The sequence below is a fragment of the Mustela putorius genome, unplaced genomic scaffold, assembly GCF_011764305.1.
Source record: "Mustela putorius furo isolate JIRA1106 unplaced genomic scaffold, ASM1176430v1.1 tig00000196_pilon_pilon_pilon, whole genome shotgun sequence".
Classification (NCBI taxonomy): Eukaryota; Metazoa; Chordata; class Mammalia; order Carnivora; family Mustelidae; genus Mustela; species Mustela putorius.
In genome coordinates this window covers 8,965,679-9,023,266 of record NW_025421310.1, presented here as the reverse complement: position 1 = coordinate 9,023,266, position 57,588 = coordinate 8,965,679, and the positions used below count along the sequence as shown (strand labels likewise).

The 57,588-nt window shown below is 41.5% G+C and overlaps 3 protein-coding genes across 3 annotated transcripts; 1 reads left to right on the top strand and 2 right to left on the bottom strand.

Annotated features, from left to right (window-relative positions):
- Nucleotides 1-9,526: 9,526 nt before the first annotated feature.
- On the bottom strand, nucleotides 9,527-10,904 carry LOC123391266 (V-type proton ATPase subunit D-like). The gene has a single exon (XM_045077440.1). The coding sequence runs from the start codon at nucleotides 10,803-10,805 to the stop codon at nucleotides 10,062-10,064; it is 744 nt and encodes a 247-aa protein (XP_044933375.1). The 5' UTR covers nucleotides 10,806-10,904; the 3' UTR covers nucleotides 9,527-10,061.
- Nucleotides 10,905-20,630: 9,726 nt separating this feature from the next.
- Nucleotides 20,631-21,584, bottom strand: LOC101681362 (vomeronasal type-1 receptor 4-like). Its single transcript, XM_004781910.1, has one exon. It carries the CDS (start codon nucleotides 21,582-21,584, stop codon nucleotides 20,631-20,633), a length of 954 nt encoding a protein of 317 aa, XP_004781967.1.
- A 29,678-nt stretch (nucleotides 21,585-51,262) lies between these two features.
- LOC101691600 (vomeronasal type-1 receptor 4-like) lies at nucleotides 51,263-52,067 on the top strand. The gene is given in 2 exon segments (XM_004779906.2): nucleotides 51,263-52,030; nucleotides 52,032-52,067. Coding segments are annotated over 2 exon segments (804 nt in total).
- Nucleotides 52,068-57,588: the final 5,521 nt, after the last annotated feature.

Below are 57,588 nucleotides of genomic sequence, written 5' to 3'. Positions count from 1 at the left end.
AGTACCATCATATCTGGGATTAGGAGTCAATACATGAATTTGGGGGAGGGGACACACAGTCCAGAGAAGATAATGGAGTATGGAAGTCCCCTTATGTGTGGGTTATATGTTCTAAGACCCCCCAGTGGATGCCTGAAGCTAGGCAAGCACTGAACCCTATCCTATATACAGTATGTTTTTTCTTACACAGGCACACCCCTGGTGAAGTCGAATTTATAAATTAATCATAGTAAGAATTAACACCAAAACCAATAATAAAATAGAACAAGTATAACAATACCCTGTAATAAAAGTTATGTGAATGTGGTCTTTCTCAAAACATTTTACTGTCCTTTACTCGCCCTTCTGGGAGTATGAGAGATGATAAAAGGCCCATGCGATACGAAGTGATGTGGAGGACTTGTGACTCAGGGTTAGGTCAGTGCTGCTGTCAGGAGGATTTGTGACTTAGGGTTAGGGCACTGCTGCTGTCAGGAGGATCATCTGCTTCCAGACTGCCTTTGACCTCAGGTAACCCCTGAAAGTGAAGCCACAGATAAGGGGTGACACTGTTTGGTTCTAGGGATTATGATATTTTCTTACTCAAAGGGTATATTACTTCAGTGGAGGGCAAGGACTCAATGGATTTTAAAGCACCCTAGGATATAAGTAAGTTTTTATTTTTTAATGTCCATATCTTCTGAAGTAGGTTAAACATTCCTTGACATTTTGTTTTTGCTATTTAAATTTTAAAGTTTTAAAAATAAAATAAAAAATCAGTTCCTCAGTTGCATGAAACCAAATTTCAAGTGCTCAGTAGCATCTGTGACTAGTGGCTACTCCTTTGGAGAGCACAATGAGGCAAATTTTGTAGCTTCACTATATGGCTGAAAAGCATAGACTGAGAGAAATCTGTCATCATCTCCAGAAATTTATCTTGGAGCGTATTGGTTTGCATGGCTTTATGTTACCGAGCACAGAAAAATTAAGGCAAATATGTTGGTCTGGAAAGTAAATAAATTAGCCAATGGGCTGGTCAGAATGTTTTGTCACTGAAGGAAGCAGTAAGTCATTCGAAAGCAGTTCTAAAGAATACAGACGTCTCCTTCCAAATCGTGTGTGATTAGAGACTCAGTAACTGAGTATAAACCAGGCAAGAACATAAAAAAGAGGTCCTCAGAATAAAAAAGAAGACAAGAGTCTTTGTTTCTAAGACTGGAGAATCTAGGAAATGGGAGATGAGGTCCTTAAGGTATATGGAGAAGAACCTTTCTATTTGTCCCCAGAACCATCACCCTTGAGAGCTGCCACCGAATCAAGGATTCCAGCTGGACTGGTCGCTGCTGAGTTGAGACATGTGGTTTCTCCTTAGGATTCCTTCTCCCTCTTCTGGGAGTGGGGGGCTTGGCCTCTCACTACTGAATATTTTCCCTCAATCTCATAAATACCACATAGTTATCCACCTACCTGAGTTACAATCAGTTCTCTCAAAGGAAAAGAAACTTCCTGTCTTGTGCCTGTCTCAGCATTCAATCAGAAATGCCCGGTTATTGGTATTCGTTCCTTCAGATACATTCTGAAGCTCGCTGAGGAAACATTACTGAACAAAATGGGCAACAGCACAGCCTTTATGGACCTTACAGTCTAGTGAGGGGGAGACAGTGGATTACCTAATCTTAGGAAGTGATAAATACTGTGAGGAAAAAGCCTAGTAATACTAATTGACAGTAATGTATAGGTTGCAACAGGACAGGCTCTTCTCTGCCTGCCACCCACACACCCATGGGCTATTTGGATATAATTTGAGCCAAGACAGAAGTAGTGAGGGGAATCACCCATCCTAATATTTGTAACCACAGAACAGTTTACAATTATTTCTAATGATTATGACAGGCCTCTTGTCTCACATCCTCTGAGAAACTTAGAATGCAAACTCCCAAATCACACCCCATGCATCCTAAACCAGAATCTCTGAGGCAGAGTCTAGGACAACGGCCTGACAAACACCTAATTTTCCGTACTCTTTACCCTAAAAACAATTACTGCCCACCACTGCCCTCACAGTATATCTGGAAGGATTCAGGTGCTGCCTTTCTCATTGGCTCTAGGTTTGTTGGCCTTGATTTTGGTTGCTTTTTTGGCCTTTTGCCCAGACTTTGATTTTGTTGGCCTTGCTGGCTTTTTTCCAAGGCTCCAATCCCAATTTGGGTTGTTCCAGCTGCTATTTCCCTCTGGTGGGTAATAGCCACCCCTCACGCACTGCCAGTTTCTGGGAATCTTCTGTTCTTTAAAAATTGCTTTTGTAAGCAAAAATTACTTGGGCTGCCTGGGTGGCTCAGTTGGTTAAGTGGCAGACTCTAGATTTCTGCTCAGGTCAGTATCTCAGGCTCTTAGGATTATCCCTGCCTCTAGCTCCTACTCCTTGGTGAGTCTGCTTGAAATTCTCTCTACCCTTCCCCTGGCTCTCTCTCAAACAATAGAAATCTTCAAAAAAAATTAAAACATTACCAAAATTTCTATGTTTCCTAATTTTTTAAAAAATATTTCTTATTTTAGAGAGCCCAAGTGAGGGAGAGTGCGAGGGGCAGAGGGAAAGAGAGAATCTCAAGTGATTCCCCACTGAGTGCGGAGTCTGGGCTCAGTCTCACAACCCTGAGCTCAGGACCTGAGCCAAAATCCAGTCAGTGCTCAACCGACTGAGCCACCCAGGTACTCCTTATAAAGAGAATTTTAAAGGATTCTTACCATTAGAAGTTTTAGGTCAGGGAGAATGACAAATTAAAACTGTACAGATAGTTCTAAAATACCATGAAAAAAAGATGTACGGGTTGTTAGGGTCCGTGATCAAAGGAACGAGACTGACACAAAGCGAAAATCAAACAAAGCTTTATTTTGCGCCAAACATCAAAAATAAAACTGACTGGTAGGGGATATCTCTTACGAAGAGACAACGACGATGACCCTGACAAGGTCACTCCCAAGAAGGCCACTCCAGATGAGGCCACTCCGGATGAGGCCACTCCGGAAGAGGCCGCTCCCAAGAAAAGGCCACTCTGGACGAAGCCGCTCCCCGGAGGAGGCCGCTCCTGACAACGAAGAGGCAACGACAACAGCGACAATGACAAGGAGGACAACCCCGATGACACAGACTCTGCTCCCCATGACGCCACTCTGACAAGGCTGGTCCCCAGAAGAGGCCACCACTCCAGACGAGGCCGCTTGCCAATGAGGCCGCTCTGGACAGGGCCGCTCGATGACAAGGTCGTACACCGACAGGGCCACTCCCGGGCGAAGGCCGCTCTGGAGGAGGCCGTTCCCTGATGGGGCTGCTCTAGACGAGGCCTCTCCCCCAGACAATGCTGCTCCTGAGTAGGCCGCTCACCGGGGAGGCCTCACGTTGAGGAAGCCGCTCCCGAAATGACAGCTCTGGCGAGGCCCCTCGCAGCGGGGGCTGCGGCTGGGGGCAACAAGATCGCTTGTGGCTCGGGGTGGCTCGAGGTTCAGGGCAGCAAGGCCGCTGGGGGTGGCGAGGCTGTTTGCGGTGGGGCCGTGGCTCAGTGGTGGCGAGGCTGCTTGGCCCCGAGGCTGTGGCTGGGGGTGGCGAGACCATTCCCTGCGGCGCCGCTGTGGAGGGCCGCAGTTCTGGGTGGCAAGGCCGGGGCTCGGTAGTGGCGAGGCTGCTGGCAGCTCTGAGAGCTCTCCTCCTCCTCCTCCTCAGTCTCAGCAAACTAACCTTTATAGGGGTGGTTGAGCCCGGCCCACACACAGGTGGCCAATGAGATTGCAATACACAGGAAAACTGCACAGTCATGCTAGGTCTGCCACACACAGAAAAAAAAAAAAAAGAAAAGCAACTGCTAGGTAACACACGGGTGGCCAATTGAATTTCAATTTACCCTCCTAGATATATGCGCGCCCCACTTATTGGATGTCTTCACCTGGCCTGACTCATCCTTGTATCTAGGCTTTGCAAGTAAGTTCCTCTGGGGGGGGCAGGGTAAATCTAAGTTCACTACATGAACACAAAATGACTCCCTCTGGCCAACCAAGCCCCTACACGGATTATACCCTCTCCACACCCCCCTACCTCTTTTGCCTGCATACAATAATGGCTAGTATTTCTTAAGTATGTTTATTTTACTTGGAAATGATGCCAAACAAGGCAATAGCATATCTGATCACCTGATCACTCTCCCGTGCTGGGTATTTTGGGGAAACACTTGCATATATCTGAAGCCTCACCCATTTCCTTTCCCTACTGGATGGGGCGCCCTAGACAGGTCTCCGAGGGCATCTATTTCCGCAGCCCCGCCCTCCACCATTCGCTCAGCCCTATCTAGGGTCTCCGACCCACCTAACACAGAACTGCACTATTGTTCTCACCTCCACTCCACCCCATTCTCAAATCTCACCAGGACTAGAAGTTTCCCATACTTCCTCCATGGTCTGACCGCTACCCCTTTAAGGCCTACCCCACACCGCCCGTAGGCGGTCGAAGAGTCCTCGTGTCCTCTAGTCCTTAGCTGTCCGGGTCTTCCCCACCCAGAGGAACCGCACTCCCCGCAAAGATGGCCGCCCCCACGGTGCTCCTCTGTAAGGGCTCACAGGCGCCGCCATCCTTCCAAAAGGCTAACCAGAAAAACCACAGGGTGATGCGGGCCTTGAGTAGGGTCTGCCTCTGCAAACTTACTCATCACAGAGCTGTAGCCAACGAGAAGGCGGAAAAGGCAAGGAGATACCCCAAATCGACTTCAGCGTCGTCTTTGGGCCCTAAGCGGCAGCCCCCGCTACCGTCTTTTGGACCCAGACCGCAGCGGGGGGCGTGGCCACATAGGTCACAGAACCGCATCCCGGGCCAGAACCCAGCTGCCTGAACCCAACGAGGTTGAGGACATACCTGATGCGTTTCTAGCAACAGCGGGGGGCGCCGGGACTGGGTTATAAGTGAGTTCAATCTCTGGTAGCGGCAGGTGGAGTCTACCGAAGTTCAGCGTCAGGTGGGTTTCTCCGGAGTGAGGCTCCTAGATAGGCAGAGAGACAGGCATAGAGAGAAGGAGGAAGCAGGCTCCCTGCTGAGCAGAGAGCCCAACGCGGGGCTTGATCCCAGGACCCTGAGATCATGACCTGAGTGAAGGCAGAGGCTTAACCCACTGAGCCACCCAGGGTAGGGTCCGTGTTTTTAAGCGTTTAAAGAAATTAATGGCCGAAGGCCCGACTGTCTGCGTCTGTGTCGGCATGAGTGATTCTACTTGCGGGGCATGGTGAGGAAGAGCTGGAATGGTAGAGATGTGTATCAGGTGTGTTATCAGGTTCATGTTTCTCTGCGGGGCTCGGACATGGAGAAACTTGGGATGCAGGGTGTTAGCGAAGGCGTTTCTGGCCAAGATTTCAGACTTAAAGGGGGTCTGGTGGCTCAGTCGGTTAAGTGTCCGCCTTGGCTCAGGTCATGGTCTCAGGACCCCGGGGGTGAGCCCAAGGTAGGTCACCCTGCTCAGCTGTTAGCGTCTCTGGTTCTTTTCTTTGTTGGGAGTTCTTAGTCATTCTGTCAAGGGATGGTTGAGTGAATGAACAGAGTCCAAAATATCAACCACAACCCAAGCAAGGTGCATCCTAGGCACATCTGGAGTAGTCGGTTGGAAGTCACCATTGAAAAATAAAGCCAAAATGAAACCCAAGAATAAAATTAAAAAAAAGGAAGGGCGCCTGGGTAGCTCAGTGGGTTAAGCCTCTGCCTTTGGCTTAGGTCATGGTCCCAGGGTCCTGGGATCAAGTCCCACATCAGGCCCTATGCTCAGCAGGGAACCTGCTTACCTTCCTCTCTCTCTCTGCCTACCTCTCTGCCTACTTGTGTGATCTCTGTCAAATAAATACATAAAATCTTTAAAAAAAATTTGAAAAGTAAAAAAGAAAAGAAAAAAATGGGGAGACTATACTCACTCAGGATGGACAAAGCAGGGTGTTCCAGTTGTTCTTCATGAATTTTGGTCTGTGTGTTAGAGGATACTACATCCCCAAATTACAAGGAAAGTGAACCATATATAACATATTGAGTAGAGTGAAAAAAGGAGTAAAATGAAGCATATTATCTAAAAAGAAAAAGCATAAGAAAAAGATAAAAAAAGAAAAGGAGAATTTTATCTGAAAAATAAACAAGTTGTGAGGCAGCACCTAGAGCTCAATATACTATTTTCCCCTGACATTGGGATATTACGGTATTACAGGATCCATAGGGCTGTGGTCCACCTGTTCTTCCAGACTGTCCTCTGCCGCTGTTTCTTTTTTAATTTATTTTTTCTTTTCAGCATAACAGTATTCATTATTTTTGCACCACACCCAGCGCTCCATGCAATCCGTGCCCTCTATAATACCCACTACCTGGTACCCTGACCTCCCACCCCCCACCCCTTCAAAACCCTCAGATTGTTTTTCAGAGTCCATAGTCTCTCATGGTTCACCTCCCCTTCCAATTTCCCCGACTCCTTTCTCCTCTCTAACTCCCCATATCCTCCATGCTATTTGTTATGCTTCACAAATAAGTGAAACTATAAGATAATTGACTCTCTCTGCTTGACTTATTTCACGCAGCATAATCTCTTCCAGTCCCGTCCATGTTGCTACAAAAGTTGGGTATTCATCCTTTCTGATGGAGGCATAATACTCCATAGTGTATATGGACTACATCTTCCTTATCCATTCATCCGTTGAAGGGCATCTTGGTTCTTTTCACAGTTTGGCGACCGTGGCCAGTGCTGCTATAATCATTGGGGTGCAGATGGCCCTTCTTTTCACGACATCTGTATCTTTGGGGTAAATACCCAGTAGTGCAATGGCAGGGTCATAGGGAAGTTCTATTTTTAATTTCTTGAGGAATCTCCACACTGTTCTCCAAAGAGGCTGCACCAACTTGCATTCCCACCAACAGTGGAAGAGGGTTCCCCTTCAACATCCCCTCCAATACATGTTGTTTCTTGTCTTGCTAACTTTGGCCATTCTAACTGGTATAAGGTGATATTTCAATGTAGCTTTAATTTGAATCTCCCTGATGGCTAGTGATGATGAACATTTTTCATGTTTCTGATAGCCATTTGTATGTCTTTATTGGAGAAGTGTCTGTCCATATCTTCTGCCCATTTTTTGATATGATTGCCTGTTTTGTATGTGTTGAGTTTGAGGAGTTCATTATAGATCCTGGATATCAACCTTTTGTCTGTACTGTCATTTGCAAATATCTTCTCCCATTCCATGGGTTGCCTCTTTGTTTTCTTGACTGTGTCCTTTGCTGTGCATAAGCTTTTGATCTTGATGAAGTCCCAAAAGTTTATCTTCGCTTTTGTTTCCTTTGCCTTTGGAGACATATCTTGAAAGAAGTTGCTGTGGCTGATATCAAGGAGATTACTGCCTATGTTCTCCTCTAGGATTCTGATGGATTCCTGTCTCACGTTGAGGCCTTTTATCCATTTTGAGTTTATCTTTGTGTATGGTGTAGGAGAATGGTCGAGTTTCATTCTTCTACATACAGCTGCCCAGTTTTCCCAGCACCATTTATTGAAGAGACTGTCTTTTTTCCAATGTATATTTTTCCTGTTTAGTCTAGTTTATTCCTTTTTTAAATTTTTATTTTCAAATATTCATATAGTTTGATATAGAGTTAAACTTCAAGGTAATCCCCTTTCCCCAATCAATGCTACCCCTATAGGTAAACCAATTCCTAATCCCCCTTTATCTTAGGAAAGTTGAGTCCTTTAACAAAGATATCAAGATACTTCCAGGAAGAATCAAAACAACCTTCCTCACCCACACTGAGAATTTACAACCACTCTCCCATCTTTTTATTCCACCAGTATTTCTGTGTTTTTGTGTTTGTCCTGATAGTATATAAGTCTTATACTCGGGATTCTTTTTGACGAGTTTCTTCCTTTATTTGCATATATATGCAAATATATATACATACATACATATATATATTATCTTATCATATAATTTTATCAGTCTTTTTGTTTGTCTGTGTTTGTTTGTATACTTCATAAATCTTACCTTGGGGCCCATTTGGGCTGAACCTTCTCTTCTATCTCACCTTTCGTTCCTGTCTCTCTCCCTCTCTCTTTTTTTCTTTTCCTTTTCTTTTTCCTCTCATTTGGGTGGGGAACCCTGATTGCTCAGAAGCGTTTCAGGGTGCACCTTGATTGCACCATAGTCGATACATCCAGCTACATCTGTTCAGCCATCTCTCACCAAAATGACTAGGAGGAGGAATGCCCAACAGAAGAAAAATACAGAGGATGGACCTTCTGCAACAGAGCTAACGGCTATCAACATAGACAATATGTCGGAAAGAGAATTCAGGCTAACAATTATCCAAGAAATAGCTAGGTTGGAGAAAGCCATGGGTGACCAAATGGTATTGATTAGGGCCAAACTGAAAACGACCAGAGATCATGTTTTCAATATTAGGGAAGAGCTGAAAGCTACCAGGGATGAGCTTCACAATGCTCTCAATGAGTTCCAAACTAATCTAAATTCTCTCAACGCTAGAATAACTGAGACAGAAGATAGAATTAGTGATCTGGAGGACAAACAGATAGAGAGAAAGGATCAGGAGAAAGCCTGGAACAAACAGCTTAGAAGCCACGAAAACAGAATCAGGGAAATAAATGATGCCATGAAACATTCCAACATCAGAATTATTGGAATCCCTGAAGGGGAGGAGAAAGAAAGAAATCTAGAAGATATAGTGGAACAAGCTCTTCATGAAAATTTTCTGAATCTCATGAATTGAGCCAGCGTTCATGTACTAGAGGCCGAAAGGTTTCTCCCCAAGATTACAGAATCTCGGAAGTCCTTGAGACACCTAATAGTAAGAATGAAGAATTATAATTGTAGGCAGAACCTCTTGAAAGCAGCTAGGACAAAGAAGATCCTTACGTACAGAGGAAAGCCCATCAGAATAACGTCAGACCTTTCCACAGAGACCTGGCAAGCCAGAAAGGGCTGGAAAGATATATTCAGGGCACTGAATGGGAAGAACATGCAGCCAAGAATACTTTATCCAGCAAGACTGACATTCAAAATGGATGGAGAGATAAAGAGTTTCCAAGACCAGCAAGGCTTAAAAGACTATGCAACCACCAAGCCAATATTGCAGGAAATATTAAGGGGGTTTCTTTAAAGGAAGAAAAAGCCCAAGAATAACATTGAACAGAAATATAGAGACAATCTACAGAAAGAAAGACTTCAATGGTAACACGATGTCAATAAAAATGTATCTATCAATAATCACCCTCAATGTGAATGGCCTAAATGCGCCCATAAAACGGCACAGGGTTGCAGACTGGATAAAAAGACAGGACCCATCTATATGTTGTCTACAAGAGACCCATTTTGAACCTAAAGATACACCCAGACTGAAAGTGAAGGGATGGAGAACCATCTTTCATGCCAATGGGCCTCAAAAGAAGGCCAGGGTAGTGATTCTCCTATCAGACAAATTAGATTTTAAACTAAAGACTGTAGTCAGAGATACAGAAGGACACTACATCATTCTTTTTTTTTTTTTATCATTTTACTGTTTATACCATAATCACATTAAAATTGGCAGAACTCCCATGACAGATAGGACAGAGACCTGTCATGCAAGGAAAAATAGTGAAGGTTTCATAAAGCTTGAGAGGAAGCATCAGGGTTACACAGGACGGCGGCAGCACTCTCAGACAACAGTGCCCCAGTGTCGGAGCAGGAAGGAAGCAGGCTGCTACAGCAACAGCTGGCCCGAGGCCACTGCTATTTCCTAAGGGGAATTTCCTAATATGCTTGGTAAGCAGATCACTTGAACAGATGCACATGGAACAGGGTACTGCTTCTGCTGAATAAATTCTACAGGTTCCTTTGAGATTCTACAAATCTCAAGTGATAAATGGTTGCTGATTAGGATTTTGCAAAGGTAGTCCCAAAACCAACATCCAGGAAAATTTAACCACCAGTGAATTCTTAGGCCAAAAAATAAACAGCCACACATACCAAACCTACACATCGTGATTTAAGATGGTGCCATGTTAGGGCTTGTGAAATAACCAGAGCAGGAAAGATTATTCAAACAGAAGATCCTCATCCTTCTCTTCAGCCAAAAGATTAGCAGGCTCCATCACCTCGCCAGCTGCCCTCCGTTGCTCCAAGTCTTTCTCCGATTTTTCCTTGAGAATCTTTTTCTTCTCCTGTATTTTCTTTAACCTATAGAACTCTCCTCTCTCCCTCTCATCCAGCTCTGTGATGATATAAGCAAGGGTACGTTCAATCCGGGGAATGATGACATGTTCAATAGCATTTACCCGCCTGTTGGTGATCTTAATGGCTTCATCCAAAGTAACAAAGGAAGTCTGCAGTGAAGCTAGTTCCACCAGTAATTCCACTGCTTTGGCGTAATTCCTCTTTAATTGAGCCAACTGTTCCCCACCTCTGGCTAAACCAGTCAGCTCGTAACTATCAGTTCCTTCATGGTAATGTTCAAACACTGGCAAAGTAACATCTGCTACGTTATCTTTCTTAGCTCGGATCTTCACTTGGGCTTTATTAACATTCTGGATAACTGTGGTGCTGAAGTCCCCTGCTGTGAACTTGGCCTCAGCAAGTGAGAAGGCAGCTTTTCTCATCACTTCACCCATCAACATTTTAGTCTCTATTATCTTCTTTAGGATCTGTTGAAATCGAAGGGTTAAGGCATCAGATTTTTTCTTCAGGAGGTTTCGACCTGTCTGTGCTCCTTTTAATCGAGCCTTCATGATGGTCTGTGCCATGCGCGAGGGAAAGATTTCAATTCGGTCTTTGCCCAACATTCTGACGATGATAGTAAGGCTCGAATCCCCGGCCGGGCAACCGTGGCTGCAAGAGCCCTAGCCACAGGGTCTTCCTCTATGGGAGTCAGCTGGTTGTGTCACCTGATCTCCTCCCACTACATCATTCTTTTTTTTTTTTTTTTTTTGATTTTTTTTTTTATTTGACAGAGAGAAATCACAAGTAGATGGAGAGGCAGGCAGAGAGAGAGAGAGGGAAGCAGGCTCCCTGCTGAGCAGAAAGCCCGATGCGGGACTCGATCCCAGGACCCTGAGATCATGACCTGAGCCGAAGGCAGCGGCTTAACCCACTGAGCCACCCAGGCGCCCCACACTACATCATTCTTAAAGGGACTATCCACCAAGATGATCTAATCATTGTAAATATCTATACCCCCAATATGGGAGCAGCCAATTACATAAGAAAACTGTTAATCAAGATAAAGAGTCATATTGATATGAATACACTAATCGTTGGAGATCTTAACAGGCCTCTCTCAGAAATAGACAGATCATCGAAGCAGAAAATCAATAAAGAAACAAGAGCATTGAATGACACATTGGACAAGATGGACCTCATAGATATATACAGAACATTCCACCCTAAAACAACAGAATATTCATTCTTCTCAAGTGCACATGGAACCTTCTCCAGAATAGACTACATATTGGGTCACAAATCAGGACTCAACTGATACCAAAAGACTGAAATTATTCCCTGCATATTCTCAGATCACAATGCTTTGAAACTGAAGCTCAATCACGAGGAAAAGTTCCGAAGGAAATAAAACACCTGGAAGCTAAAGTCCACCTTGCTTAAGAATGCTGGGATCAACAAGGAGATCAAAGAAGAACTGAAACAATTCATGGAAACCAATGAGAATGAAGACACTTTGGTCAAAAACCTATGGGATACAGCAAAGGCGGTCCTAAGGGGGAAATACATAGCCATCCAAGCCTCCCTCAAAAAAATAGAAAAATCCAGAACATAGCAGCTGTCTCTACACCTTAAAGAACTGGAGAATCAACAACAAATCAAACCAACTCCACACATAAGAAGGGAAACCATCAAGATTAGAGCTGAGATCGATGAGGTAGAAACCAGAGATACAGTAGAACGTATCAATGAAACTAGAAGCTGGTTTTTTGAAAGAATCAAGAAGATCGATAAACCATTGGCGACACTAATCCAAAAGAAAAGAGAGAAAGCTCAAATACATAAAATTATGAATGAAAAGGGAGAGATCTGCCGCTGTTTCTTAGGTAACATGGCTGGTGCAGTTTCCCCACCCACTATAAGGAGGGTGGGATCAGTGGAAGCCCATGTTCTGCATGACTTTTGTTTCCTGGAGGCTTTTTGTGCCTCTTCAAAGGATCAGCAAAAATGGCCTCACCCAAACCTCTGGCCCAGAGCAGAAAATTCACGGTCTGCCCTCTTCAATAAACCCTCCAGGACAGTCTCCTCTTCTCTAGGTGCCACTGGAAACTGCAGACTCCCATGGTGCATGCCCACCGAAGCTTTTCCAAAGATAGTCCCAGGGGCCCAGAAGTGCCACTATACCCTGTGACTAAAACTACAAGTGGTGGCAGGCTCCTGTGTGCACCCAAAGCTTCTGGATCACGTCTAGCTGTTGCTCTGATGTCCTTTCCAGGCCGCTGCCGCCTTGCGAGTTTTTGCCTGGTTGGGCACAGGTTCCAGACTTTTTTAGGCTGCTCAGGGAGTGTGTGATCATCAACCCCCAGGCTTAGCACGATGGCAACTAAGAGTCCCTTCCTAAGCCCATTGACCATAACCTGCTTCCTGGCTCTACTGCTTGGAGACTACTGGTTCAGGCACCCCCTTTTCCACTCTGTGGCTCCTCGTCTCCCAAGACCCCAATGCCCTACTAGAATTATGCCTTTTCATTTCCAGAGCCCCTTTCAGAGAGGGAGTCTCTCACTAGAGCAGATTTCCAAGGGTTCCGATTCTGTGCTCTGGTGTTATATCAGTTTCTAGTAGCCAGCTTATGGAGACTTGCTCCCCTTGTTTATTTTCCAGTATCTCCCCAAAGATTCACGGCTCCCCATGTCCTACCTTGCAAAAAGCTGTTGCTTTTCTGCTTGTAGAAATCCAGATGTGTATTCTTACATCTCAAGCTGATTTCACTGGGTGTTCAAAATGGTTTGATAGGGAATCCAGCTGAACTCAGAAACAGGAGCCCCTACTCTTCCACTGTCTTTCCTCCCCTCAGCTTTGCCTTTTAATGGTCATCTTTCCTATTTGCGTTTGCTGTCTCAACCCAGTACTGTCTCTCACTCCATTTTAAATCTTGCTTTTTAAAAAATCATTTGTTTCCTTTTAGTTTATTTTACCTTATCATTCCTGCTGCATAGGTTATGTATTTTAGCTTTTGTTGTATGCAGTGATTTAGAAGATCACCTTGTTTATAATCTTGGAAATTCCCTTGAAATTTTTCAGAAATATTCTTGAATTTATGTTATTTTATTTAGCAAAATGGCTTGCTTTTAGGTAGTCTTTCTACTCTCTATTCTAGTTTCCTTTGTTTTAACATAGGAATAATTGAGGATGAAATTAAAAGACTGTATATTGCTTGTTTATTAACTAATACATTATTTCCCTCCAATGTTACTAGAAATTGTTATTACTAAAAGGCACTGTGACATATTTGATACCTGTGAGTTCTGTATCTTTATCCATGTTTTAACTATTACAAAGGCTGTGTGTCAGAGAAGTAGTGGTTTTTGTGACTCACTTAATTATTGCTAAGAAGGCCCTAAGCAAGTATATAGACTAACTGGGACTAAAACCAGGCATATTTCCCCTCAAATCTTATGTGCTTTCCAGTGTACTCCTTGGGTAAAACTCATAATGACTAGCAAGTTGATCTACCCTCAGGTAACCCCAGAACATGCTTTTAGAGGAAATATTGAGAGTATCTCAGAAGTGGTCATTGTGTTTTCAGGTTTTCTCAGCATCTTGGTGGAGCTCTTGGTATATATGTGCTCAGAAGCCACCAAGATCCTCCTGCCTGCTCCATTCAGCTTTTGGCCTAGCAGCACTGGTTAGAGCCTACGGACATGCCATTTTGGTTGAGCACTCAGAAGTGACCATCATTACTGTTCCACCTAAAGTGAATTTTCTCCTGAATCCATAGTTCCCAGCTTCCCATTAATGATAAATGAAGTGAGGAGGAGAGGTGTCATGGGACTAGGAATTCATCTTTTCTGAAGATGCTCTTGACTGGAGACCACATACTGCAGATTTGGACACAGAAGAATTGTCACTGGAAAGAACAGCTGCAGAAGTTGCTTGCTTGTATCAGAAGAGCAGCAAAAAATGAACTAGTCCTAGGTCTTCATATTCTAACAGTTTCCCACTTTCTGTTCTTGGCTTTTCTGTTCTCCATTTTCTGTTCTTGACTTTTATTGTAACTCCCTCAGTAATTTCTTCCCTCTGAAAGCTGATGGTATCGGTTCTATGCTGGTGTTTCCCAAGTTGACAATCGTCACATTTGGCCTGTAGGCCCATATTTGCTTGCCTCCAGAATACCTCCCCTGTGCTGCTCTTCTTTCATTATACAGATCAGAAATGGAAACTATCTTCATACCCCAATAATTCCTTATGTCCTTCCTTTTTATTTAAAAAAATTAAAAAAATATTTATTCAGAGAGAGCACACAAGCCTGGGGAGGCGCAGAAGGAAAGGGAGAGAGAGAATCTCAAGCAGACACTATGTGCTGCATGTGGAGCCCAATGTGGTGCTTGATCCCACGACCCTGAGATCATGACCTGTGCTGAAATCAAGAGTTGAACATTAACCGACTGAGTAACCCAGGTACCGTATTCCTTCCCCTTGTATACTAGCTGTTCTGTAGCCTGGCTATGGTTAATTTTTTTCCCCTCTAAACTATATTTTTCAGGCCAGTTTTAGATTTACAGAAAGAAAAATGTGCATAAATGATACAAAGAGTTCCCATATATCCCACATCCAGTTTCCAGTTAACATTTGACTTTAATGTGGTATATTTGTTACATCCAGTTAACATCTAACATTAATGTGTTACACTTGTTTCAATGAATGAGCTAATATTGTTACATTATCATTAACTAAAGTCTATATTACTGTTTCACCTACTGTCCTTTTTCTTTTCTAGGATTCCATCTGGCATACCACATTATGTTTGATCAGTGTGGAGAAGTCTTCTCTCAGAAGTCATATCTCATTGTACCTCAGAGTAGTCACTTTGTGGTGAAACTCTTCATGTGCAGCAAGTGTAGGAAAGCTCTCTTCAGCAAGCTACCTCACTAAACATTCTGCACATGGTGGCTGTGTGTGAGTCTCATGTGCTCACATCAGGTGAGAAATCCTGTGAACTCAGAGACTGTGGAAGATGCTTTACTCAAGAATGTACCTAATTATCTATCAGAGAACTCACCTTGGGGAGAAGCACTATGAATGGGGCGGATGTAGGAAAACCTTTGCCCGGAAGTCATGTCTCATCAGACATTGGGGAATTCATCCAGGTAAGAAATACTGCTTTAGGATGGCCAGTGACACTGAAGGCAAAGAGCTGCGCAAGCGCTGTGATGAGCAGGAGAGAGTTTATTCACTCCGCAAGGGAGGAGAGGGGCCAGATGTCTAGAAGAATGTTGGCCCTGAGCTTCTGTCAGGCTGGGGTTTTTAAGGATGTGAGAGGGTTGCAGCTGTACCCATGGGGGGATACCAGAGGGGAAGAAGTCAATTCTTGGCCCGCTATAGCAGGAGACAGCAGGTTTTTTACAGGGCTCTGTCCAGGGCTCATCTAGGATGTGGGTTGTGGTTAGGCTAGCAAAGAGGATGTTTTGTAGTTGAGGTCTACTCTCTGAGAATGTAGGGCACCATGGCCTAGAAAAACAGAGTTAGGGCCAAATGCTCATGTTCTCATGTGCTTCTGGCTGCCTATCCCATATCAGCTTATTTTCTAGATCACTAATTCGTTTTTCTGCCTCATTTACTCTGGCTGTTAAGAGTATCCAGCTTATTTTATTTTATTTTTATTTCTTTTGTTATGTTAGTCACCATACCGTACATCATTAGTTTTTTTTTTTTTTAAGATTATTTATTTATTTATTTGACAGGCAGAGATTACAAGTAGGCAGAGAGGCAGGCAGAGAGAGAGAGAGAGAGAGAGAGAGAGAGAGGAGGAAGCAGGCTCCCTGCTGAGCAGAGAGCCCGACGTGGGGCTCCATCCCAGGACCCTGGGATCATGACCCGAGCCGAAGGCAGAGGCTTTAACCCACTGAGCCACCCAGGCGCCCCCATCATTAGTTTTTGATGTAGTGTTCCATGATTCAGTGTTTGCCTATAACACCCAGTGCTCCCTGCTGTCCGTTTCGAGTGCATCTCATTCATACCTTTTTGAATTACTGCTTCCCATTCTTCTGGAAAGAGGAATTCTTTCCCCTTTCCTTACCACTTCTGGTATACCCAGAAATGAAATTGCTGGATCATACAGTAATTTTATGTTTAATTTTGTGAAGGGCTGCCGTACTATTTTCTATAGCAGATGCACAATTTTACATCTCCACCAGAAATGCTCAAGTGTTGTAATTTCTCTACGCTCTCACAAAAATTTTTTGTTTTTATAGGAGCCATTCTAATGGGTGTGACTCATTGCGGTTTTGATTTGCATTTCCCAGATGACTAATGGCACTGAGCATCTTTTCATGTGCTTCTTGCCATCTGCATATTTTCTTCAGAGAAATATCTCTTTAATCCTTTATCCATTTTCAAATTCTGTTTCTGTCTTGTTGAGATATAAGAGTTCTTTATATTATAGACACTACCATCTTAGCAGGTATATGATTGGCAAGTGTTTTCTCCTGTATGGTGTCTGTCACTCTCCTGATAGTGTTTTTTGATGTACTAATGTTTTAGTTATAATGAAGTCCGATTTATATATTTTTTCACCTGTTGATTGTGCTTTTGTTGTTATGTCTAAGGAACCATGATCAAATCCAAGGTCATCAAGATGTTCATAGATATAGTTCTTACATTTTATCATGCTTGCCCACCATCTCTCCATTGCCATTATTCCCTTTTCCCATTCCATCCTGTATACCTTTTCCACCCAGATCCTAATAACTCCCTTGCCCTTACTTTCCCTGCACATTTTGTCCCCTTGTAATCCTAAGCCTGGCCTTGCAGTTTAACTCCTAAGCAACATTTAAACTTTTGCCTTTTATCCCCCTGCATTGTCTCTTTATCTGCACTCCCTATATCCCAAACCTCTGGGTCCTCCCATCACCTCCTCTTATCCTGTTCTCTCACTTTCTGTGTGCCCTCTTCTTATGCTGCTGGATCACATACCCACACACTGTCACCTTCCAAAGGCTGCAGTGTTAAACAATGGCCACTGATTGTTTCTGGTGAATGCCCAAATGCACAGAGCAAGCTCAGAGTCAGATCAAAGAGAGAAAAGCCACGAGAATATATTTTCAGTAAGCTGGCAGATAGGTTAAAAAGTGAAAGTTCCCTGGGGTTGAGTTTTGGGGAGTTCCAGTAGCATTCTTGCCCCCTCCTGTGGCTGCTAGGCTGCTGATTTTCACTGTTACTGTAGTTGCAGGGTGGTTGGTTTTCAAGGCTACTGTGGAGCTGAAGAGATCGGAATGGGATTGAGACAGGTTACAATGGAACAAGGCTCACTGTGGTTTGACATATGGACTTAATCAGCAGCTCAGCAGGGGAGGAATGACTTGCCTCCAACCACGACCTCTCAACTGGGTCAGGACAGCACACCAAGAATTTTACCTGTGTCCCCACTGTTCAACCTATCCAATTCCAACCTTGCAGCACCAATTTGATCTCTCTGCTCCCCTGGACACCCATTTATTTTACTTCCTTTATCTCATCATATAAACATTATCTTTAGGGTCACTCTGTTGGTTGTACACATGACCCAGATATCAGCGGGGTCTATCTGTATCCTAGCAGAGATCTTTTTTTACTGTACTAGTTCCACGGCCTTGAATGGCTAAAGATTTCTCAGGAATTTGTCCTTATTTCCAGGAGTTTACACTATCAGGAACTCCTATGTTCTCACCTCAGTCTTCCCCATAAAATTAGACATTGCTGCGTGGAAGGACAGATGTCAAACTGAGGCTCCAGAGTACATTCTCAAAAGACTGCATTCACACATAAAAATCTCCATGAACTATATGGATTTTCAAAAGACATTGTAAAAAAATACATAAATAAAAAGACATTGTAATCCCACCAACAGTGTAGGAGGGTTCCCCTTTCTCCGCATCCTCGCCAGCATCTGTCATTTCCTGACTTGTTGATTTTAGCCATTCTGACTGGTGTGAGGTGATATCTCATTGTGGTTTTGATTTGTATTTCCCTGATGCCAAGTGATATGGAGCACTTTTTCATGTGTCTGTTGGCCATCTGGGTGTCTTCTTTGCAGAAATGTCTGTTCATGTCCTCTGCCCATTTCTTGATTGGATTATTTGTTCTTTGGGTGTTGAGTTTGCTAAGTTCTTTATAGATTCTGGACACTAGTCCTTTATCTGATATGTCATTTGCAACATGGGGGCTTAAGTGGGTAGGAGAAGAATAAATGAAACGAGATGGGATTGGGAGGGAGACAAACCATAAGTGACTCTTAATCTCACAAAACAAACTGAGGGTTGCTGGGGGGAGGGGGTTTGGGAGAAGGGGGTGGGATTATGGACATTGGGGAGGGTATGTGCTGTGGTGAGTGCTGTGAAGTGTGTAACCTGGTGATTCACAGACCTGTACCCCTGGGGATAAAAATATATGTTTATAAAAAATAAAAAATTAAAAAAAAAAAAAGACATTGTAAGAATGACAGAGAGAAGGTACCAGGGCACTCTAGGGCAAAGACTTGGTATCCTCTTATAATAGTTGTTTTTCTTCCATTTTCCATTTCTGCTCTGCCTATGAGGACTTTTGAATCGTCACCCTGTTCCTATGCAATGCCCCCACCTACTGGTCCTGCTGTCCTGTCTGCCATGTAGCCAGACTGCCCAAACAACTTAACTTCCTTCTCCACTTGGATAGAAATCCGTTGGCCCTTGCCTGTCTCCATCCTAATCTGAATATCTAAATTTATTTTGATTTAGAGAATAGGTGAGCTTTTGCTTTAGAATAAACCAAGTTTTATTTTTTTTATTAAGTTCAGTTATTCAATCTATAGTACATCATTAGTTTTTGATGTAGTGTTCAGTGATTCATGAGTTGTGTATAACACCCAGAGCTCATCACATAATCCAACTTTTAGAGATCTGTCATCTATCTAATCTATCATCTGTTTTCTGTCATCTATGTGTCTATCTCTGAATCTGTTTTGTTTTTATTTTTTTTAAGGATTTACTTATTTAATTTAGAGAGAGCAAGCGGGAGCAGGGCACAGAAGGCAGCATGAATATCCTGATTGCAACAGTTTCCCTTGGTCCCCTTGCTTTCCAATCTTATTCCAAGCATGGTGCTGCAGATTAATTCTACACATGCATTTTGTTTTCATCACACTTGAGAAAGCCCGAGTACAGGAAAATGGAGTCTTTTAAAGGGGACTGCTAGCTCATCTGCTTTGCTCTCTGCTCCTGAGGAAGACATTATCTTTATTTCCTTGTATAGTAGATAAGTCAATCTAGTGTTCCAGAGCTCTTTTCTTTTCTTTTTTAAAATTTTTAAATTAACATGTAATATAATATTAGCCCCAGGGGTACAGGTCTGTGAATCACCAGGTTTACACTTCATAGCACTCACCATAGCACATACCTTCCCCAATGTCCATAACCCAACTACCCTGTCCCTACCCACCCCCAGCAACCCTCAGTTTGTTTTGTGAGATTAAGAGTCTTTTATGGTTTGTCTCCCTCCTGATCCCATCTTGTTTCATTTATTCCAAGGCTCTTTTCATTTCTTTCCTTTTGTTTTGTTTTATTTTCTTTCCTTTTGTTTTCTTTTCTTCCAAAGATTTATTTATTTATTTGAGAGAGAGACAGAGAGAGAGGGTGAGAGAAAGCATGAGGACAGGGGGAGGGGCAGAGAGAGAGGGAGAAAGAAAATCTCAAGTAGACTCCTCCCTTGCATGGAGCCTAACATGGAGCTTTATCTTATGACCCTGAGATCAAGACCTGAGCCAAAACCAAAAGGTGGATGCTTAGCTGACCGCGCAACTCAGGTGCCCCCCAAGGTTCTTTTCTAAACACAGCTTTGAATATAAGCTGTTCATGCTTCTTTTCACAGAGCATGAGCATACATGAAAACCCATATTAGACCATCTTCCAACAATATCCAACACTGATTTATGGAGTGCATTATTTCCTCACACGGTTTCCCATGAAAACATCAGTTCAAATGCTGTAATTAATCTGACAAAGGGCTAGGATCACATCCATTCAGCTTACCTCAAGCAATATTTGGTTAAGATTGGAGGAGAGATGGGGGAAAGGGTAATTGGGTGATGGACATTAAGGAGGGCACTAATGTAATGAGCATAGGATATTATATGCAACTGATGAATCACTAAATTTTACCCTGGAAATTTTAATACATTATGTATTAACTAAATTGAATTCAAATGAGGAAATTAAAAAAAAAAGACCATTATCAGTAAGATACTATGTATCTGGATGAGGCTACCCTGATTTATTCACCTCAGCTATGCCCACATTGTCCTGACATTCAGGCATCTGAGGAAATCCTGAATACCCGTAGGTTTTACCTTAGAAAGATACAGATCTTCTCTCTAAGATTCTCTGTTGACTTTTTGAGTCTAATGAGAATAAACAACTGGAAATTGTGCAAAATCATACAATTTATATTTTTCTGGTGAGAATAGGGGGTTTTGTGTTTCTTGTCCTCACAAAGCAGACCCTAGTTACTGTAGAGTCTCGGCTCCTGAGCATAAAGGGCCTGGCCACTGGAAAACACATAGAACTGAGGTCAGAGGTCTTCACTAACCACCAATTGGGATTATAAATAAAAACAGCACCAACTTGAAAGATGGAAAAGAGGAAGGAAAAAGACACAAAGGTGGTCACCAGGGCAAGGGTGCTCTGGGTGGTTCTGGACTCAGCAGAGAATCTAGGGGAGACGTTATTAGGCCTGTGAATGTGCTGGACCCGCTGCCTGTGCCTGTGCAGGAAGAAGACCATGGAGCCACTGGCCCAGATTGTGAGCACACAGAATGAAGCTTCAGGGAATACTACCAGTGCTATAAAAATTAACCCTGCAGTTGTCTCATAACTGGAAGTAGAACAGACTCCAAAGTCCTTTTTCTTTGTGACTTTTCTGCTGCTCTGTTTCCCTGATATATAAAGCACATACATAGGCATGATAAAATTTACCATTATGTGCATGATCCAGCAGAGAGAAATGGAGAAGCTGACATACTCTGGGGCTTTGACTTTAAAATCCTTCCAGCAGGAATTCATGGGGCTGATCATGATGTTCTGGAAGATACTCAGGAGGCAGATATTGCTGATGCACACTTCCCTGCCCATTCTATGGATGTACAAAAGAAGTCTGAGTCCCAAATCATGGTAGAAATATTTCAACCCCAAAGCTGCTGATGTCTGGGGAACTCCTTTTGATAGCATTAGCAAGGAGTTGGCTATAATCAGGTGTTTGAGAAGCGAACCTGTGGGTCTCAATCTACCTTCAGTGTAGTAATGGCAGAGATCATGGAAAGGAAGAGAGAAATTGCCCAGGATTCCAACTGTTGTCTGTGATAAATATATTGTTGCTATTGCCAAGTCCCTAGAAGCCATTCTGCCATTCAGCACGTTTTCCTCTAAATGATAGCAACACACGTCCCTATGAACAAAAAGGCTTATTGAAGATTTGGATATGATGAGTAACTTTGATGGCTTGTTTCTGCGGGGTTGCCAAAGACTTTGAGAGGTAGGAGGGGGTGGAGAGAAGTACCAGGATCTTCCTTGGAAAAGTCAGTACTAAAGATGAGGTGGTTTCACCTGGACAAAGCAATGGTAAGTGACAGCAAGTGGAGAGAATGCTTCATACATTTTCAGAAAACTGAAATTGATACCTACAATGGAAAAAAAACATACAACCTCAGTCATTACTTATAGCATGGGACAGATCAGTTCTGAATGTGTCACTGATTTAAACATTGCAGATAAACTATGAAGTCTGTCATTCCTGGGGCTGAGAGAAATGGTTAGAGAAGCAGAAGAGGCAGGAGGTGCCATTGGACACACCCTGCCAACATTGTGAGGCTAGAAGACAAAATTACATTCCAAATCGTGAGGAAATGTGTTGCACCTTAAGTCTGGTTTTGTCTTGTGGATACCTTTAAGGAGAATGATCAGGAAGTGGGTGTAAAACAGATGCTTAAGAATCAGCACTGTGGACCTGAATCTGTAATAAGGGTGGAAAAGAAAGAGAGGATGGTAAGGAAGAGAGAAAGCTCCTGGAATCCCTAGATGGTCTGTGATAAGTAGACCATTCCTACTGCAAAATGTTTTGGCCCCATTCTGTCAGTTCCCAGGGATTGATCATCATCTTGAGAACCTGAGGGGCCTGCCTGAGCACATGTGAGAACCATATTAATCGTATCAGATCCAGTATTTTCACTGAGAAATAATTACGTTTTTTTTTTGTTGTTGTTGTTGTTGTTGTTAGTTATTGTTAAGAAGCTTCCCAGAGTGGAAGTCGTAATACTGAAACAGCACTTACTCTGCATGAATCAGTGCTATAGCTGTACTTCTGGTATTTTTATAGGTCTTCGTAACTGCGTGAGGTACGCACTGGCATTGCATCATTTTCATTGTAAAGAGAAGAAGTTTGCTGCAAAGAAGTTGAGAGAACTGTGTAAATTCACATGCTGGTTTGGGGCAGAGTGAGGACCGGAAGCTGGCTAGGCTGTTTGCAAAGACCATTCTCTGACCACTGTGCTCCACTAACAAACCATGTCAGCTGTGCTTTCAAATAATTCACATCTATATTTAGTTTAGTGCTTAGACCTTGATATTTTATTTTACATTTTAAGTAGTTTATTTTATAATTTGGTTTATAACAAGTTTCCATTTCTATTTAAATATTTACTATATAGGTCAATATGAAATACGAATGAAGTTTTAGAGATCTGAATAAAATACAGATACACTATTTAGAGTGTAATCTGAAAGTCACCTGCCTCTGCAGAAGTTGTATTTTATCAACATAAGATTATTGCAACATTACCTTGGCAGCAGAAAGCCTTGTTTGTTGTCCTGCTGGAACACAGATACAGTGGACATTATTGAACAATATCATTTTGTCCTGAATCCTGATACATGAAACACTAATCTGTAATAAAATACTGTAGGACAGAAACCAGATAATTACTAATTTCACATCATAAACTCCTCAGGCTATTAATGTATGGGTTAAGTGTAACGCTTATCTATGGAGTAAAATCTGTGCAATGCATTAAAGTACAGGAGATTATATGACATGGGATGTGGAGAATGTGAAATTTTAAGCACATGAGAGGTTGAAATCATAGTGCAATGTGTAGTGACCCTGTGATTGAGGTTAGAATGTTATTAAAACAAAGAGAGTAACATATGTCCTCACAACTGTTTTCTGAAACCATAACTGATTTACCTTTGCCTTCCTCCCACCCTACCTTGAAGGAGGAGAGCATCTTACCATAAGCATTGGTGCACTAAAACTACAGATATTTCCAATAGAGACACAATTACTATCCTAAATGCATCACAGACCCAGAAGTGGATTTTGAAAACACACTTTCTTATTCTAGAAATAATTCAGATACCTGGTTTCTGCACAAAGTGAGGTCATTCTGATAATTCTATCCTACTCTCAGTTACAATCAGGAAGGCATTATAAGCACACCTCTCATAATACAGTGAATGTGGGCCATGGTTCAAGTAAGGTACTGTGAATGGCACATTGATTTCTTTTCCCCTCAAAATATTTATTTATTTATTTATTTATTTTTAATTTTTTTCCCCAACATTGTTTTATTTATATCCACATCCAATTACAACTTTTCTCTCCTAATCTTTTAAAAGTTTTTATATTTATTTTTAAAATTTCTCTTCAGTGTTCCAGAATTCATCGTTTATGTACCGTGCCCAGTGCTCCATGCAATACGTGCTCTCCAAAATACCCACCACAAGGCTTACCCAACCTCCCCCCAACCTCTCCTCCAAAACCTTCACTTAGTTCCTCAGAGTCCACAGTCTCTCATGGTTCATCTCCCCCTCTGATTTCCCCCAAATCCCTTCTCCTCTCCATTATTATTATTATCAGTTAACCAACATATAGTACATCATAATTTTTTTTTAAAGATTCTTCAAGGAGCTGGAGCAAATAATCCAGAAATTTGTATGGAATCAGAAGAGACCCCGAATTGCTAAGGAAATGTTGAAAAACAAAAGTAAAACTGGGGGCATCACATTACCTGATTTCAAGCTTTATTACAAAGCTGTGATCACCAAGACAGCATGGTACTGGCATAAAAACAGACACATAGACTAGTGGAACAGAGTACAGAGCCCAGATATGGACCCTCAACTCTATGGGCAAATACTCTTCGACAAAGCAGGAAAAAATATAAGTGGAAAAAAGACAGTCTCTTCAATAAATGGTGCTAGGAAAACTGGGAAGCTATATGTAGAAGAATGAAACTCAACCATTCTCTTACACCGTACACAAAAATAAACTCGAAATGGATAAAACACCTCAACGTGAGACAGGAATCCATCAGAATCCTAGACGAGAACATAGGCAGTAATCTCTTTGATATCAGCAACAGCAACTTCTTTCAAGATATGTCTCCAAAGGCAAAGGAAACAAAAGTGAAAATAAACTTTTGGGACTTCATCAAGATCAAAAGCTTCTGCACAGCAGAGTAAACAGTCAAAAAAACACCATGACCAGGTGGGATTCATCCCTGGGCTACAAGGATGGTTCAACATTTGCAAATCAATCAATGTGATAGAACAAATTAATATAAGAGAGAAGAACCACATGGTCCTCTCAATTGATGCAGAAAAAGCATTTGACAAAATCCAGCATCCGTTCCTGATTAAAACGCTTCGAAATATAGGGATAGAAGGAACATTGCTGAACTTCCTAAAATCTATCTATGAAAGACCCACAACAAATATGATCCTCAATGGGAAAAAGCTTCAGCCTTCCTGTTGAGATCAGGAACAAGACAAGGATGCCCACTCTCACCACTCTTGTTCAACATAGTATTAGAAGTCCTAGAAACAGCAATCAGACAACAAAGAGAAATAAAAGGTATCCAAATTGGCAATGAAGAAGTCAAACTCTCTCTCTTCGCAGATGACATGATTCTTTCTATGGAAAACCCAAAAGACTCCACACCCAAACTACTAGAACTCATATGGCAATTCAGCAACGTGGCAGGATACAAAGTCAATGTACAGAAATCAGTGGCTTTCTTATACATTAACAATGAAAATACAGAAAGGGTAATTAGAGAATTGATTCCATTTACTATAGCACCAAGACCATAAGATACCTGGGAATAAACCTAACCAAAGAGGTAAAGGATCTGTATTCTAGGAACTACAGAACACTCATGAAAGAAATTGAAGAAGACACAAAAAAGATGGAAGACCATTCCATGCTCTTGGATCGGAAGAATAAACATTGTTAAAATGTCTATACTGTACTGCCTAGAGCAATATATACTTTTAATGCTATTCCGATAAAAATTCCACCGGTATTCTCCAAAGAGCTGGAGCAAATAATTCTAAAATTTGTATGGAACCAGAAGAGACCCCGAATTGCTAAGAAAATGTTGAAAAACAAAAATAAAACGAGAAGCGTCGCGTTACCTGATTTCAAGCTTTACTCCAAAGCTGTGATCACCAAGACAGCATGGTACTGGCATAAAAAAACAGACACATAGACCAGTGGAACAGAGTAGAGAGCCCAGATATGGACTGTCAACTCAATGGTCAAATAATCTTCGACAAAACAGGAAAAAATATACAGTGGAAAAAAGACAGTCTCTTCAATAAATGGTGCTGGGAAAACAGGGCAGCTTTATGTAGAAGAATGAAACTCAGCAAGAGAGGAAACAACATGTGTTGGAGAGGATGTGGAGAAAGGGGAACCCTCTTACACTGTTGGTGGGAATGCAAGTTGGTGCAGCCTCTTTGGAGAACAGTGTGGAGATTCCTCAAGAAATTAAAAATAGAACTTCCCTATGACCCTGCCATTGCACTACTGGGTATTTACCCCAAAGATACAGATGTCGTGAAAAGAAGGGCCATCTGCACCCCAATGTTTATAGCAGCAATGGCCACGGTTGCCAAACTGTGGAAAGAACCAAGATGCCCTTCAACAGACGAATGGATAAGGAAGATGTGGTCCATAGTGTATAGGACCATCAGAAAGGTCCATAGTGGTCCATAGTGTATAGCTCCATCAGAAAGGATGAATACCCAACTTTTGTAGCAACATGGATGGGACTGGAAGAGATTATGCTGAGTGAAATAAGTCAAGCAGACAGAGTCAATTATCATATGGTTTCCCTTATTTGTGGAGCATAACAAATAGCATGGAGGACATGGGGAGATAGAGAGGAGAAGGGAGTTGGGGGAAATTGGAAGTGGAGGTGAACCATGAGAGACTATGGACTCTGAAAAACAATCTGAGGGGTTTGAAGTGGCGGGGGGTGGGAGGTTGGGGGAACCAGGTGGTGTGGTGAATATTAGAGAGGCACGGATTGCATGGAGCACTTGTCAATTTTGGCCTTTCTTTTTTTTTTTTAAATTTATTTTTTATTTCTTTTCAGCATAACAGTATTCATTATTTTTGCACCACACTCAGTGCTCCATACAATCCGTGCCCTCTATAATATCCACCACCTGGTACCCCAACCTCCCACCCCCTGCCCCTTCAAAACCCCCAGATTGTTTTTCAGAGTCCATAGTCTCTCATGGTTCACCTCCACTTCCAATTTCCCCCAACTCCCTTCTCCTCTCTAACTCCCCATGTCCTCCATGCTATTTGTTATGCTCCACAAATAAGTGAAACCATATGATAATTGACTCTCTCTGTTTGACTTATTTCATGCAGCATAATCTCTTCCAGTCCCGTCCATGTTGCTACAAAAGTTGGGTATTCATCCTTTCTGATGGAGGCATAATACTCCATAGTGTATATGGACTACATCTTCCTTATCCATTCATCCGTTGAAGGGCATCTTGGTTCTTTTCACAGTTTGGCGACCGTGGCCAGTGCTGCTATAATCATTGGGGTGCAGATGGCCCTTCTTTTCACGACATCTGTATCTTTGGGGTAAATACCCAGTAGTGCAATGGCAGGGTCATAGGGAAGTTCTATTTTTAATTTCTTGAGGAATCTCCACACTGTTCTCCAAAGAGGCTGCACCAACTTGCATTCCCACCAACAGTGGAAGAGGGTTCCCCTTTCTCCACATCCTCTCCAACACATGTTGTTTCCTCTCTTGCTAATTTTGGCCATTCTCTCTGGTGTAAGGTGATATCTCAATGTACTTTTAAATTGAATCTCCCTGATGGCTAGTGATGATGAACATTTTTTCATGTGTCTGATAGCCATTTGTATGTCTTTATTGGAGAAGTGTCTGTCCATATCTTCTGCCCATTTTTTGATATGCTTGTCTGTTTTGTGTGTGTTGTTTGAGGAGTTCATTATAGATCCTGGATATCAACCTTTTGTCTGTACTGTCATTTGCAAATATCTTCTCCCATTCCGTGGGTTGCCTCTTTGTTTTCTTGACTGTTTCCTTTGCTGTGCAGAAGCTTTTGATTTTGATGACATTCCAAAAGCTCATCTTCACTTTTGTTTCCTTTGCCTTTGGAGACATATCTTGAAAGAAGTAGCTGTGGCTGATATGGAAGAGATTACTGCCTATGTTCTCCTCTAGGATTCTGATGGATTCCTGTCTCACGTTGAGGTCTTTTATCCATTTTGAGTTTATCTTTGTGTATGGTGTAAGAGAATGGTCGAGTTTCAGTCTTCTACATACAGCTGCCCAGTTTTCCCAGCACCATTTATTGAAGAGACTGTCTTTTTTCCACTGAATATTTTTTCCAGTTTTATCGAAGATTATTTGACCATAGAGTTGACGGTCCATATCTGGACTCTCTACTCTGTTCTACTGGTCTATGTGTCTGTTTTTATGCCAGTACCATGCTGTCTTGGTGATCACAGCTTTGGAGTAAAGCTTGAAATCAGGTAGCATGATGCCCCCAGTTTTATTTTTGTTTTTCAACATTTCCTTAGTGATTCAGGTTCCATACAAATTTTTTGATTATTCTCTCCAGCTCTTTGAAAATTACCAGTGAAATTTTGATCGGAATGGCATTAAAAGTATAGATTGCTCTAGGCAGTATAGACATTTTAACAATGTTTAATTTTCCGATGGTCTTCCATCTTTTTGTGTCTTCTTCAATTTCTTTCATGAGTGTTCTGTAGTTCTTCTAGTATAGATCCTTTACCTCTTTGGTTAGGTTTATTCCCAGGTATCTTATGGTCTTGATGCTATAGTAAATGGAATTGATTCTATAATTTCCCTTTCTGTATTTTCATTGTTAGTGTATAAGAAAGCCACAGATTTCTGCACATTGACTTTGTATCCTGCCACGTTGTTGAATTGCTGTATGAGTTCTAGTAGTTTGGGGGTGGAGTCTTTTGGGTTTTCCATAGAAAGAATCATGTCAGAGCGCCTGGGTGGCTCAGTGGGTTAAGCCGCTGCCTTCGGCTCAGGTCATGATCTCAGGGTCCTGGAATCGAGTCCCGCATCGGGCTCTCTGCTCGGCAGGGAGCCTGCGTCCCTCTCTCTCTCTCTCTCTGCCTGCCTCTCCATCTACTTGTGATTTCTCTCTGTCAAATAAATAAATAAAATCTTTTTTTTTAAAAAAAGAAAGAATCATGTCATCTGCGAAGAGAGAGAATTTGACTTCTTCATTGCCAATTTGGATACCTTTTATTTCTCTTTGTTGTCTGATTGCTGTTGCTAGGACTTCTAATACTATGTTGAACAAGAGTGGTGAGAGTGGGCATCCTTGTCTTGTTCCTGAACTCAACGGGAAGGTTGCAAGCTTTTTCCCATTGAGGATGATATTTGCTGTGGGTCTTTCATAGATAGATTTTAGGAAGTTCAGGAATGTTCCCTCTATCCCTATACTTTGAAGCGTTTTAATCAGGAACGGATGCTGGATTTTGTCAAATTCTTTTTCTGCATCGATTGAGAGGACCCTATGCTTATCTCTTCTCTTATTGATTTGTTCTATCACATTGATTGATTTGCGAATGTTGAACCATCCTTGTAGCCCAGGGATGAATCCCACCTGGTCATGGTGGATAATCTTTTTAATGTGCTGTTGGATCCTGTTTGCTAGGACCTTGTTGAGAATCTTAGCATCCATATTCATCTGTGATATTGGTCTGAAATTTTCCTTTTTGGTAGGATCTTTGCCTGGTTTGGGGATCAGGGTAATGCTGGTTTCATAGAAAGAGTCTGGAAGTTTTCCTTCTGCCTCAATTTTTTGAAACGGCTTCAGGAGAATAGGTGTTATTTCTTCTTTTAAAGTTTGGTAGAATTCCCCAGGAAATCCATAGGGTCCTGGGATCTTGTTTTTTGGGAGGTTTTTGATCACTGCTTCAATCTCGTTACTAGATATCAGTGTATTCAGGTTGTCAATTTCTTCCTGGTTCAATTTTGGGAGTTTATAGTTTTCCAGGAATGCATCCATTTCATCTAGGTTGCTAGCTTTTGGCATATAACTATTGATAATAACTTCTGATGATTGTTTCTACTTCCTTGGTGTTAGATGTGATCTCTCCCTTTTCATTCATAATTTTATGAATTTGGGCTTTCTCTCTTTTCTTTTGGATTAGTATGGCCAATGGTTTATCAATCTTATTGATTCTATCAAAAACCAGCTTCTAGTTTCATTGATATGTTTTTTAATTTACTTTTTTTTCATCATAACAGTACTGATTATATTTTCACTACACCCAGTGCTCCATGCAATCCATGCCCTCTATAATACCCACCACCTGGTACCCCAACCTCCCACCCCCAGTCCCTTCAAAACCCTCAGATTGTTTTCGTAGTCCATAGTCTCTCATGGTTCACCTCCCCTTCCAATTTTCCCCAACTCCCTTCTCCTCTCTAACTCCCCATGTCCTCCATGCTATTTGTTATGCTCCACAAATAAGGGAAACCATACGATAATTGACTCTCTCTGCTTGACTTATTTCACTCAGCATAATCTCTTCCAGTCCAACTTTTGTTGCTACAAATGTTGGGTATTCATCCTTTCTGATGGAGGCATAATACTCCATAGTGTATATGGACTACATCTTCCTTATTCATTCGTCTGTTGAAGGGCATCTTGATTCTTTCCACAGTTTGGCGACCGTGGCCATTGCTGCTATAAACATTGGGGTACAGATGGCCCTTCTTTTCACAACATCTGTATCTTTAGGGTAAAAACCCAGTAGTGCAATTGCAGGGTCATAGGGAAGTTCTATTTTTTTTTGTAGGTGTATGCTTCACTTTTTTATTTTTATTTTTAAGTTATTTCTGTATGTATTATGTGTGAATTGCTATAATTTTTTTATGTTTAATTTTTTATTTTTTATAAACATATATTTTTATCCCTAGGGGTACAGGTCTGTGAATCACCAGGTTTACACACTTCACAGCACTATTTTTAATTTCTTGAGGAATCTCCACACTGTTCTCCAAAGAGGCTGCACCAACTTGCATTCCCACCAACAGTGGAAGAGGGTTCCCCTTTCTCCACATCCTCTCCAACACATGTTGTTTCCTCTCTTGCTAATTTTGGCCATTCTCTCTGGTGTAAGGTGATATCTCAATGTACTTTTAAATTGAATCTCCCTGATGGCTAGTGATGATGAACATTTTTTCATGTGTCTGATAGCCATTTGTATGTCTTTATTGGAGAAGTGTCTGTCCATATCTTCTGCCCATTTTTTGATATGCTTGTCTGTTTTGTGTGTGTTGTTTGAGGAGTTCATTATAGATCCTGGATATCAACCTTTTGTCTGTACTGTCATTTGCAAATATCTTCTCCCATTCCGTGGGTTGCCTCTTTGTTTTCTTGACTGTTTCCTTTGCTGTGCAGAAGCTTTTGATTTTGATGACATCCCAAAAGTTCATCTTCACTTTTGTTTCCTTTGCCTTTGGAGACATATCTTGAAAGAAGTAGCTGTGGCTGATATGGAAGAGATTACTGCCTATGTTCTCCTCTAGGATTCTGATGGATTCCTGTCTCACGTTGAGGTCTTTTATCCATTTTGAGTTTATCTTTGTGTATGGTGTAAGAGAATGGTCGAGTTTCAGTCTTCTACATATAGCTGCCCAGTTTCCCCAGCACCATTTATTGAAAAGACTGTCTTTTTTCCACTGTATATTTTTTTCTGTTTTGTCGAAGATTATTTGACCATAGAGTTGACGGTCCATATCTGGACTATCTACTCTGTTCCACTGTTCTATGTATCTGTTTTTATGCCAGTACCATGCTGTCTTGGTTATCACATTGATATGTTCTACTGTATCTCTGGTTTCAACCTCATTGATCTCAGCTCCAATCTTGATTATTTCCCTTCTTATGTGTGGAGTTGGTTTGATTTTTGTTGATTCTCTAGTTCTTTAAGGTGTAGAGACAGCTGGTGTGTTCTGGATTTTTCAATTCTTTTGAGGGAGGCTTAGATGGCTATGTATTTCCCCCTTAGGACCGCCTTTGCTGTATCCCATAGGTTTTTGACCAAAGTGTCTTCATTCTCATTGGTTTCCATGAATTGTTTCAGTTCTTCTTTGATCTCCTTGTTGATCCCAGCATTCTTAAGCAAGGTGGACTTTAGCTTCCAGGTGTTTTATTTCCTTCGGAACTTTTCCTCGTGATTGAGCTTCAGTTTCAAAGCATTGTGATCTGAGAATATGCAGGGAATAATTTCAGTCTTTTCGTATCAGTTGAGTCCTGATTTGTGACCCAATATGTAGTCTATTCTGGAGAAGGTTCCATGTGCACTTGAGAAGAATGAATATTCTGTTGTTTTAGGGTGGAATGTTCTGTATATATCTATGAGGTCCATCTGGTCCAATGTGTCATTCAATGCTCTTGTTTCTTTATTGATTTTCTGCTTCGATTATCTATTTCTGAGATAGGCATGTTAAGATCTCCTATGATTAGTGTATTCATATCAATATGACTCTTTATCTTGATTAACAGTTTTCTTATGTAATTGGCTGCTCCCATATTGGGCATATAGGTATTTATAATTGTTAGATCATCTTGGTGGATAGTCCCTTTAAGAATGATGTAGTGTCCTTCTGTATCTCTAACTACAGTCTTTAGTTTGAAATCTAATTTATCTAATTTGAGAATCACTACCCCAGCCTTCTTTTGAGGCCCATTGGCATGAAAGATGCTTCTCCATCCCTTCACTTTCAGTCTGGGTGTATACTTAGGTTCCAAATGGGTCTCTTGTAGACAACATATGGATGGGTCGTATTGTTTTATCCAATCTGCAACCTGTGTCTTTTTATGGGTGCATTTAGGCCATTCACATTGAGAGTGATTGATAGATACGTTTTTATTGACATCATGTTACCTTTGAAGTCTTTCTTTCTGTAGATTGTCTCTGTATTTCTGTTCAATGATATTCTTAGTATTTTTCCTCTTTTATAGAACCCCCCCTTAATATTTCCTGCAGTGTCTGCTTGGTGGTCGCATACTCTTTTTAGTCTTGCCAGTCTTGGAAACTCTTTATCTCTCCATCCATTTTGAAGGTCAGTCTTGCTGGATAAAGTACTCTTGGCTGCATGTTCTTCTCATTTAGTGCCCTGAATACATCTTGCCAACCCTTTCTGGCTTGCCAGGTTTCTGTGAACAGGTCTGACATTATTCTGATGGGCTTTCCTCTGTACTTAAGGAGCTTCTTTGTCCTAGCTGCCTTCAAGAGGGCCTGCCTACAATTATAATTCTTCATTCATACTATTAGGTGTCTCAAGGACTTTCGAGAATCTATAATCTTGGGGGGGGGGGACCATTCTGCCTCTAGTACATGAACGCTAGTTCAATTCATGATATTGGGAAAATTTTCATGGAGAACTTGTTCCACTATATCTTCTAGACTTCTTTCTTTCTCCTCCCCTTCTGGGATTCCAATAATTCTGATGTTGGAACGTTTCATGGCATCATTTATTTCCCTGATTCTGTTTTTGTGGCTTCTAAGCTGTTTGTTCCAGTCTTCCTCCTGATCCTTTCTTTCTATCTGTTTGTCCTCAAGATCACTAATTCTATCTTCTGTCTCAGTTACCCTAGCTTTAAGGGAATTTAGATTAGATTGGAACTCATTGAGAGCATTGTGAATATCATCCCTGGTGGCTTTCAGTTCTGCCCTAACATTATGAACATCATCACTGGTGGCTTTGTGGCTTTTAGCCCTGCACTAATCAATTCCGTTTGGTCATCCATGGCTTTCTCCAACCTAGCTATTGCCTGGGTAATTGTTAGCCTGAATTCCCTTTCCGACATATTGTCTATGTCGATAGCCATTAGCTCTGTTGCAGAGGCCCCATTCTCTGAATTTTTCTTCTGTTGGGCATTCCTCCTCCTAGTCATTTTGGTGAGAGATGGCTGAATGGATGTAGCTGGATGTATCGACCATGGTGCAGTCAAGGTGCACCCTGGAACGCTTCTGAGCAATCAGGATTCCCCACCCAAATGAGAGAAAAAGAAAATAAAAAGAAAAAAGAGAGTGAGAGAGGAAGACAGGAAAAAAAAGGGAAGATAAAAGAGAAAGCTCAGACCAAATGGGCCCCAAGGTAAGATTTATGAAGTATACAAATAAAAACAGACCAAAAAAAAAAGACTGATAAATGTATATGACAAGAGAAAAAAATATATATATGCAAAAAAAAAAAAAAAGAACGTCGTCCAAAAGAACCCCAAGTATAAGATTTATATATTATCAGGAGAAACACAAATACACAGAAGCACTGTTGGAAGAAAAAGATGGGAGAGTGGTTATAAATTCTCAGTGTGGGCGAGGAAGTTTATTTTGATTCTTTCTGGATGTATCTTGATATCTTTGTTAAGGATTCAAATTTCCTAAGATAGGAGGGGAGGAGTCAAGATGGCGGAGAAGTAGCAAGCTGAGACTGCTTCAGCTAGCCGGAGATCAGCTAGATAGCTTATCTAAAGATTGCAAACACCTGAAAATCCATCGGCAGATCGAAGAGAAGAAGAACAGCAATTCTGGAAACAGAAAAACAACCACTTTCTGAAAGGTAGGACCGGCGGAGAAGTGAATCCAAAGCGACGGGAAGATAGACCCTGGGGGGAGGGGCCGGCTCCCGGCAAGCGGCGGAGCAACCGCGCACAAAATCAGGACTTTTAAAAGTCTGTTCCGCTGAGGGACATCGCTCCAGAGGCTAAACCGGGGCGAAGCCCACGCGGGGTCAGCGTGGCCTCAGGTCCCGCAGGGTCACAGAAGGATCGGGGGTGTCTGAGTGTCGCAGAGCTTGTGGGTATTGGAACGGGAAAGCCGGCTACAGAGACAGAGCTGACAGTAAGCTCGCAGCTCCGTGTTACCTTGAACCGGTCGCAGGCTCGGTGAGCTCGGAGCGCGGCCGGAGGTCAGGCAGACGGGAGTAACTGGGCGCTGTTCTCTGAGGGCGCACTGAGGAGTGGGGCCCTGGGCTCTCGGCTCCTCCGGGCCGGAGACCAGGAGGCCGCCATTTGTATTCCCGTCCTCTGGAACTCTACGGAAAGCGCTCAGGGAACAAAAGCTCCTGAAAGCAAACCCGAGCGGATTACTCACCCCGGCCCCAGGTAAGGGCGGTGTAATTCCGCCTGGGGCAAAGACACTTGAGAATCACTACAACAGGCCCCTCCCCCAGAAGATCAACAAGAAATCCAGCCGAGACCAAGTTCACCTACCAAGGAGTGCGGTTTCAATACCAAGGAGAGCAGCAGAATTCCAGAGGAGGAGAAAGCCAAGCACGGAACTCATGGCTTTTTTCCTGTGATTTTTTTTTTTAGTCTTGCAGTTAATTTAATTTTTCTTTTTCATTTTTTTTTTTTTTTCTCGCCTTCGGGTAAAAAAATTTTTTTTTAACTGTTACCTTTTTCTTTTTTAACGATTTTTTACTAGTTTTTCTAATATATATATATATTTTTTACATTTTTCTTAGGTGTTTTCTTTTTTTAAAAATTCTTTTCTTTTCTTTTCTGTTTTTTTTCTTTTTCTTTTCTTGCTTTTTTCTTTCTTTCTTCCTTTTTGAACCTCTTTTTATCCCCTTTCTCCCCACTCACGATTTTGGATCTCTTCTAATTTGGTTAAAGCATATTTTCCTGGGGTTGTTGCCACCCTTTTAATATTTTACTTGCCCCTTCATTTACTCTTATCTGGACAAAATGACAAGACGTAAAAATTCAACACAAAAAAAAGAACAAGAGGCAGTACCGAAGGCTAGGGACCTAATCAATACAGACATCGGTAATATGTCAGATCTAGAGTTCAGAATGACAATTCTCAAGGTTCTAGCCGGGCTCGAAAAAGGCATGGAAGATATTAGAGAAACCCTCTCGAGAGATATAAAAGCCCTTTCTGGAGAAATAAAAGAACTAAAATCTAACCAAGGTGAAATCAAAAAAGCTATTAATGAGGTGCAATCAAAAATGGAGGCTCTAACTGCTAGGATAAATGAGGCAGAAGAAAGAATTAGTGATATAGAAGAAGACCAAATGACAGAGAATAAAGAAGCTGAGCAAAAGAGGGACAAACAGCTACTGGACCACGAGGGGAGAATTCGAGAGATAAGTGACACCATAAGACGAAACAACATTAGAATAATTGGGATTCCAGAAGAAGAAGAAAGAGAGAGGGGAGCAGAAGGTATACTGGAGAGAATTATTGGGGAGAATTTCCCCAATATGGCAAAGGGAACGAGCATCAAAATTCAGGAGGTTCAGAGAATGCCCCTCAAAATCAATAAGAATAGGCCCACACCCCGTCACCTAATAGTAAAATTTACAAGTCTCAATGACAAAGAGAAAATCCTGAAAGCAGCCCGGGAAAAGAAGTCTGTAACATACAATGGTAAAAATATTAGATTGGCAGCTGACTTATCCACAGAGACCTGGCAGGCCAGAAAGAGCTGGCATGATATTTTCAGAGCACTAAACGAGAAAAAACATGCAGCCAAGAATACTATATCCAGCTAGGCTATCATTGAAAATAGAAGGAGAGATTAAAAGCTTCCAGGACAAACAACAACTGAAAGAATTTGCAAATACCAAACCAGCTCTACAGGAAATATTGAAAGGGGTCCTCTAAGCAAAGAGAGAGCCTACAAGTGGTAGATCAGAAAGGAACAGAGACCATATACAGTAACAGTCACCTTACAGGCAATACAATGGCACTAAATTCATATCTCTCAATAGTTACCCTGAATGTGAATGGGCTAAATGCCCCTGTCAAAAGACACAGGGTATCAGAATGGATAAAAAAACAAAAACCCATCTATATGTTGCCTCCAAGAAACACATTTTAAGCCCGAAGACACCTCCAGATTTAAAGTGAGGGGGTGGAAAAGAATTTACCATGCTAATGGACATCAGAAGAAAGCAGGAGTGGCAATCCTTATATCAGATCAATTAGATTTTAAGCCAAAGACTATAATAAGAGATGAGGAAGGACACTATATCATACTCAAAGGGTCTGTCCAACAAGAAGATTTAACAATTTTTAAATATCTATGCCCCCAATGTGGGAGCAGCCAACTATATAAACCAATTAATAACAAAATCAAAGAAACACATCAACAATAATACAATGATAGTAGGGGACTTTAACACTCCCCTCACTGAAATGGACAGGTCATCCAAGCAAAAGATCAGCAAGGAAATAAAGGCCTTAAATGACACACTGGACCAGATGGACATCACAGATATATTCAGAATATTTCATCCCAAAGCAACAGAATACACATTCTTCTCTAGTGCACATGGAACATTCTCCAGAATAGATCACATCCTCGGTCCTAAATCAGGACTCAACCGGTATCAAAAGATTGGGATCATTCCCTGCATATTTTCAGACCACAATGCTCTAAAGCTAGAACTCAACCACAAAAGGAAGTTTGGAAAGAACCCAAATACATGGAGACTAAACAGTATCCTTCTAAAGAATGAATGGGTCAACCGGGAAATTAAAGAAGAATTGAAAAAAATCATGGAAACAAATGATAATGAAAATACAACGGTTCAAAATCTATGGGACACAACAAAGGCAGTCCTGAGAGGAAAATATATAGCGGTACAAGCCTTTCTCAAGAAACAAGAAAGGTCTCAGGTACACAACCTAACCCTACACCTAAAGGAGCTGGAGAAAGAACAAGAAAGAAACCCTAAGCCCAGCAGGAGAAGAGAAATCATAAAGATCAGAGCAGAAATCAATGAAATAGAAACCAAAAAAACAATAGAGCAAATCAACGAAACTAGGAGCTGGTTCTTTGAAAGAATTAATAAAATTGATAAACCCCTGGCCAGACTTATCAAAAAGAAAAGAGAAAGGACCCAAATAAATAAAATCAGGAATGAAAGAGGAGAGATCACAACTAACACCAAAGAAATACAAACTATTCTAAGAACATACTATGAGCAACTCTACGGCAATAAATTTGACAATCTGGAAGAAATGGATGCATTCCTAGAAACATATAAACTACCACAACTGAACCAGGAAGAAATAGAAAGCCTGAACAGACCCATAACCAGTAAGGAGATTGAAACAGTCATTAAAAATCTCCAAACAAACAAAAGCCCAGGGCCAGACGGCTTCCCGGGGGAATTCTACCAAACATTTCAAGAAGAACTAATTCCTATTCTCCTGAAACTGTTCCAAAAAATAGAAATGGAAGGAAAACTTCCAAACTCATTTTTATGAGGCCAGCATCACCTTGATCCCAAAACCAGACAAGGATCCCACCAAAAAAGAGAGCTATAGACCGATATCCTTGATGAACACAGATGCGAAAATACTCAACAAAATACTAGCCAATAGGATTCAACAGTACATTAAAAAGATTATTCACCACGACCAAGTGGGATTTATTCCAGGGCTGCAAGGTTGGTTCAACATCCGCAAATCAGTCAATGTGATACAACACATCAATAAAAGAAAGAACAAGAACCATATGATACTCTCAATAGATGCTGAAAAAGCATTTGACAAAGTACAACATCCCTTCCTGATCAAAACTCTTCAAAGTGTAGGGATAGAGGGCACATACCTCAATATCATCAAAGCCATCTATGAAAAACCCACCGCAAATATCATTCTCAATGGAGAAAAACTGAAAGCTTTTCCGCTAAGGTCAGGAACACGGCAGGGATGTCCATTATCACCACTGCTATTCAAACATCGTACTAGAGGTCCTAGCCTCAGCAATCAGACAACAAAAGGAAATTAAAGGCATCCAAATCGGCAAAGAAGAAGTCAAATTATCACTCTTCGCAGATGATATGATACTATATGTGGAAAACCCAAAAGACTCCACTCCAAAACTGCTAGAACTTATACAGGAATTCAGTAAAGTGTCAGGATATAAAATCAATGCACAGAAATCAGTTGCATTTTTCTACACCAACAGCAAGACAGAAGAAAGAGATATTAAGGAGTCAATCCCATTTACAATTGCATCCAAAACCATAAGATACCTAGGAATAAACCTAACCAAAGAGACACAGAATCTATACTCAGAAAACTATAAAGTACTCATGAAAGAAATTGAGGAAGACACAAAGAAATGGAAAAATGTTCCATGCTCCTGGATTGGAAGAATAAATATTGTGAAAATGTCTATGCTACCTAAAGCAATCTACACATTTAATGCAATTCCTATCAAAGTACCATCCATCTTTTTCAAAGAAATGGAACAAATAATTCTAAAATTTATATGGAACCAGAAAAGACCTCGAATAGCCAAAGGGATATTGAAAAAGAAGGCCAATGTTGGTGGCATCACAATTCCGGACTTCAAGCTCTATTACAAAGCTGTCATCATCAAGACAACATGGTACTGGCACAAAAACAGACACATAGATCAATGGAACAGAATAGAGAGCCCAGAAATAGACCCTCAAATCTATGGTCAACTAATCTTTGACAAAGCAGGAAAGAATGTCCAATGGAAAAAAGACAGACTTTTCAATAAATGGTGCTGGGAAAATTGGACAGCCACATGCAGAAAAATGAAATTGGACCATTTCCTTACACCACACACAAAAATAGACTCAAAATGGATGAAGGACCTCAATGTACGAAAGGAATCCATCAAAATCCTTGAGGAGAACACGGGCAATAACCTCTTCGACCTCTGCCGCAGCAATATCTTCCTAGGAACAACGCAAAAGGCAAGGGAAGCAAGGGAAAAAATGAACTACTGGGATTTCATCAAGATCAAAAGCTTTTGCACAGCAAAGGAAACAGTTAACAAAATCAAAAGACAACTGACAGAATGGGAGAAGATATTTGCAAACGACATATCAGATAAAGGACTAGTGTCCAGAATCTATAAAGAACTTAGCAAACTCAACACCCAAAGAACAAATAATCCAATCAAGAAATGGGCAGAAGACATGAACAGACATTTCTGCAAAGAAGACATCCAGATGGCGAACAGACACATGAAAAAGTGCTCCATATCACTCGGCATCAGGGAAATACAAATCAAAACCACAATGAGATATCACCTCACACCAGTCAGAATGGCTAAAATCAACAAGTCAGGAAATGACAGATGCTGGCGAGGATGTGGAGAAAGGGGAACCCTCCTACACTGTTGGTGGGAATGCAAGCTGGTGCAGCCACTCTGGAAAACAGCATGGAGGTTCCTCAAAATGTTGAAAATAGAACTGCCCTATGACCCAGCAATTGCACTATTGGGTATTTACCCCAAAGATACAAATGTAGTGATCCAAAGGGACACATGCACCCGAATGTTTATAGCAGCAATGTCCACAATAGCCAAACTATGGAAAGAACCTAGATGTCCATCAACAGATGAATGGATCAAGAAGATGTGGTATATATACACAATGGAATACTATGCAGCCATCAAAAGAAATGAAATCTTGCCATTTGCAACAACATGGATGGAACTAGAGCGTATCATGCTTAGCGAAATAAGTCAAGCAGAGAAAGACAACTATCACATGATCTCCCTGATATGAGGAAGTGGTGATGCAACATGGAGGCTTAAGTGGGTAGAAGAAGAATAAATGAAACAAGATGGGATTGGGAGGGAGACAAACCATAAGTGACTCTTAATCTCACAAAACAAACTGAGGGTTGCCGGGGGGAGGGGGTTTGGGAGAAGGGGGGGGGATTATGGACATTGGGGAGGGTATGTGCTTTGGTGAGTGCTGTGAAGTGTGTAAACCTGGTGATTCACAGACCTGTACCCCTGGGGATAAAAATATATGTTTATAAAAAAAAAAATTTCCTAAGATAAAAGGGGATTAAAAAAATGGTTTTACCTATAGGTGTAGCATTTTTGGGGAAAGGGGATTACCTTGAAGTTTAACTCTATATGAATATTAAAAAATAAAAATAAAAAAGAATAAACTAAATTAAAGTAAACTAAAATTTTTAAAAAATGAAGAAATAAAAAAGCAAAAGAAAAACATGGGTATATGTATCAAAAAGTTCAGGTTAAAAGATTATTATGGAATTTGATGTAATGGACATCTCACTGTGATGATAAATAGGCTAACAATTATCTGTATAAAATTTTAAAAATGAACCAGAATAGTGGGAGCAAATTAAAAATAAAAGTTGTATCTATGGAGACATATCTTGAGAGTGTTGCTGTGCCTGATATCAAAGATATTACTGCCTGTGTTCTTCTCTAGGATTCTGATGGATTCCTGTCTCACGTTGAGGTCTTTTATCCATTTTGAGTTTATATTTATGTCTCCAAAGGCAAAGGAAACAAAAGTGAAAATAAACTTTTGGGACTTCATCAAAATCAAAAGCTTCTGCACAGCAAAGGAAACAGTCAAGAAAACAAAGAGGCAATCCACGGAATGGGAGAAGATATTTGCAAATGACAGTACAGACAAAAGGTTGATATCCAGGATCTATAATGAACTCCTCAAACTCAACACACACCAAACAGACAAGCATAACAAAAAATGGGCCGAAGATATGAACAGACACTTCTCCAATAAAGACATACAAATGGCTATCAGACACATGAAAAAATGTTCATCATCACTAGCCCTCAGGGAGATTCAATTTAAAACCACATTGAGATATCACCTTACACCAGTGAGAATGGCCAAAATTAGCAAGAGAGGAAACAACATGTGTTGGAGAGGATGTGGAGAAAGGGGAACCCTCTTCCACTGTTGGTGGGAATGCAAGTTGGTGCAGCCTCTTTGGAGAACAGTGTGGAGATTCCTCAAGAAATTAAAAATAGAACTTCCCTATGACCCTGCAATTGCACTCCTGGGTATTTACCCCAAAGATACAGATGTGAAAAGAAGGGCCATCTGTACCCCAATGTTTATACAGCAATGGCCACGGTCGCCAAACTGTGGAAAGAACCAAGATGCCCTTCAACAGACGAATGGATAAGGAAGATGTGGTCCATATACACTATGGAGTATTATGCCTCCATCAGAAAGGATGAATACCCAACTTTTGTAGCAACATGGATGGGACTGGAAGAGATTATGCTGAGTGAAATAAGTCAAGCAGACAGAGTCAATTATCATATGGTTTCCCTTATTTGTGGAGCATAACAAATAGCATGGAGGACATGGGGAGTTAGAGAGGAAAAGGGAGTGGGGGTAAATTGGAAGGGGAGGTGAACCATGAGAGACTATGGACTCTGAAAAACAATCTGAGGGGTTTGAAGTGGCGGGGGGTGGGAAGTTGAGGTACCAGGTGGTGGATATTATAGAGGGCACAGATTGCATGGAGCACTGGGTGTGGTGAAAAAATAATGAATACTGTTATGCTGAAAATAAATAACAATTTTTAAGAAATCATTTAAAAAAAAGTTGTATCTATAAAGTAGTGGTAGTTGTTCTCTTGTGGTCTTTTTTTTCTTCTTTTTTTTTCCTGTGTGGTTTTCTGGGGGAGGGGCCTACCACATGGGTTTTCAGGTAGTGTTCCCTGAATTAAGTCCTCCCACCCCCCCTCAAGGGGGTGGGCTCTGAGAAAACCGTTTTTTCAGGCTTTTGTTGTCTGGAGGTTTTTATGTTTGTTCGTTTGTTTTCTCTTGCCTTGACAGCTTTTGATGGCTTTTGGAGGTTTAGAGGAAAGAACTGCACCCCGACCTCCCTCTCAGACAGAAGCCTCAGTCTGTTCCTCCCTGGGTGCTGCAGAACACATAAGTTCCCTTTAGGCTGCTGGTAGAGCACGTTCCGAGTCACGGTCCCTGTGGACACAGGAACTCCTGCTTGTACCCAAAACCAGGACAATGGCGGCCTTCTGGCCAGCTCTGGACCACCAGAGAGGTTCCAAGCAGCGATCATACACTGAGATTTTCCCACTGGCCCGGGTTGGGAGTGCCTGGTCTTTCCGGGTCCGAGAGTGCTGGGTTGGCACCTTCGCGCACCTATCTCAGGGGATGGTAAGGGGTGTGCGCGTCTCAGGCTCTGATAGCACAGCGTGGCGCTCACGTGGAGAGTGCAAAAAGCTATGCTTCTACCAGCTGGCGAGGCTCCCAGCCACTCCGGGGAGCCGGACCCCAGGCGTTCTCAGGTGCACTGGCTGCTCTGGGACCAAGACCTGGTTTCTCTGCCGAACTCTCTCTGGCTCAGCGCCAGAGGTGGCTGTCCTGGGTCCGGGGACTTAAGCCCCTGTCCCTAACCACCCCGATTCCCACAATTCCCCCCTCCTGTGATCCTTTGCTCTTTTTGAATGCTTTCAACCAGACTCCAAGTTAATACTGGTCCCCAGATGCAGGGCACTCTCGTATTGGGGTATTACTTTCCAATGGGTCACCTCTGGTGGTTCCCTCCCCCTTTTGTTTATCTTCTGGTATCAGTCTGACATTCCCACTCTGCTTTACTTGCCCACTGGCAACTTCTGCCCCTGTAGAGATCCAGACATGTATAATTCTGATCTCAGGCTGATTTCATGGGTGATTGGAGTTCTTTGGTAGGTAATCAGCTCATTTTAGGATACAGGTTGAAAGGGCACCTCCTCCTACTTCCCTGCCATCTTGTCTCCCCACTATCAATTGACCCCTTTTTTGAGTTGTATCCTTATTACTTAGTTTTATTTTTTTATTAAAAAAATTTCTTTACTATGTTAATTTACTCACCATACAGTACATCATTCCTTTCGGATGGAGTTTTCCATGCTACAGTGTTTACCTATAACACCCAGTACTCCGTAAAATATGTGCCCTCCTTCTTAGCCATTACTAGGCTATCCCATTCGCCCACCCACCTCTCCTTTAAAAGCCTCAGTTTGTTTCTTGGAGTCCATGGTCTCTCATGGTTTGTCTTACCATGATTTCATCCCATTCATTTTCCCTTCCTTTTCCTAATGTCCTCCATGATATTCCTTATGTCCCACAAGTAAGTGAAACCATCTGACAATTAACTGTCTCCACTTGACTTAATCCGCTTAGCATAACTTCCTCTAGTTGCATCCACATTGAGGCAAAAGCTGTGTATTCATCCTTTTTGGTGACTGAGTGATATTCCATTGTGTATATGGACCATATCTTCTTTATCTATTCATCTGTTGAAGAGCATCTTGGCTCTTTCCACAGTTTGGCTATAGTGGACATTGCTGCTATGAAAATTGGGGTGCAGATGGCCCTTCTTTTCACTACATCTGTATCTTTGGGGTAAACACCCAGTAGTGCAATTCCTGGGTCATTGAGTAGCTGTATTTTGAAGTTTTTGAGGAACCTGCACACTGTTTTCCAAAGTAGCTGTACCAACTTGGATTCCCACCAACAGTGTAACTGGGTACCGCTTTTGTCACAACCTTTCCAACAATTCTGTTTCTTGCCTTGTAAATTTTTGCCACTCTAACTGGTGTAAGGTGATACCTCAATGTGATTTTTTAAATAGTGTTATGTTAGTCACCATACAGTACATCATTAGTTTTTGCTGTAATGTTCCATGATTCATTGTTATAAATTCCCTGATGACTAATGATGATGATGAACACTTTTTCATGTGTCTGTTAACCATTTGTATGTCTTCTTTGGAGAAGTGTCTGCCCAGGTCTTCTGCCCATTTTTTTCTTTCTTTTTAAAAATTTTTATTTATTTTTAAAATTTTGTTTCATTGTTCCAGAATTCATTGTTTATACACCATACCCAGTGCTCCGTGCAATACGTGCCCTCCATAATAGCCACCACCAGGCTCACCCAACCTCCACTCCCCACCCCTCCAAACCCTCAGATTGCTTTTCAGAGTCCACAGTCTCTCATGGTTCATCTCTCCCTCCAATTGCCCCCAACTCCCTTCTCGCCATCTCCCTATGTCCTCCGTGTTATTTCTTATGCTCCACAAATAAGCAAAACGATACGAAAATTGATGCTCTCTGCTTGACTTATTTCACTCAGCATAATCTCTTCCACTCCCGTCCATGTTGATACAAGAGTTAGGTATTCATCCTTTCTGATAGAGGCATAATATTGCATAGTATATATGGGCCACATCTTCCTTATCCATTCATCCGTTGAAGGGCATCTTGGTTCTTTCCACAGTTTGGCAACCATGGCCATTGTTGCTATTAACATTGGGGTACAAATGGCCCTTCTTTTCACTACATCCGTATCTTTGGGGTAAATACTCAATAGTGCAATTGTAGGGTCATAAGAAGCTCTACTTTTAATTTCTTAAGGAATCTCCACACTGTTTTCCAATGTGGCTGCACCAACTTGCATTCCCACCAACAGTGTAAGAGGGTTCCCCTTTCTCCACATCCTCTCCAGCACACGTTGTTCACTGTCTTGTTAATTTTGGCCATTCTAACTGGTGTAAGGTAATATCTCAATGTGGTTTTGATTTGAATCTCCCTCATGACTAGTGATGATGAACATTTTTTCATGTGTCTGATTTGTATGTCTTCATTGGAGAAGTGTCTGTTCATGTCTTCTGCCTATATTTTTGGCATGATTATCTGTTTTGTGTGTATTGAGTTTGAGGAGTTCTTCATAGATCCTGGATATCAGCCTTTTGTAGTATAATTTGTGATTATCTTCTCCCATTCTGTGCATTCCCTCTTGGTTTTATTGACTGTTTCCTTAGCTGTGCAGAAGCATTTGATTTTGATGAAGTCCCTAAAGTTTATTTTTGCTTTTGTTTCCTTTGCCTTTGGAGACATATCTTGAAAGAAGTTGTTGAGGCCGATGTCGAAGAGGTTACTGCCTATGTTCTCCTCTAGGATTCTGATGGATTCCTGTCTCACGTTGAGGTCTTTTATCCATTTTGAGTTTATCTCTGTTTGTGGTGTAAGAGAATGGTCGAGTTTCATTCTTCTATACCACCAGCATTTTTCAATGAGCTGGAGCAAACAATCCTAAAATTTGTATGGAATCAGAAGAGACACCAAAGTGTTAAGGAAATGCTGAAAAAACCCCACAAAACTGGGGGCATCATGTTGCCTGATTTCAAGCTTTCCTACAAATCTGTGATCACCAAGACAGCACAGTTCTGCCCATGTTTTGACATGGTTATCTGTTTTTTGGGTGTTGAGTTTGAGAAGATCTTTTTTTAAAAAAATGATTTATTTATTTATTTATTTGAGAGAGAGAGAGAGAGAGAGAGAGAGAAAGCACAGGGATAGAGGATCAGAGGGAGAAGCAGAATCCCTGCGGAGCTAGAAGCTCAAAATGGGACTTAATTCGAGGACTCCAGGATCATGTCCTGAGCCAAAGGTGGTGCTCAATCACCTGAGGCACCCAGGTGCCTGAGTTTGAGAAGTTCTTTATAGATCTTGCATATCAGTCCTTTATCTGTACTGTCATTTGCAAATATCTTCTCCCATTCTGTGGGTTGCCTGTTTGTTTTGTTGACTGTTTCCTTTGCTGTACAGAAACATTTTTGTCTTGCTGAAGTTTCAGTAGTTCATTTGTGCTTTTCTTTCCCTTGCCTTTAGAGACATGTCTTGAAAGAAGTTGCTGTGGCCAATGTCAATGAGGTTACAGTCTATGTTCTTCTCTAGGATTATGATGGATTCCTGTCTCACATTGAGGTCTTTCATCCATTTAGAGTTGATCTTTCCATATGGCATAAGAGAATAGATCAGGTTCATTATGCTCTATATAGCTATCCAATTTTCCAGCACCATTTATGGAAGGGACTGTCTTTTTTCCAATGGACATGTTATTCCTGCTTGGTCAAACATTATTAGACCATTGAGTTGAGGGTCCATATCTCGGCTCTCTGTTCTGTTCCATTGGCCTATGCATCTGTTTTTGTGCTAGAACCATGCTGTCTTGGTGATCCAAGCTCTGTAATATAGCATAAAGTCAGGCAATGTGATGCCTCCAGCTTTGTAAAATTTTTCTGGAAGTTAACACATAAAGGGTGACAAATCTTGAGAGACTCTGGACTCCAGGAAAAAACTGAGAGTTCCAGAAGGGAGGGAGGTGGGACAATGAGGTAACCAGGTGTCAGATATTAAGGAGGGCACATGTTGTGATGAGCACAGGGAGTTACACACAACTGATGAATTGTTGAACACTACAACAAACATTAATGATGTTCTATATGTTTGCTAACTGAATAACAAAACCGATCAATCACTCAATAATAATAGTAAACAAATGAGGAAAAAAAGTGAAATGTGCACCCTGAGATCGAATCACACTCTCCACCACCAAAGCCATGCAGGTGCCTCATGGTCATTCCTAGGACAATAAAACTATCCCACAGATGTAAGAAACACTTGTGTTATATCTTCATTTCACTCCCTGTGAATCATATTCAGATTTCGTGCAGTGACACAATGATGTCATTTTTTTAATAATTTCTTTTCAGCGTAACAGTATTCATTGTTTTTGCACATACCCAGTGCTCCAAGCAATCCGTGCCCTCTCCAATACCCACCACCTTGTTCCCCAACCTCCCACCCCCCCCACCCCTTCAAAACCCTCAGATTGTTTTTCAGAGTCCATAGTCTCTCATGGTTCACCTCCTCTTCCAATTTCCCTCAACTCCCTTCTCCTTTCCATCTCCCGTTGTCCTCCATGCTATTTGGTATGCTCCACAATATTGTATTCATTCTTTAGTCTGTATTGAAGATCAGTTACCACTCTTCCTTTTTCTTTGTCCTCAGTGATAGTGACAGTATTGAGAAATGCTGTCTTTGTTTTGCAGAATGTCCCTCATTTCCATTGTCTCAGATTGTGTCTGTCATCCTGAGTTCAGGCCCCTCCTTGGAGAACAACTTCTAGACACAGATGATGGTGGGACCTCCTGAGTTCCTGAGCTCAGAGGCTAAGTGATGAGGAAATGTCGGTGTCCTAGATGTGTGGTTGAGCTTCTTCCTGGGAGAAGCAGGAGACGTGGTTTGATTGTCAGGGTGAGCTGGGGAGAGAGGGTGTATCCACAGATGTTCAGGCTCCTGGAGGAGTGCAGTCTGCTCTCAGATGCAGGATGACCAGAAGCTTTTATTAGAGTGGAACACCCCATAGAAGCTCTTTCAGGAAGATACCCAGATGATTGCCAGGCTCATTTCAATTTGAGAAGTAGTGTGGAGCTAAATGGACCTCCGTACTGGGTTCCCAGTTAGGATCACTTGGGGAGTTTCACAAACACCATCACTTGTGCTCTACTCACCCCCCATTTTCATTCTGTCAGTCTTTGAGTCTCTTGGACACATTTGTAAGAGCAGACCCAAAGCTCTGGCCCACAGGGACCCAACAGGGTCTGCTCTGCATGGGGTGGTTTATTGTTGTTGTTGTTGTTTTTAGATTTTATTTATTCACTTGACAGAGTGAGAGAGAGAGATCCCATGTAGACAGAGAAGCAGGCAGAGAGAGCGGGAAGCAGGCTCCCTGCTGAGCAGAGAGCCTGATGCAGGACTGAATCCCAGGACCCTGAGATCATAACCTACTGAGTCACCCAGGCACCCTCTGCATCGGTTTTCTAGAAGGATTTGGTATAGGCCCTCTGAAAGTCATGATGGAGCATCTCTCAAAGGCTCTATCCCAGCACTCTGTTCGTTGCTTGTGGCCATACAAATTTGTGTTCCCCCAGATTTCCTCTTTCTGTAAGAATACCAGTCATGATGGACTAGCCACCACCCAACTCCAACTGACCTCATCTTACTGGATTCTATCTTGAATGACCTTATTTCCTATGAAGGGCATATACCTCAGAATATGGGAGTTAAGACTTCAGCATATTAACTTCAGCATATTAACTTTGATGAGACTCAGTGCAACCCATAATACATGAGGTACGTTGATGCTTTCGAAAAGGGAAACTTTTACTTATTTATTTTTCCAGAAAACAAAAGTTGAAGGAACATTTCCCCACTTCTTTTCTAAAAAGAATTTTTTTATTGTGTTGTGTTACTCACCATAGAATACAACATTAGTGGGGCACATGGGTGGCTCAGTGTATTAAGCCTCTTCCTTCAGCTCAGGTCATAATCTTAGGGTCCTGGTACTGAGCCCCGCATCAGGGTCTCTGCTAAGCCTGTTCCCTCCCTCCCCCACCTCTCTCACTACCTGTGATCTCTCTCTCTGTCTAAATAAATAAATAAATAAATAAATAAATAAAAGATTTTTAAAAATACACCATTAGGTTTTTTTTCCGCAGTATTCCAAGATTCATTATATATATAAACGGCATCTTTAAAATGTGTGTTTTTTTTCCAGATAATGAGAAAGAGGCCTGGAAGATTGGGGAGCAAAGGGAAAAGGTCTTTCTCAGAAATCAGTTCCAGGTGAGACACTGTGTCTTTCCTTCCTCCTGAGAGGCCATGTGTTCATAACTTGGAAACTTTAACTTCTGTCTATGAATTTTGTCACCCTCCCCTTTCCCCCGGGGTCTGTGGCTCCCTCATACCCACTCTTCTCTCCAGCGTTCTCTGTTTTGTGCCTGTGTTTTCTACCCATGCTTCTTATTTCCCCCAGGCTCTGTGTCCTTTTCCCACATGCCAGCACTTTCATAAGAGTTGCTAGCTAGGGGCATCTGGGTGGCTCACTGGGTTAAAGCCTCTGCCTTCAGCTCAGGTCATGGCCCCAGGGTCCTGGGATTGAGCCCCACATGGAGGTCCCAGCTCCGTAGGGAGTCTGCTTCCTCCTCTCTCTGTCTGCCTGCCTCTCTGCCTACTTGTGATCTCTGTCTAGCAAATAAATAAATAAAATCTTAAAAAAAAAAAAAGAGTTCCTAGCTAGAAACTTTTAGTTGTTCTTCATAATTGGCACCTGGGAGAAAGGTTTTCAAAAATATTCTCAGCTCCCAAGCCTGTCAGTGCCAATGCTGCTTCAGGTGAAATGATAATTGCAGTTGTGAAGGGAGGGGAGCTCCCAGAGTCATAAAAACACATCTCACTGCCCAGCAATCCTCTTGCACCGGTATTGCCTGCTCTGACCATCACCCTGAGCTCTCCAGTTGGGCAGCAGGAAGAATTTGGTGGGTTCTCTGCATCTTTCTACCTGAGAGGTACAATCTGGAAGGCAAGGAGTTGTCTCAGGAGTCCAGGTAAGGGAGCATAGTGGACAAAGGGGGATTTCTATGTATGAATATGGTCCAGTGCCGAAGCTGGGTATGGAGGTGGAATCCATCCTGAGGCAGGAGCTGAGTCAGTAAAGAGAGATGTGGACCTAGATTAGCACCCACCCCTGATGGCTGCTGAGGCCACAGAGTAGAATCCTCTTTGACAGTGACTGTTGTGTTGATGACCAGAGGGGTCATCAAAAATGACTTTTTGAAGGGTTAATTTTAATTCCACTTACCTAAACCATCAGAGTCACATTTTTTTTTTACATGTACAATATAGTAGTTCAACACTTTCTCCAAAGATCTCTAATTTTAATATGCCTAAGGACTGTTGTTCTGGAGTGAGTCTGCTGTCAAGTCTGTGTGACTGAAGCCATAGCATAATTTGCAGATCTCAACATGTGCATGCATAGCACCTCTATGTTTGTAATAAATGTTGGATGTATGTATAGAAATCATGTGATCATGAGCAGACACAGTGTGTCAGAGCACAGTTGCTGGAGTGGACATGTTTTCTATAACTCTGGGTCTATGAAGTGCTTAATGGATTAAATACTTTTGTATCAATTGGTTATGGAGAGACTTTTCCCATTAAAGTAGGGAAGCATCATTTAAGAAAAATAGAACTTAATATATTTCAGACATGACTTTTAGACTCTAATGTATCTTGTGTTGTATATGCTGCTATTAAATATTAGAATACAAATCCAAAAACTATGTCACATATACAAGATACAAGGTTTTTGCTGTACATTAAATTTTGCATTTCTGGTATTTCAGTATCTTGCACAGATCTTGCTTTACAGCTACTAATTTTATTTCATCAGGTATTCATAATTACATACATATATGATCTGAATGTAGTCATTATTTTGTTTCTACTTTACACAATGTAATCTGGCAATGGTGCTTCTTGTACAGAATCTATGCCTTTTATGTTTGTTCCTGGAATGAAAGCAAATGATTCTTTCTGTTGATGTGCTAATTTTAAGTCATTCTTACATTCATTTAGTCCTGCTTGTCATGGGACAGGGTCCTGCATCTTTGTAGTACTGTAATCAGTGCATCTATAGTTTATTACTAATTGAAAAGCTTTATTTAAGTTTATATTAGGTTATGGAACAGTCTTCCTAAATAAGTGAAAACTCATCATTAAGATCAGTTTAAGTATGGTAGCAATCTCAATTCAGATGACAAGGTGCAAACATAAGACTAAATTGAGATCTGGTTTATTTAAAGAACCACAACTAACTATTATTTTTGTATATTATGGATTCAGGCACTAGCCTTGTGACCAGCCCAGCCCAGTTCCAGTCCCCACCCTGGATTGGTAAGTGAATTGAGACAAAGCAGTTCACCTCTGTGTAACTTTGTTGTCTTCATCTTTATGAGGAATGCAGTGAGGAATGCCTCCTGAATCTGTGAGAAATAAGAAGTGACCCCCATGGGTGGCCATTAAACCAGCAATTCACACTTGCAAGTGTTCGGTAATGGTTGTGTATGTAACTCTTGGAAGGCCCTAAATGACAGAAGAAGTTTAGTATTTCAAAGTAGGGAGTGTAGAAATGTGAAGAATATCAGATTTCAATTGACACAATTCATGTGGTCCACATGTGATATTCCCATGCAGGATCCTCTGGCCTAGAAAACAAAGATCAGTCACTGATATTTGACTGAGACCTGACAGGATGGCCACAAGGGATCTGACAATAGGAGTGATCTTCTTAATAAAGACTCTGGTTGGAATTCTGGGGAACTTCTCTCTTCTTTACCATTATCTCCTCCTTGATTTTACCGGGTATAAGCCAAGGCCCACAGATTTGATTGTCAAAAACCTGATTGTAGGCAACATTTTGGTCCTGTTCTCTGTTGGAATACACAATACAATGTTATCCTTTGGGTGGTATCACATCCGCAGTGATTTTGGATGCAAAATTTTCCCCTATGTTTGTAGGGTGGGCAGGGGGGTGTCCATTGGCACCACCTGCCTCCTGAGTGTCTTCCAGGCCATCACTGTCAGGCCCAGGAACTCCAGATGGGCAGCACTTAAAGGAAAATCTCATCCCAAGTGCATTGTCGCTTCAATTGTCTTGTGCTGGGTCTTGCAGATATTGGTAAATGTCCTGTCTCCTTTGTTTATGACTATCACTTTGAACAATGAAAACATCACAAATAGGAAAAGTTTTGGATACTGTTCAATTATTCGTCATGAGAAAAGCAAAGACTTGCTGTATACAGCATTGTTGTCATTCCCTGATGTGCTATTTTTGGGGCTCATGCTCTGGGCCAGCAGCTCCATGGTCTTCTACCTGTACAGGCACAAGCAGCGGGTCCAACATGTTCGTAGAACCAACATCTCCACATTGACCCCTGAGTCTACAGCCACCAAAACCATCCTTCTCCTGGTGAGCACCTTTGTCTACTTTAACACCCTCTCCTCTATCTTTCATACTATTTTGGGTCTTTTTGATGATCTCAGCTGGTACCTTTTGAACATCAGTTTGGTGCTCACTCTGTGTTTTCCAGTCCTCAGCCCCTTTCTGCTCATGAGCCGTGACCCCAGGATATCCATGGTCTGCTTTGCCTGGATAAGGAATATAAAATCCCCTCATGTTATGAGAAACATGTAAATTGTAGGAATTCCCTTAATGTTTCTAATGTTGGTAATTCAGTCATCCTCTCAGGATTCCCAGTACAATGATGAGAAGCTAACAGAACATCTTTTTTTTTCCTTCACTCACAGTATGGTGTTTTATTTTGTTTTGTTTTGTTTTGTTTTTTTAATAAAAATGATATATATTATTAGCCCCAGCAGTACATGTCTGTGAATCGCCAGGTTTACACACTTCACAGCATTCACCCTGGCACATACCCTCCCTAATGTCCATAACCCCACCACCCTCTCCTGGCCCCCCTCTCCCCAGGAACCCTCAGTTTGTTTTGTGAGATTCAGAGTCTCTTATGGTTTGTTTCCCTCCCGATCCCATCTTGTTTCATTTATTCTTTTCCTACCCCCAAAACCCCCCATGTTGCATCTCCACTTCCTCATATCAGGGAGATCATATAATAGTTGTCTTTCTCTGGTTGACTTATTTCACTAAGCATAATACCCTCCAGTTCCATCCACACCATTGCAAATGGCAGGATTTTATTTCTTTTGATGGCTGCATAGGATTCCGTTATATATATCTATATCTATATCTATATCTATATATCTATATATATATCACATCTTCTTTATCCATTCATCTGTTGATGGACATCTAGGTTCTTTCCATAGTTTGGCTATTGTGGACATTGCTGCTATAAACATTCAGGTGCACGTGCCCCTTTAGAGCACTACATTTGTATCTTTAGAGTAAATACCCAGTAGTGCAATTGCTGGGTCGTAAGGTAGCTCTATTTTCAACATTTTGAGGAACCTCCATGCTGTTTTCCAGAGTGGTTGCATGAGCTTGCATTCCCACCAACAGTGTAGGAGGGTTCCCATTTCTCCACATCCTCGCCAGCATCTGTCATTTCCTGACTTGTTAATTTTAGCCATTCTGACTGGTGTGAGGTGGTATCTCATTGTGGTTTTGAATCTAATGGAACATCTTGATCATCTCCTTCAAAGTTAACAATAAGTCATAATTGTAATTATAATGTGATATTTTATAATTATCTTATAAATACTCATGTGATTAAAGTTTTGCTAATAGCCAGTGGAGGAACACAGAAACTATACAATTATAAACTCCAGGTCCTGAAGTGATCTAGATATTATAGAGAAGGCTTTGAGTGTGTCAGGTAAATTTATTAGGCTAAATTTCCCAGAAGTGAAATTGTCAGGGAAGTATAGGAAAAGGACCATGAAAGTGGATCAGCATGTGTCAAGTTAGGTCAAACTGCAGAGAATTGTACTGGAGGGGAAATTCAATCAGTGAGTACAGCTTTGGGGGGCCAGTTATTATTTTGTTGTTTTCTTACTAGAGGGGCAATACTCAGTCATGTGAAGTATGATGTCATGGGAGCTTGGGAGATGAGCATTGTAAACATTTTCAGGTAGAAATGGACAGATTGAACTGAAATGGGTAGTGGTGAGCATAGAATTACATTTTACCTAACTCTTAAACAACATCAGGTGATTGTAATAATTGTAAATGACATGAATTCCATAGAATTGGCATCTGTGGAAGACAGATCTTTCTCTCCTTTGTGGATGTGACTTGGGCTTGTTGGCAAGAAAGAGGTTTGGTGTTGAACACTCATGTTCCTGATGTGATGAGAGGAGTTTATGGTGGGGCTTTCCAGTGAATTTGGAGCTGTGAAGGGAGAGTCATTTGAAAGGCAGAGACCTAAATCTTTTCTGTTTATGTTCCAGCTTGTAGTTCCTTGGTTTTCAATTTTCCTCAATTTTAGGGGAGTTTTTTTTTAAAACTTTTAATTTTTTTTAGCTTAGAGAAAGCGAGCGAGAGAGAGAGAGAGAGAGAGCGAGAGAGCTTGTGTGTGTGTGACCGTGGAGGGACAGAGGAGAGGGAGAGGGGGAAGGAGACGCAAACTGAAGCCAACTGAGCTTGGGGCCTGACTTAGGGGCTCCATCCTGCAACCACCAGATCACAACTTGGGCTGATACCAAGAGTATGACCCTCAATGGACTGAACCACCCAGTACGCCTAGGAGAGATTTTTATATAGTTTATGTACGTATCTACATCTATATAGAGATATCTATCTGCATCTACATGTAGATTTAAAAATTTTTTTTAAATTAATTAATTTATTTTCAGAAAAAAACAGTATTCATTATTTTTTTCACCACACCCAGTGCTCCATGCAATCCGTGCCCTCTATAATACCCACCACCTGGTACCCCAACCTCCCACCCCGCCGTCACTTCAAACCCCTCAGATTGTTTTTCAGAGTCTATAGTCTCTCATGATTCACCTCCCCTTCCAATTTACCCCAACATGTAGATTTTTGTAGCTAATATACCCATGTGTATGTATATATATTTACAAATATATTTATATCTATATCTATATATGTATCTATATTTTATATAGTTTATAGGTATAGATAGAGATAATTATAGATTATATGTAGAAGTTTGTACAACGGAGTGAAACATATTGGAGCTCACATGAAACACTTAAATATTTTCTTCAAATTAGATCACAACACAAGAAGAAGAAATGGTAGATATTGACACACTCATACCTACAGTTGTGCATGTAAGGATCTATTGTATGATCTCTGTGCCAATATGCAATATAGATGCAGAGTTAATCATGTTTGTTATCCACCAATCAATATAATGGAGCTTTGTTTTTGGGGGGAAATTTCAATAGTATCAGCTATTGTAATGACCAAGTCAATGCCTATGTGATCTGACGCGTATATATCCATACTAACTCTTTGATTGTTAAAGATCCATGAAATGCACTTTAAAAAAAATTTTATTTCTTTTCCCAGCGTAACTGTATTCATTGTTTTTGCACCACACCCAGTGCTCCATGCAGTCCATGCCCTCTCCAATACCCACCACCTGGTTCCCCCAACCTCCCACCCCCTGCCCCTTCAAAACTCCCAGATTGTTTCTCAGAGTCCATAGTCTCTCATGGTTCACTTCCCCTTCCAATTTCCTTCAACTCCCTTCTCCTCTCCATCTCTCCTTGTCCTCCATGCTATTTGTTATGCTCCACAAATAAGTGACTTTTCATTTTCCTACCTTAACTCTCTTATTTTTCCATATCTCTTGAAATAATACCCAGTGTACAGAGGAAATATATTTGATTTTAATGAGCTAATTAGTGTGAAGATGGCATTGCCAGGTGACAGTCCAGAGGAAAAGGGCTGTCCTCCACTCCCTGGAAATCCTGTTCTTTCTAAGTGGGTGGTATTATGCTACCTATTCCTACTCTTCATTTTCTTCATATTTCTGTACAAATCTCTCCTGCTACCATCTCCAACGCCCAGCCTAGTAGCGGATTTGGTTATACCTCTCCTGAGCTTCGGAATTGAAGGAGTGTGACTCTTTATTGGAACGAGAGGAATCTTCTGCCATTGAAAGATGCCACTTGATATTAGTATGGAATTGACCTTCCTGTCTGCCATGCTGTTGTCCTACTGCCCCCTGCTGCAGACCTTTGTGCTCCGCTGGGAAGTCATCGTGGACAGCATCTTGCGCTTCTGTGGTTCGGAGCTGCTGCCGCTTGAGGTGCTCACCCTGGCTATTTTCTCCAGTATGGACAGAATTTCAAGTACAAAGATTTCACCCACCAGCCGTCATGGGCTGAGGCCACAGATACTTCTGGTCTTTGGCCACACCAGTGAAACTTGGTGGGTCACGTTGTCCTGGGAAAGGTCATAGCTTTTCCTCGGCACAGTCGTTTGTGTAACACACTGAACACGAGGCCACCGGGCATCCTCTTCTAAAGTTAGACCATGAGTCTAAGAGACTTGTTTGTACTCCATTGTTGGGAGGGGCAAGGCTGTCCCATCCTGGTCCTTCTCAGAAGCATTTCCTGCTGCCCTCCAATTCTTTTTGATCGTTCTGGCCAGGGCATCTTGTGTGGACTGTGTAGGCTCCTTGGGCTTCCAAAAGGTCTGGAACCACATACTCCCCATAGGTGCTGTGGCACCCCTTCAAATGAGTGCAGAGAACCTCAGGATGGTTGCCTCCCAGCGTGATTCAAAATCCTCTCATCTCGTTCCTTAGAGGCTGAATTCCAGGACTTTGTTAGTAGCTCATAGTGTTATTTTCCTAATCTTACCATGAAAGAAACATTTAAAAATAATAAATGTGTATTTTTTGTAAAAAAATAAAAATTAAAGGAGTGATTATGCAATTTACATTTAATATAATAATTCATACATTTACATATCACTTGGATTTATTTCCTCTATATAGGTAAACTTCTTTTTTACATGTTGTTTTACATTATTATTTTATATAATAATTGACCCCTTGTTTTGAGTTGGGTAGCCTTATTTCTTAGTTTTACCCAGATATTTCAATATATATTTAAATGCTAATCACAGTGTCATTTCATTATGTGTATGAAACCCCACCTTTGTAATTTAAGCACAATATTAATCCATTAACCATTACCCATCCGTTTGATTGGTGAGATGTATTTTAAAAATTTAAAGGCACACTCAGCAGTTACAAGTGTGTAGCTCAATGGAAGTTTACACAGTGATCACCTTTGTGTAATTGGTACCAACTACGCAAAATAGAATATTGTCAGACACCCACCCCCCCAAGAAGCCCCTTGTGCTCCTTACCAGGCACTACTCCTCAGGATCATCACTGCTCTGACCTGAAACAGCATAGGTTACTTTAGCCTGTTCTGCATTTGATGTAAAGGAAGTACGAGAGCTTGGATGCATTTGTATTTTGCTTTTGCCCTTCCTCCTGTTGTTTGTGAATTTATTGCTGCATGCTGTTATTGGTCATCCATTCACGTTGCTGTATATGCTTCCATTGTGTATATATAAAGGAATTTATTTGGTCATTCCACTGCGAATGAGCGTAGGGGTGGTCTTCAGTTTGGGAGTATTAGAAATTCTGCCGGTATGTAAATTTAGATTTCACTTTGATGGCATACATACAAATTTCTCTTGGCCATTCTAACTGGTGTAAAGTGATACCTCAATGTGGTTTTTTTGTTGTTGTAGTGTTATGTTAGTCACCATGCAGTACATTGTTAGTTTTCTTTTCTTTTCTTTTTATTAATTTTTTATTTTTTATAAACATATATTTTTATCCCCAGGGGTACAGGTCTGTGAATCACCAGGTTTACACACTTCACAGCACTCACCCAATGTTAGTTTTTGATGTAGTATTCCATGATTCATTGTTAGAATTTCCCTGATGGCTGATGAGGATGAACACTTTTTCATGTGCCTGCTAGCCATTTGTATGTCTTCTTTGGAGAAGTGTCTGCTCATGTCTTCTGCCCTTTTTTTGACTTGGTTATCTGTTTTTTGGGTGTTGAGTTTCAGAAGTTCTTTTTTTTAAAATAATTTTA

Coding starts and splice junctions, on each gene's coding strand:
- LOC123391266 (XM_045077440.1), bottom strand. CDS start 10,805: ATGTTGGGCAAAGACCGAATTGAAATCTTTCCCTCGCGCATGGCACAG.
- LOC101681362 (XM_004781910.1), bottom strand. CDS start 21,584: ATGGCTTCTAGGGACTTGGCAATAGCAACAATATATTTATCACAGACA.